The sequence below is a fragment of the Gossypium hirsutum genome, chromosome A06 (genome assembly GCF_007990345.1).
Source record: "Gossypium hirsutum isolate 1008001.06 chromosome A06, Gossypium_hirsutum_v2.1, whole genome shotgun sequence".
Taxonomy (NCBI): Eukaryota; Viridiplantae; Streptophyta; class Magnoliopsida; order Malvales; family Malvaceae; genus Gossypium; species Gossypium hirsutum.
The window spans coordinates 8,455,817-8,527,905 of NC_053429.1; the positions used below are offsets into that span (position 1 = coordinate 8,455,817).

General features: G+C 37.6%; 1 protein-coding gene across 1 annotated transcript; it reads right to left on the reverse strand.

The window, feature by feature from the left end:
* Positions 1-32,504: 32,504 nt before the first annotated feature.
* Positions 32,505-33,170, reverse strand: LOC107963243 (cilia- and flagella-associated protein 58-like). Its single transcript, XM_016899809.1, has one exon. It carries the CDS (start codon positions 33,168-33,170, stop codon positions 32,505-32,507), a length of 666 nt encoding a protein of 221 aa, XP_016755298.1.
* Positions 33,171-72,089: the final 38,919 nt, after the last annotated feature.

Sequence of the window (72,089 nt, forward strand, 5' to 3'; positions counted from 1 at the left end):
AATACTTGGATGCCCCTCTATAGTTTCCTTTTCCATTCAACTTTCAGGTGCTCAGATATCAACAGCATGAACAAACCCGTTACGAGTCCTGAAATCGATTTTGAGAAGGCTGTTTGTTTAGGAGAATTTGAAGTCGAAGAAAATGCTGAAGACTATGTCTCATTTCCTGACTTGCTAAGAATGGTGGAACAAGAGGATAAACAGATTTTGCCTCATCAAGAATCTATTGAAACAATAAACTTGGGAACTGAAGAAAAGAAGCAAGAAGTGAAGATTGGGACCTCTATTTCAGAGGACACCAGGCATAATTTGATTTCTTTGCTCCACGAGTACAAAAATGTATTCGCATGGTCATATCAAGACATGCCAGGATTGGATGAAGATGTAGTAGTCCATAAACTCCTATTAAAGCAAGAATGCAAACCTATTCAACAAAAGCTAAGACGGATGAGACCTGAGATGTTGTTGAAAATAAAAGAGGAAGTCAAGAAACAATTTGATGCTGGTTTTCTACAAGCCTCCAAATATCCAGAATGGGTGGCTAACATAGTCCCAATACCAAAAAAAGACGGCAAAGTACGAATGTGTATGGACTATCATGACCTGAATCGAGCAAGTTCTAAAGATAATTTTCCCTTGCTACACATTGACACATTGGTGGATAACACAGCAAAACATTCATTGTTTTCTTTCATGGATAGATTCTCAGGGTATAATCAGATCAAGATGGCCCTTGAGGATATGGAGAAAACTACCTTCGTAACAATGTGGGGAACATTCTGCTACAAGGTGATGCCATTTGGGTTAAAGAATGTTGGGGCAACATATCAGAGGGCTATGGTGACGTTATTCCATGACATGATGCATAAAGAAATAGAGGTCTATGTCGACGATATGATTGCTAAATCTCGAGGGGAAGAAGAGCATGTAGTGAACCTGAAGAAGTTGTTCGACAGACTGAGAAAGTTCCAGCTAAAGCTCAATCCGGCCAAATGTACGTTTGGGGCTGCCTCAGGAAAATTGCTTGGCTTCATTGTCAGCGAGAGAGGCATTGAAATTGATCTAGATAAAATAAAAGCCATTCAAGAGTTACCACCTCCGTGCACGCAAAAGGAAGTCAGAGGATTTTTAGGGAGGTTGAACTACATCGCTCGGTTCATTGCTTAACTTACAAACCAATGCGACCCAATCTTTCGGTTTCTTCGAAAACACAGCACGGGAAAATGGAATGAGGAATGCCAGGTGGCTTTTGATAAGATAAAACAATATTTGTCTAGTCCTCCAGTGCTAGTACCGCCAACCCCGGGAAGACCATTGATAGTATATTTGACTGTGTTCGAAAATTCAATGGGTTGCGTACTGGGGCAACACGACGAGTCAGGAAGGAAAGAAAAGGCGATCTACTACCTCAGCAAAAAGTTCATTGAATATGAGGCAAAGTATTTGTGTATTGAAAAATACTGTTGCGCTCTGGTTTGGGTAGCTCGGAGACTTAGGCAATATATATATTGTATCATACGACATGGTTGATTTCAAAGTTAGATCCAATAAAGTACATGATGGAATCACCTGCACTCTTAGGAAGAATGGCACGATGGAAGATCCTACTATCGGAGTACGACATCATCTACGTGAGCCAAAAGTCGATAAAAAGAAGTGCAATAGTAGATTTCTTAGTAGCTCGAACAATGGAGGAATACGAGCCATTGAGATTTGATTTCCCGGATGAAGACTTGACGTGCATCATGGGAAAAGAATGCAAATCACCAAAAGAGAAGTCATGGAAGATGAGCTTTGATGGTGCATCGAATGCATTAGGGCATGGGATTGGAGCAGTCTTAGTATCACCAGAAGGGAACCATTATCTGTTCACTGCTAGGCTGAACTTTTTCTGCACCAATAACATAGCGGAATATGAGGCTTGCATCATGGGACTACGTGCAGAAATTGAACGAAACATCAAAACTTTAGAGGTATATGGAGATTCAGCGTTGGTGATTTACCAAATCCATGGAGATTGGGAAGTGAGGGATCCGAAATTGGTTAAATACAGTGATCTAGTGGCAGAGCTGATTAAAGAAATCGAAGAAATAACTTTTAATTACTTCCCATGAGAAGAAAACCAGTTAGTTGATGCCCTGGCCACTTTGGCTTCAATGTTCAAAGCAAACAGAGAAACAGAAATAATGCCTCTTGAAATGAGCATATATGAAGTCCCTGCACATTGTTTTAGCATTGAAAAAGAGCCAGATGGACGACCATGGTTTCAGGATATCCTAGAATATATCAAGAATCAAAAGTATCCCGAACAAGCAAATGAGAACGACAAAAGAACAATCAGAAGAATGGCAGCGGGATTTGTTCTTGATGGGGACATCCTGTACAAAAGAGGAAAAGATCAGGTGCTCTTGAGATGCATGGATGCTGTTGAAGCAAGAAAAATACTTGAAGATGCCCATGAGGGAATTTGTGGGACACATGCCAATGGTTTCACTATGACCAGGAAGATTATGAGACTCGGTTATTACTGGTTGACGATGTAAAGCGACTGCATTAGTTTTGCAAGAAAATACCACAAATGTCAAATTTATGGCGATAAGATTCATGTAGCCCCTTCACCCCTTCATGTCATGACCTCTCCGTGGCCTTTTTCTATGTGGGGCATGGATGTTATAGGTCCAATTTCCCAAAAAGCTTCTAATGGACACCGATTCATTTTTGTGGTCATTGATTACTTCACAAAATGGATAGAAGCCGCTTCGTTTTCCAATGTGACAAAGACTGCAGTTTGTAGGTTTTTGAAAAAGGAAATCATTTGTTGATATGGTTTGCCTGAAAGAATCATTTCAGATAACGCCATGAATCTGAACAACAAGATGATGAAGGAGGTGTGTGAACAATTCCAAATAAAGCATCATAACTCATCACCCTATCGCTCGAAAATGAACGGAGCTGTTGAAGCGGCCAATAAGAATATTAATAAGATTATTGGGAAAATGACCGAGACATATAAAGACTGGCACGAGAAGCTACCATTTGCTCTGTATGCATATCGCACATCTGTGCGGACATCTACGAGGGCAACTCCTTTCTCTCTGGTCTATGGGATGGAAGCTGTACTACCTATTGAAGTTGAGATCCCCTCTCTACGAGTTTTAATGGAATCAAAACTAGAAGAAGCAGAATGGGTTCGAGCTCAATATGACCGGTTAAACCTCATCAAAGAAAAACGTCTAAAGGCAATTTTTCATGGACAGATGTACCAAAAGAGAATGATCGTGACCCATGATAAGAAGGTACGACCAAGAGAATTCCATGAAGGAGAACTCGTGCTGAGAAAGATTCTCCCAATACAAAAAGATCTGCGAGGAAAATGGGCACCAAATTGGGAAGGTCCATACGTCGTAAAGAAAGCATTCTCGGGTGGAGCTTTGATTCTCACTGAGATGGATGGGAAGGAGTTACCTAATCTAGTGAATTCAGATATTGTAAAGAAATATTATACTTGAAGAAAAAAAAAATCAAGATAAAAACCCGAAAATGACATCTAAAAAAAAAAGAGGATCAATGTGAAAACCCGAAAAGGGCGTCTTGATTAACACAAAAGATTAGGATGAAAACCCAAAAGGGCATTCTAATGAGGCAAACCCGGGCTTAAAGAGCAAGACGGTCGAATAGTGGGTCAAACAGCAAGACTATAGTATTTAAAGCATTTTTTTGAAAGCTGAAAATCTTCTACGCAAGAAGCCATACTCGAAAAGATTCCTGATTGAGGAACGTGGAAGAGTTCATGCGTTGAATATCTAGAGCATTTGTATCCGTTGAATGCGATCCCTTTTCTCTTTATGACACTTTTTCACTATCATTGGTTAACTTTCTTTGTTTGCTACATTTGAAATAAATAAATGTGAAGTATCCTTTTGTTCCTACCTAACCATTTTCATGCATCTAATTATATGGTTTATTTACATGATAAATAGTGAAATGACATACTCTAAACAAAAGAAATGTTAAGCATTACCCGGAAAAAAATTTGATAAGTACAAGAGCCTCAGAGCAAGGACAGAGTTCAACCAGGGGCAAAAGAGTGATATCTGAGAAACGCAGATTATTCGTGAAGCATGAGGACGGGTACAGGGCCTGAAGAGAAAGTCAATATTCGAAGCAATGAACGCAGATCATAAAAATCGTGACGAAAAAGGACATACGACAAACATGCCTGAGGCGCATAGCAAAATCATGTAGGCATAAAGGTATTTAAGACAAACATGTGCATATCATGATGACATCATGCATGACATATACAGGTACTCTAGTAGAGTAAGAGGATGTGATGATAGCTGTACTGAATCAGAGGAAAAGACACCTGAGTTCTACCAAATGACAGGTTTTGATATTTTGATGTTTTTATTTCTGTTTTCAAAAATCAACTCATATTGCGAGAGGTGAGTTGAGCCTCAGGACATGCTGAGGTATTTTCAAATTCTGCTTTTCAATCAACTCATATTGCGAGAGGTGAGTTGAACTTCGGGTGACATGCCAAGGTATTTTCAAATTCTGTTGTTCAAATTCTATTTTTATCTTCTAGTTTTCAAAAGTCAACTCATATTGCGAGAGGTGAGTTGAGCCTTGGTTCACGTACTGAGGTATTTTCAATTTCTGCTTTTCAATCAACTCATATTACGAGAGGTGAGTTGAACTTCGGGTCACATGCCGAGGTATTTTCAAATTCTGTTTTTATCTTCTAGTTTTCAAAAGTCAACTCATATTGCGAGAGGTAAGTTGAGCCTTGGTTCACGTATTGAGGTATTTTCAATTTCTACTTTTCAATCAACTCATATTGCGAGAGGTGAGTTGAACTTCGGGTCACATGCCGAGGTATTTTCAAATTCTGTTGTTCAAATTCTGTTTTTATCTTCTAGTTTTCAAAAGTCAACTCATATTGCGAGAGGTGAGTTGAGCCTTGGTTCACGTACTGAGGTATTTTCAATTTCTGCTTTTCAATCAACTCATATTGCGAGAGGTGAGTTGAACTTCGGGTCACATGCCGAGGTATTTTCAAATTCTATTGTTCAAATTCTGTTTTAATTTCTACTTTTCCAAAATTAACTCATATTGCGAGAGGTGAGTTGAGCCTCAGATCACGCTGAAGTATTTTCAGTTTATGTTTCAAAACAATCAACTCATATTGCGTGAGGTGAGTTGAGCCTTGGTTCACATGCTGTGGTATTTTCAGTTTCTGTTTTTCAAATTACTGTTTGTCAAAAAGTCGACTTATATTGCGAAAGGTGAGTTGAGCCTCGGGAGACGCTGAGAGTCAATTCATATTGCGAGAAATGAGTTGAGCTCAAGATCACATGCTGAGTAAAGAATAAAGATTGGAGCAGATGAAAGACACTAGATTTTGCCTCTCTGAAGTTGCAGTGAAGCAGGTCAAAGTTACAAGTTTTGGCCTCCCTAAAGTTGCAGTAGAGCAGGTCAAAGTTGCAAACCTCGTCTCCTTGAAGTTGCAGTGGAGCTGATCAAGGATATCAAATCTTGTCTTTCTAAAGTCCCAGAAGAAGAGACCATAAACCTTATATCACTGAAGCGATAGAAGAGCAGATTGAAGTTGTAGATCTTATCTTTCTGAAGTTACAATGAAGTGGATCGAAGCCACAAATCTCATATCCTTGAAGTTACATTAGAGAAGATTGAAGCTACAAGGCATATGTCAGAAGATACAGTGGATTGAACCAAAGCTACAAGATACTGTAACGCCCCGCACCCGAGACCGTTGCCGGAGTCGAACACGAGGTGTTAACAGACTTAATTCATTACTTAAACAGCTCAAACAATTTATTTTTAAAATTTCCAGTCAAGCTAGCAATCTGCGTCACAGTCGCTTAAAAATTCATATCTCAATTACGAAAACTTGAAATTCAATTTTGTAAATTTTCCATGAAACTAGACTTATATATATATTTACTAATTTTTTTCTAGAATTTTTGGTCAAGCCAATTAGTACAGTTTATTAGTTAAAGTCTCCCCTATTTTAGGGTTTGACTGCTCTGACCTCTGTATATTACGAATCAGATATCTCTTTCTACAGAATTTCAATGACTATGAAGTTTGTTTCTCTTAAAACTAGACTTAATAAGGAATCTGTAAATATAAAGCATGACTTGTAATTATTTTGTAAAATTTATGATGAATTTTTAAAGTCAGAACAGGGGATCTAGAAATCACTCTGGCCCTGTTTCACAAAAATTCAAATATCTCATAAAATATAATTTATATACCTGTTTTGTTCAATCCATATGAAAATATACTAATTAAGCTTCAATTTCTTAACTTACACATCATTTAATTCCATTTCTACTATTTTTAGTGATTTTTGAAATTTACATCACTGCTGCTATCAGATTCTGTTTTATGGCAAATTTCACTTTACTAAGGATTTTCATGGACTAAATAGCATTTTAAACATACATAACATCAAATATGACTTAGATTGGTCATTCCAATGGCTAATCATTTACAAACCCTTTTCTTGCCAAACCATAGCCATATCATAAGATCATTTACACAAAGTGAGTATTTTGCCATACATGCCACATTCAAAACACACAAGCCATTTTACCAATTTAGGCCTTCGGATAGTGTGGACGAGTCTTCGACCTATCCCGATTCTCAAGCCGGCTTGTCAAAACTACAATGAAAGAAAAGGAGGGAGTAAGCACAAATGCTTAGTAAGTTCACATGCAAATAGCAAGTAACATAATCACACAATCCCACATAAAACATCATTTGCATAAAAACACCAAGACATTCATGTTTCATTTGTATTTAATATCTTTCTACGATTTCATCATACAAAGTTTTCAACCTGAGGGTTTAAGCACATACCTGTCAAATTTTCTCATTTACCACACTTACCAACATGTCAGCTTTGTTTTAAGCCTTCTTATTATTCACTTAAGATTCACCCGTTGAACACATCGGAATATAATTCGAATACACGGATTTCATGAACGTAAGTGTCATACCCGCAGCTAGACAAACTCAATAGCCTGCGGAACTTATGTAGCCAAGCTACCATGTAACCCGCCCATAAGTGAACTCAGACTCAACTTAACGAGCTCGGATGCCTAGTAACATCTCACGAACTCGGACTCAACTCAACGAGTTTGGAACTCAAATATCCTAGTGACATGTCACTTGTATTCTAATCTATTCCCAAGGTTCAAACGGGCGTTTTCCTCGATCACACATCTTTGCCGTCTTCCACGAAATATCAAAATCGATACTTCGGTGATAGTTCATACTCATCAAGGAATTCACATAATTACATATTATTCAACAATAACCACAAAGCATAATATTTCATGATAATAATAAGCATCATATCATATAAACAACATTAAATTGCTCAATATGACAATTATGTTCTCAAAATGACAATTATGTTACTACATTTACACATGAACTTACCTCGGTATAAAATTATTAGCAATCGAGCCTATTCTTCGTAAACTTTGTTTTTCCTCGATCGCGACTTGAATCTCATTTCTCTTGATCTATAATGCCAAATTAATCTTATTTAATACATACATTCATCAAAACAACATTTAATACGAACTTTAGCAAAATTACATTTTTGCCCCTAAACTTTTGCATAATTACACTTTTGCCCCTAGGCTCGGGAATTAAACTTCATCCCTTATTCTTATGTTTTATGACTTGCTGATCATTTTTCCCTTCTATGGAAACATCAAATTCACACTCTAACATGTACTTATGACTATTAGGTATTTTTACCGATTAAGCCCTTTTACTCGTTTTCGCTTAAAACCGAGTAGTACAAGTTGTCTAACATAATTTAAAACCTCATATTCTATCATAAAACACCAAAATACACAAATTTCACCTATGGGTATTTTTCGAAATATGAACCCTAGGTTGAATTATTGCTAGCATAAGCTTAATCGAGCTACCGGGATTCAAAAAACGTAAAGAACATTAAAAACGGGGCTTGGAATCACTTACTATGGAGCATGGAAGCTTGAAACAAACCCTAGCTATGGAGAACCCTTGAAATTTCGGCCTAATGAAGAAGATGGACAAAAATTGGCTTTTAATTTTGTTTTTAATTCATTTTAATAACTAAATGACCAAAATGCCCTTCCTACTAAACTTTCAAAAAAATTCCATCCATGTCCAATTTTTGTCCATAGACTTAGAAATTGGTCAAATTGCTATTTAAGACCTCCTCATTAATATTCCAAAGCAATTTCATACTAAAAACTCCTAGAATACAAGTGTTGCAAATTATTCGATTTAGTCCCTAATTTCAATTTAAGCACTTTAGGCATAGGATTTCATCACGAAATTTTCTCACAATCATGCAATCATATCATAAATATCAAAATAATTATAAAATAATTATTTATATCTCGATTTTTTGGTCACGAAACCACTATTCCAATTAGGCCCTAATTCGGGATATTACAGATACAGTGGACTAGAAGGAGACTCTCTGAACAAGAAGAGCACCAATGAAGTCAGGACTCGGCGAGACGGGGCAAAATTGGCCTTTCATTATGTCTTTGCTCCATTCCCGTTACACGACAATGAGCAAAGAGGGGCAGCTGTTATAGGCCAATTTGGCCCACTTACATTTTCGAACCAAACCCGGTAAGCCCAACACACAATACAATCAGATCCCAAAACCCATAACCCAAATGCATTACATAAACCCAATCACATTTCAAACCCATACCCAAGCTAGTTTCATTTACAAATTAAACCCATACCCCTAAACCAACCCTTACCCATTAACCCAAAACAAAACAAAACCCAATACCTAACCTTAAGCCCAAAACAGCCCAATACCCAAATCAGAAAACAGAAACCCTAATTACCCTTAGCCGAACCTACCCCCACTTGCCCACTTGCCCTCTGACACCAGCACCGGCCACTTGTCTCTGCCACCTGCCCCAGGGTCACCTCCACCGCCGTTCACCTGCAAGGAAGAGACAGAAATGATATAATAATGGATGTAAAGGGTTATAAAACCCGAATGAAATTTGCAAAATAGAGGACTTTTCGATTTAAAAAAAAACAGAGGTATATCAATATTTCAAAAGAATACCATAGCAGTAAAAAAATAAATAATATCAGAAGGTTTCTACACATATATCAAAGTCGCAGCAAGATGTCAAAAGAAGGATCAAGGTCTACTTATTTTGTTCTTTTCATTTTTCGAATCTGTGTGCACATATCATCTATATTTCGTACATAATCCATACACATATATATATTAAATAAAAATAACAAGAAAAAGGAAGAAAAATTACCCATTTTTTGAAACTCTGGCCACCGTGTACAGTGGCCGACACCAATGACGGACGGCGATCGACGATCGGCTGGTGACCCCCCTGGCCGGATTCCCTTCTCCTCTCCCCTCTCCCCTCTCCCCTCTCTTTTTTCTTTTTCTTTTTCCTTCTTCTGTTGCAAAATGAAATTTTCAAAAAAATTCAACTTTTATAGGGGACCAAAATGCATCGTTTTGGTCCCCTCCCCATTTTAAATAAAACGACGTCGTTTTGGCTCCGGGTCGGGTCGACCTGATCTGCTCCGAATAGGATCCGCGTGTTTTTAAAACGGAAGGGCTAATTGCGTTTTTAGCCCTTCAGCTTTTCTGGGATTTTATAATCAAGTTTTTTTTCATTTTCAATTCGGCCCCGTAAACTTCAGCACTTTTCAATTTAGTCCCTCTATGCTGCGCTGCGTTTTGACCCAGGGGTTTATTGCATTTTTAGCCCCTCCAGGTTAGGCGCGTTTTGTAATTTCGTCCTTTTCTTTTTATTTTTATTTCAAATCGGCCCCAATAACTAGTTTTTCAACTCAATTTCGTCCTTTTTATTTTTTCCGTTATTCTTATTTAATTTTATTATTTTTTATAATTTTATCATTACTATTATTATTATTAGTATTATTGTTATTATTATATATTAGTATATACTCTTATTATATGCGTATATATATGTATTTATATTTAGCATTTTTTATCTACTTTATTCTAATATTATGCTATGCTTGCTTTTATATTTCAATGTCTTTATTACATTTGTTTTTGTATTTCAATATTATTATTATATTTATTATTATAATAGTGTATATTTTTATTTATGTACATAGATTTATATATATAGTATTTTTGTTATGTACATTGTTCTTCTTTTGTATTTTAATGTCATTACTATTATAATTGTTAATATAGTGAATGTATCGTTGTATATGCATATATTTTTTTTATATCATCATTGTTATCATCGTTTATTATAGTATATGTTGTGTTATATACATATATATATTATGTGTATTTTATATATATTATGTATATTATTATTTTTATTATACATATTACGTATATATTAAATATCATATTATTCATGTATTTTATCATATATGTATATATCTTTAATATATATATAAGTATATCTTTATGCAATATTATTATTATTATTAATATTAATGTGTTTTTAACATTGCAATTATATGTGTATATATTATGTAAATGTTTAAGTGCTATATTATATATGCATTTTCTACGTGTATATGTTTTTAATGTTGTATTTTTATATCTCATGCATGTATGTAGAATATTCTATTATATTTTTCATATTATATCATGTATATACATTTTTCATATATGTCATGTACATGCAATTTTTCAATATTCATTTTATACATATAAATGTATATATTATGATATATTTTAATAATACAAGTTATATATATATTTTCACTATTTTTTGTATAGGTTTTAAATGCTATGTATAGTATATTTTTGACGCCATTACTATTTATATATATATATTTCGGTGTACATGTTCTTAATAGCATTATTGCATATATATTCATTGTTTTTTATTTCATGTTTGATATTGTTATGATGTTTAATATATCGCGTGGATTGCTATTTCTTTTTAATATTATTGTCATATTCGTTATTTACTTCTAGATCTATCTTTTATTTAGGTTTAATTCATATCAATTTGCTTCGCATTATTTCAAAAATTATCCACGTTTTCTTATTTATTTTAATAAGTAAGGCAATGTATCGATTTAACATTAAGTCATAGATTCCATCGCTATGTTGGATGGAATTTGCCGGCTCGTGTTAAAGACGGAACACCCTTCTAAAAAACCGAAAAACTAAAATTTCTCGTATTTTCAATCGGATCACGACTAAATGTTACATTGAATTCGTATTTTTGAAAATCAAGACAACACATGTTTATGAGATACCAATTTTGGGCGTCGCGAGGGTGCTAATACCTTCCTCGCGCGTAACCGACTCTCGAACCCTACTTTTTCTCTGGATTTTAACGTAGACCCAAACTCAGCCTTCTTTTGTTTTAAAAATAAATTTATTAGGTGTCGATCACACCTAGGAAAAAGGATCGGTGGCGACTCCCCCTTTTATAAAACCGAGATTCCAGTTTCAAGTTTTCAATAAATCGCCACAATTAGCGACCAAGCTAAAAAATTTTCACGCCGCTACAATGTATACATTTTTTATATATTACGTATATATATCTTTTTAATATGGTATTTTTATATATGTCATGTATATATTTCTAATACTATATTACATTTTTTACATATTATCTTATGTATATATTTTTTTAATAACTATATTATGTATGTATTTTTAACGCTATATTATATACATATTTTTAATACTATGTATATACCTTTTATTCCTATTATTACGTATATATTTTAATACATATATGTATATATTCATATATCGTTATTATTAGTTTTTTTATATTATTATTGTCTTCAATATATATTGTATATATATATTTTTTAATCTAGTATTATATGTTTTATATATATATGTTCACTACTATTTCATATTTGCATTATTACTATTATTATCATGTTTAATACTGTATGCATTATTATTGCTTTATACTGTTATTATCGCATATACATTGTTAATGTTTTATATATTATTTGCTTCGTATATTCTTAACTTTTTATTATTATTTGTCTGTTCCGAATTTAGCATATTAGTTCATATCATATTTCAACATCAATATTAGTTTTCTTTTACTTTTATTTTTTTATCTAGAAATATTTTCATTCATGTTTTAAACTAATTTCAACAAGTAAGGCAACGTACCGATTTAACATTTAGTCGTCGATTTCATCGCTATGTTGGGTGAATATCAATCGACTCGTGTTAAAAACGGAATGTCCTTCTTGAAAGAAATAAAAAAAATTGAAATTTCTTGTGTTTTAATCGGATCACGATTAAATGTTATATTGAACTCGCAATTTTAAAATTCAAGACAACGCATGTTTAACGAGATACTAATTTTGGGCGTCGCGAGGGTGCTAATACCTTCCTCGTGCGTAACCGACTCCCGAACCCTATTTTTTCTCTAGCTTTTGACGTAGACCTAAACTCAGCCTTCATTTCGTTAAATTTTTTTTTCTTTTAAAAAAGAGAGGATTTATTAGGTGTCCGATCACACCTAGGAAAAAGGATCGGTGGCGACTCCCTTTTTTATAAAATCGAAAGTCGGTTTTTAAATTTTCAATAAATCGCCTCAATTAGCGACCGAAGCAAAATTTTTTTACTTCGCTACAAAAAGGAACCATATTTCAAAAAATAGCTTTAAAACTTAGACATAAGGACAATACTTAATCAATTTGGTACCAATTTTGGGCGTAGTGAGGGTGCTAATCCTTCCTCATACGTAACCGACTCCCGAACCCGTTTTCTCAAATTTACGTAGGCCAAAATTGGTTTAAATGGAATAAAATGCTTTATTAGGTAATCCAATCACACCTAAATAAAAAGGATTTGTAGCGACTCCATATTTCGTTATCAAAGTCGATCCCCGTTTTTCTTCGTTTTCAAAAAAATAGTTTCGACAGCTTGGTGACTCCACTGGGGACCTTGAGAGTCGAGCCATAAATTGATTAATTTTTTTCCTTTGTCGAAAATTGAAAACTCGTTTTAAACTTATGATCCCTTCATTGCATTTCATCCGTTTTTCTTACGATTTTCATTATTTTTCCTATTTTCTTTATTGCTTCGAGTTTTTCTTATGCATATATCCTCGCACATTGCATTGCATGACCGCTGTGGTCACACCTTTTAAGTTGGAGTGAGAAGCTATGCCTTCGTGAGGTTTTCACCTCCGCATAGGCTAGTCGATTGCTTCTGGGATACATCCGTACCTATGATTTCGTGAGATTTTCATCTCCACATGGTCATAGGGAAATGTATTCCCCTGAACCAAACTTGATCCATATGAGCCTATAATGGGTGAGGATCGAGAAATCTGCTGGTTCAGGTACCCTTACTCTAGAACCGAGACACATATAGAGAGACCTACGAGCTTACCCTAGTTAGAGCCACTCCGAACCCCTAGTGGACACCCGAATAGATGTTTTATTTGTTATTTATTTCTCCTGTACTAACATGTTTTGTTTTGTTTATAATTGTATTGCATTACATCATCATAGAAATGAGGTGTTGATTCACATTTGATTGCTAAATAGAACAGTTTGTCATAAGAAAACGAATTCCTTGATCAAGTGGATTATAACACGGTTGTCTAAATATGGTCCAAGTAAACACAATGAAAGAAGGCTGATAGTCTGTGAAGAAATACAAGACGTTGCTTCATTGCATGAGGATGCAAGCCGACAAAGATTATTCGAGAGTCGTCACGTCTTGACTTTCTTAAAGGAGCTGACGAGTATCGCGGGGACAAGTGATCAATGAGTCGCGGCCTGGATCAAGCAAAAAGGAGTTAATATAGACATCTTTTGGAGAATTCGCAAGACTCGACCATAAGATCCAGATATGAAGAGGAAGATAGGTGTCTTCGCTTGGAATATGAGAGAAAGGCCGTATATGTAGTCCGTTTTATGTAAAGGAATTTGTTTTCTAGAAAATTTGTTCTAATGAAATTGAATTCAAAATCAATGCCTTCTTTTCTTTTGCATTCATTCCATGCATTTGCATCATTTGTATTAGACTTTCACTAAAGGACCCTAATTAGGTAAAATTATTTCAGAACCGATAAAGGATATGGACCAAAGGTTGGAGAGAATAGAGCAAAAGCAAATACAGATGCAAGAGCAATTGATCAAAATTTAACAAGATATGCGAGAACAAATGCTAGAATTCCAAAGAAATATGATGGGCCAGTTAAGCTAGTTACTGGCTGGAGAATTTAAAAAAATGAGTGGCCTAGTAGTCAATAGTGAGGATGACAATGAAGATATCATCTATTCCCCAAGTTTTACCCCAATAAGCGTTCTGACCCAACCAGACATGCAAGGGGCACCCGTCATTATCGGACCCCAATATCAGGCTGATACCTCGGCATTGTTGAATTTCCCGATGGGTTCAGGTTTTAACCCAGAAGATGATCGAGCCAAACTGATCGTTCTGGCAGAAACAAAGGAAATGGGAGAGTGGACTTTAAAGGCCCCGGAGAAGAAGGAAAAGGAATCGAATGATGCGAGTGGGTATAACAAGGGCTATTCAAAGCTGGTTATAGTAAGCAAGACAATGACGACAATTATTAGCCATCAGGTCCCCCCAAGGCAAGAACCCAATCCAAGACTGAACTTGAAAAAACCCCAGTTCGCTCCCGTCCCAATCACGTATAGAGAGTTGTACCAAATTTTGTTTGACGCACATGTTGTATCTCCTTTTTATGTAGAACCAATATAACCTCCATACCCTAAATGGTACGATGCAAGCGGCCAGTGTGAATACCATGCGGGAATACAGGGCATTCGATCGACAATTATGTTGCTTTTAAAAAGATGATCGAGAGACTCGTCAATTTGGGTATAGTAAAATTCGACGATCCCTTTGGTGCAGAAAATTCCTTACCCAACCTTTCTGTTAAAAGGGTAAACATTATAAGTTCCATGATGGATAGGGGCATGAGATCCAAGGGTACGTCGAGCTCAGGACTCTAGTACAAGACTTGATATGGGGGAATCTGAACATTAACGATGTATCAGAATAGGGAACCCGGGAATAGACTTTCCCAAGCTTCTGCCCTTACATACTTGGAGTGTTTTGAACAATGGGATTGTGGAAGAGATCCTTGTATTTTTAGAGTTAATCTAGAGTAACATTCAAAACACACTTGTTGCTTTAAGCCTAGAAGCAACAAGAATCCTTTTGTGAAATAGGCTTATATCCAAAATCCTTATTTCAATAAAATGCATGTTTGTTAACATTTTGAGTAAATATTCTTTTCTTTCCATTTCGTACTGTACAAACATTTGTTCTTAGATTCTTTTGTTATTTGGACTTTCTTTCAAAAATTCATTTATTCTTCATTCATGATCATACCATACAAATAATCATCCTTAGAATCATTTATTCTTTGGAATCTGTCTTCAACAGGTCCCCATATATCAATGATGTGAGCAACGACGTCACTGACTCCGAGTCTCCTTTTGAGCAAAATATGGGCCTAAAGGAATCTCAACACTTTGAAGATGACAGAGATGTAGCCTATCTCTTGATTTGTTAAGGATGGTAGAATAAGATTAAAAAAAGGGATCCTACCTTACAAAAATTCAATGGACATTGTGAGCCTAGGAGAAGAGAAAAAGATGAAGATCGGAGCCTATATCACTACAGAGATGAAAGTGAGACGTCATCTCAAGAATTCAAATATGTTTTCGCATGATCACATCAAGATATGCCTAGGCTACTAAGACGTGGGGATGCTATGGGGTGTTCGAAAAGTACATGATAATGTTTTTTTCGACTGCCAGGCTAATCATGAGGATCGGGTACTGCTAATCTACCATGGAAGGGGATTGTATCAGTCAAGCTATGAATGCCAAATAGAGGAAGACAAGACTTTTATGCCTCCTTAATTTCTTCACAAATTTTCTATATGTGGAGCATGTGGGGCTGATCTCGTCAAAAGCTTCTAACCGATATTAATTCATCTTGGGGGTCGTCGATTACTTCGCGAAAAGGGTAAAGGTCATTTCAAATGCCAATGTTACTAAGTCGACATCATCAAATCCCTCCCCCAAAAAAGGGGGTGTCAACAAAGAATGGCAGAAAGGATCATGTCTAACACAATTGCACAATGTCAAAAGTTTGCAGTCTGTTCAAGATTTGACGCCATATTACAGTGCAACAAAGGCCAAAAAAAAAAACTAAGAATCCTGGGGAAGATGACCTAGACTTGTAAAGATTGGCATAAAAAATCACCATTTACCTTCTATGCTCATTGAACGTTGGCTAAGATCTTCGCTGGGGCAGCATATTTCATTAGTCTATGGGATAAAAATGGTTTTGAAGAAGAGATTCCTTATCTCTGAGTCTTGTCAGAGCCGAAGTTGGATAAGGCAGAATGGATCCAATCCCGATATGATCAGTTGAATTTGAAGAGAGTAGGTTGAAAGCCATCTGTCATGGTCCAATGACTGATGCGAGCTTACTATAAAGAAGTTTATCCTAGAGAATTCCACAAGGAGAACTTGATATTGAAGAAGATTCTTCCTATACAAAAAGACTTCAGAGGAGAAAGGATGCCAAACTGGGAAGGACTTTATGTAGTAAAAAAAGCTTATTCTCGAATGGTGTTGATATTGACCGAAATAGATGACAAAGATTTGCCCAATCTAGTGAATTCAAATCCAGTCAGGGAATATTCTACCTAAAAGGGGAGAGGCCAAGGTGAAAACTTGCAAAGGAATTCAAATCTCGTTTTTCTTCGTTTTTCAAAAAAATGATTTTGGCAGTCTCTAAAGTTTGAATCTTAAATCTCCCATTAAGAATATAATGTACTTTATCATTGCACCCAAACACTTTTTGGTCATTTAAAATATTTTAATTTAATAGAAGTTTAAAAAAACTCATATTATTTATATGTATATAAAAATAAATCAAAAGAAAAATAAACAGTTTAAATGTATGTATACAAAATGCACAAATATATATAACTTTAAAGTACTTGCATATTATTTTCTTAAATATTTTACTTATCTAAAAATATAAAGATAAAATTTTATTTCTTTTTTATATTCTTCATGTCCGTTTTATAGTTTATGTTCAAAGTCCATATCTACCTTAAAAATTTAAAAATTTCATATAATAAATTATATTATTTTTGACATTTTTAATTGACATGCCTTAAAAAGAACACATATATATGTATTATTCAGGCATATATATTTTATTAATAGACATGAGTTGCTTTAGGAGGGCATAAGCCTAGCTATTTGCTTAAATTAATTATTTATAGCTTATTGTCACTAATACACTACTTTATTTAAATGAAAAAGCTTTATTACCAAAGATTAAAAAAATACATATTACACGAATAAATATTTTTAAAAATATTGTTATAAAACTATAAATGTAATTTTAAATAAATTTTCATGCATTTAAAATTATTTATAATTTTACCTTTTGTTTTTTCTCTATATTTATAAGTTAAATTTTTGCTCTATTAATATGTAAATTTAATTTCTATACTTCAATTTTTACATAATTTAATTTCTCTACTTTTATAATGTCATTAGTTAGTCTAAATAGTTAATAGAATTAACTATTTCGACTAAAATGCAGACGTCAATTTTTTTAAAGAATATTATTCCAACAAAAAAACTTATTCTGATGAGTTTGAATGGACGATTTTAAGAGAAAAAGTACATAAGTATTTTAATCAAAATAGTTAAGAGTGTTAATTATTTAAATTAGCTTATGTCATTATGATATCAGAGAGACCAAATTTTACAAAAAAAAAAGAGAGTATAGAAATTAAATCTTAAATTTAAATAAAATAAATGAGTCAAAACCATAATATAACTAAAGACAATCTACTCTTCACATCTAAAATGAATTATTATATAATAAAAATATACAGATTAAATCTAAAATTTAAGTTTGATAAAAGGATAAGAACCATAATATGAGGGAATGGCAATCCATACCTAACATGGTCATCCCTGGTACGTATGGTAATAAAAAAAAATTAAATATTAAAATGGACTTGGGAGAGCGTTAGATCCTCAGTAATATACTTACGTTTTATAGTACTTTGATTCATACACATTGGGAGTGGTTTGAGCCTTGGGCTGAGGAGTTCCCTTCGAAGGCTGATGCTTGCTAGATTGAGGGCTAATTTAGTAATGTTTTTGAAAAGTATTGTAGAAAAATATTTTTTTGAAGTGTTTTTGAAAAGTTTGACTTAAAATTTGAGGGTTTACTATTGCTGTCAAAAAGTATTTTTGAGAAATAAAATATCCCTTTTAGACATGTTATTATTAAGTAACAAATATACATTTAAATAATATTTAAATTAATTAATATTGTTATATTTTAATAAGAATATAAAAAAATTATTATAACTTATTGTTAATATTTTAATATATGAAATATAAAGTTTAAGTATTTTTAAGCAATAAATATTAATTATTTATAAAATTTAATTAGAATATATAAACTATATTTTAAATATTTGTAATTAGTATTCTAATTTTTTTATTTTTAATTAATGATTTTAACACATTTGTAATTAAGCACCAAGAAAAAAGGAGAAAAATACTATGTTATTGGAAGGGTGAAAAAGTAATTAAATACTAAAAGTACTTTTAAGAGAGGAAAAATTAAAAATTTTAATTTCTCTTTTTCAAAAGTACTTCTCAAAAGCCAAAAATTTTAGACAAAAATAACTTGTTTAGCGCAACTTTTTTTAAAAAAATATTTTTAGAGCCAGAAGTTATTTTTTAAGCACTATTAAATTGAAACTTGCATGGACCACACTGTAAAATTGTGTATTAAAATGTTGTGTTGGTGTTGATGGTGAAATGGAAGGTTGGGCTGCTTCGTTCGGAATTATTGAAGATGTTAGACTCGGAAAAGGTGGAAATTGAGGGTGTGAAATTGGCTTTGAAGCACATTAAGCATTGCGAAATTGAAATACAAGTTGATGTATGGCAAACATAGCTCTAGTTTTTGAAAGATTTTTAGTATTTTGTGTGCTATTTATAATAATATAGTATTAACTCGTTTGATTATTAATGTAATAACACGAGAATAAAGTTTATTTATAATATATGTATTATAATAATTAGATATAAAATAAAAAGATTAATATAAATTTAAACTTGAAATTAAAAAGATGAACAATAACTCTTGTAAAAAATAAGATCTCTTTACAATAAGCGAATTTTTTTTAGCTAAAAATAAATAATGAGAGTCCCTAAATATTATCAATTGAATTTATTTATTATTAACCCATATACTACATATACAAAAAGTAATACTCCTATCTAACATATCATAAAGGGCAAAAAATTACAATTTAATTGTCATGAAAACTATCTCTTTGCCCAGTCAACAGGAGATACATCCCACAGCCCGGATGTTAGACGAGACATCAAGTTCTAATACTTGGGCTTTAGTTATTTCATGTGACAAAATTTCACATATTACAGGTGGAATGGCTATTGCACAAGATGGCTGTAGCGACGTGAAAATTTTTAACTTGGTCGCTAATTGTGGCGATTTAGTGAAAACTTAAAAACTGAAGTTTGGTTTGAAATAAATAAAAAAGGAGCCACCACCGATCCTTTTATAGGTGTGATCGGACACCTAATGAATTTATTTTTAAAACAAAAAGAAGGCCGAGTTTAGGTCTACGCCAAAATCTAGAGAAAAAATTAGGGTTCGGGAGTCGGTTACGCGCGAGGAAGGTATTAGCACCCTCGCGACGCCCAAAATTGGTATCTTATAAAACACGTGTTGTCTAGATTTTTAAAAATACGAGTTCAATGTAACATTTAGTCGTGATCCGATTGAAAAGACGAGAAATTTTAGTTTTTTTTTGGTTTTTCAGAAGAGTGTTCCGTCTTTAATACGGGCTGACAAATTCCATCCAACATAGCGATGAAATCTACGGCTTAATGTTAAACAGATACATTGCCTTACTTATTAAAAAACAAAAATAATATTTTCGAAATAATGCAAAGCAAATTAATAAATAAAAATAAATAGAAGACAAATCCAGAAGTATATTGAAATAAATATAAGTGTGACAATAATATTACAAACAATAAAGATGTATGCGATATTAGACGTAATACGAGAATTAAACATGAAATGGAAACGGTGAATGTACATGTATACGCATATAATAATGATATTAAGAGTATGTACGTAATATATATAAATAGTAATAGTATCAAAAATATACTATATATAGTATTTGAAATCTATACATAATATAGTTAAAATATATATATAACTTGTATTGTTAAAATATATACATAATATATACATATATATGTATAAAATGAATATTGAAAAATGTATGTACATGACATAATGAAAAACACATTAAAATAAAATTAAAATAAGTGATGATGGTGAAAATAATAGGTAGAATAATAAATATACGAAAATAATACTATATATAAGCTACGTATACAAGAATAATAAAATATGTGTACTAATATTAATAATAAATATAGTAGGAATAAAATAAATGTAATAATAATATTAAAAACATAAAAATACCAATTTCACATAAAGATATACCTATATATATATTAAAGATGCATACATATGTAATAAAATATATAAATAACATGATATTAAAAAATATATACGCAATATGTATGATAAAAATAATAATATACATAATATATAAAAAATACAAATAATATATACATATACTAAAAAATGATAATAATAAAAACAAATATTAACACACTACGTAAGTACGCACATGCATATCTATGTACCAATAATATTAATAAATAATAGATAATAATAAAATAATAATAACGATAATAGTAAAAATACAAAAGAAAGTATGACATAATAATAAAGTAAGGAAAATGAATAATAATATATTAAATATAATAGTAAATATAATGATGGTAAAAATACCATCTCTAAAGAGTATATATATATTCGTACATAATAATAATATATACTAATATTTATAAATAATAAGAGTAAATATAATAATAATATTAAATAACAATGATATAATAATAATCTAGTGAAATTAATATTACAAATGCTATTTAAGAACAAAAACACAAAAAGGGATGAAATTGAGGTCAGAACAGAATTCTTGGGGTGAAATTGGAAACAAAATAGGGAAATCAGGCCAAATTACAACGCGTGCGTGACCTAAAGGGACCAAAAGCGCAATATTCCCAACTGTTAAAACGCTGCGCTTAGCTAAGGACTAAATTGAAAGGTGCGATAAATTTTGGGGCCGAATTAAAAAATGGAAAAAATTTGATTGTAGAAGCATGAAAAAACGGAGGGGTTCAACGCGCAAATAACTCCTCCCTTAAAGAAACGCGCGGACCCTAGTTGGAGAGGGTCGGGTCGACCCGATCCATGATGAAACAACGCCGTTTCAGTGCTTAAGTGCAGGGCCTAAAACGACGCCGTTCCAGACCCCTATATAAGTTGAAATTTTTTGAAAAAAAAGTCATTTCTGCATGTTGAGGGAAAGAGAGAGAGAGAGAGGGAGCCATTTTCTCTGAACTAAGTCCAGAATCTGGCCTAGAAGGCCATCGTTGCCGCCGCTCCTCCGTCGCCGCCGGCCAACGTACACGGTGGTCGGACTTTTAAAAAAGGGTATTTTTTTGTTCTTTTTTTTATTTTTTATATGTTCTTTATTTTTATGTATATATACGTATAAAAATGAAATCTTTATGTATATATGAATGTATTGATGCGTGTATGAGAAAGAAAAACGTTGGCTACCTTAGATTGAATCTGCTTATTGCTTTACTGTTTTTCTTCCTTCGATTTGAACTGATTTCTTTGTTTTAAAATCTGTTGTTTGTATGGATGTAGAATGGCCTGCTTTTCTCTTTTGATTTTTGTATTTTTAAGAACCTCTCTTTTTTACAATTGTTTAGATCGGCCTTTATAGCCATTTACATTGCTTTCTAATCTATTCTTGCTGCTTGCGTGTTTCATTTGTTGTGCAGGTGGAGCAATCCGGTGACAGGGGGCAAGTGGGGAGAGTTGGTGGCCATGGCAGACGGCAGAAGACGAAAACCTTAGGTGCGGCGCACCTAAGGTTTGGTTGTTGATTTGATTGGGATGGGCTAGGGTTTGGTAGGATTTGGGCTTCTATTGGGCTAAATTTAGGTGGGTCAAAATTGGGTAGTAGTTATTTGGGTTAAATTTTGAAGTATTGGGCTAGGTTAAGTTTAGGTTTTGGGTTAGTAGTATTTGGGCTAGGGGATTTGATTAGAATTGGACTTGATTATTGGGCTTCGGGTATGGGTTTGAAAATGGGTTAAGGGGTTTAGGGATTGGGTTATAAATGGGCCCATGTAATCTTAATATACACAGGCCCAAAATTGGCCTACAACAGTTGCCCCTCTTTGCTCATTGTCGTGTAACGGGAATAGAGCAAAGATACAAAGGAAGGCCAATTTTGCCCAGTCTTGTTGAGTATTGACTTCGTTGGTGCTCTTCTTGTTCAGGCAGTCTCTTTCCAATCCACTGCATCTTGTAGCTTTGGTTCAATCCACTGCATCTTCTGATATACGCCTTGTAGCTTCGATCTTCTCCAATGTAACTTGAAGAATATTATATTTGTGGCTTCGATCTGCTTCCATGCAGCTTCATAAAGATCAGGTCTACAACTTCGATCCACTTCTCTATCGCTTCAGTGAGATGAGGTTTGTGATCTTCTCTTCTGTAACTTTAGAAAGGCAAGATTTAATATCATTGATCAGCTCCACTGCAACTTTAGGGAGACAAGACTTGCAACTTTGGCCTGCTTCACTGCGACTTCAGGGAGGCCAAATCTGGTGTCCTTCATCAGCTTCAATCTTTATTCTTTGCTCGGCATGTGATCCTGAGCTCAACTCATTTCTTGCAATATGAATTGACTCTCACAATATGAGTTGACTTTTGAAAATAGAAATTGAAAATAGCTCAGCAAATGAGCCAAGGCTCAACCCACCTCTCATAATATGAGTTAGTCTTTTTGAAACTGAAAAGCAGATTTTGAAAATACCTCGACATGTAACCCGAGGCTCAACTCACCTCTCACAATATGAGTTGATTTTTTGAAAAATAGAATTTGAAAATACCTCAGCGTGCCTAGGTTCAACTCACATCTCGCAATATGAGTTGATTTTTGAAAAATATAAATTGAAAAAACAGAAATTGAAAATACCTCCGTATGTGAACCAAGGTTCAACTCACTTTTCGCAATATGAATTGATTTTTGAAAAATAGAAATGAAAATAGAATTTGAAAATACCTCGGCATGTGACCCGAGGTTCAACTCATCTCTCGCAATATGAGTTGATTTTTTAAAAATATGAATTGAAAAAAATAGAAATTGAAAATATCTCAGCGTGTCTTGAGGCTCAACTTCCCTATCGCAATATGAGTTGATTTTTTTGAAACATAAATTGAAAATACCTCGGCATGTGACCCGAGGCTCAATTCACCTCTAGCAATATGAATTGATTTTCGAAAAACATAAATTGAAAATACCTTGGCATGTGACCCGAGGCTCAATTCACCTCTAGCAATATGAATTGATTTTTGAAAGACATAAATTGAAAATACCTTAGCGTGCCCTAAGGCTCAACTCACCTCTCGCAATATAAGTTGATTTTTGAAAAGCATAAATTGAAAAAAGGGAAATCGAAAATACCTCAGTGTGTCCTAAGGCTCAACTCACCTCTCGCAATATGAGTTGATATTTTTGAAAAATAAATTGAAAATACCTCAGCGTGCCCTGAGGCTCAATTCACCTCTAGCAATATGAATTGATTTTTGTTTGAAAACAGAAATAAAAACATCAAAATACCAAAAGATGTCATCTGGTGGAACTCAGGTGTCTTTTCCTTGATCCAGTATAACTATCATTCAAAATTTCTTGCTCTGCTGGAGTACCTGTGTATGTCATGCATGATGTTATCATGATATGCACATGTTGGTCTTAAATGCCTTTATGCCTACATGATCATGCTATGTGCCTTGGGCTTGTTTGTCATATGCCCCTTTCTATCATGATTTTTGATGATCTGCGTTCATTGTTTTGACTCTTGACTTTTTCTTCAGGCCCTGTACCCGTCCTCTAGCTTCACGAGTAATCTACGTTTCTCAGATATTACTCTTTTGTACAGGATGAACTTTGTCCTTGCTTTGAAGCTCTTGTACTTATCAAATTCTTATCCGGGTAATGCATAACATTTCTTTTGTTTAGAGTATGTCATTTCACTATTTATCATGTAAATGAGCCACATAATGAGATGCATGAAAATGGTTAGGTAGGGACTAAAGGATACTTCACATTTATTTATTTCAAATGTAGCAAACAAAGAAAGTTAATCAATGATAATAAAAAATGACATAAAGAGCAAATGGATCGCATTCAATGGATACAAATGCTCTAGATATTCAACGCATGGACTCTTCCACGTTCCTCAATCAAGAATCTTTTCGAGCATGGCTTCTTGCGTAGAAGATTTCGAGCTTTCAGAAATGTTTCAAATACTGTAGTCTCGCTGTTTGACCCACCGTTCAACTGCCTTACTCTTTTTTTAACCAGTGTTTGATTCATTAGAACGCCCTTTCGGGTTTTCATCCTAATTTTTTTTGTGTTAATCAACACGCCATTTTCGGGTTTTTACCTTGATTCTCTTTATTTGTCAAGACGCCCTTTTCGGGTTTTCACCTTGATCCCTTTTTTTAGGCATAATATTTCTTCACAGCATCTGAATTCACTGGATTAGGTAACTCCTTCCCATCCATCTTAGTGAGAATCAAAGCTCTACCCGAGAATGCCTTTTTTACGATGTATGGTCCTTTCCAATTTGGTGCCCATTTTCCTCGTAGATCTTTTTGTATTGGGAGAATCTTTCTCAGCACGAGTTCTCTTTCGTGGAATTCTCTTAGCCGTACATTCTTATCATAGGCTGCGATCATTCTCTTCTAGTACATCTGTCCATGACAGATTGCCTTCAGACGTTTTTCTTCAATAAGGTTTAACTGGTCATATCGAGCTCGAACCCATTCTGCTTCTTCTAGTTTTGATTCCATTAAGACTCGTAGAGAGGGGATCTCAACTTCGATGGGTAGCACAGCTTCCATTCCATTGACCAGAGAGAAAGGAGTTGCTCCCGTAGATGTCCGCACAGATGTGCGATATGCATACAAAGCAAATGGTAGCTTTTTGTGCCAATCTTTATATGTCTCGGTCATTTCCCAATAATCTTCTTAATATTCTTGTTGGCCGCTTCAATAGCTCCGTTCATTTTCGGGCGATAGGGTGATGAGTTATGATGCTTTATTTGAAATTGTTCACACACCTCTTTCATCATCTTATTGTTCAGATTCATTGCATTATCTGAAATGATTCTTTCAGGCAAACCATATCGACAAATGATTTCCTTTTGCAAAAACCTGTAAACTGCAGTCTTCGTCACATTGGCAAACGAAGCGGCTTCTATCCATTTTGTGAAGTAATCAATAACCACAAAGATAAACTGGTGTCCATTAGAAGCTTTTGGGGAAATTGGCCCTATAACATCCATGCCCCACATAGAAAAAGGCCACGGAGAGGTCATGACATGAAGGGGCGAAGGGGCTACATGAATCTTATTGCTATAAATTTGACATTTGTGGCGTTTTCTTGTGAAACTAATGCAGTCGCTTTCCATCGTCAACCAGTAATAACCGAGTCTCATAATCTTCCTGTCCATAGTGAAACCATTGGCATGTGTCCCACAGATTCCCTTATGGACATCTTCAAGTATTTTTCTGGCTTCAACAGCATCCACGCATCTCAAGAGCACCTGATCTTTTCCTCTTTTGTACAGGATGTCCCCAACAAAAACAAATCCCACTGCCATTCTTCTGATTGTCCTTTTGTCGTTCTCATTTGCTTGTTCAGGATATCTTTGATTCTTGATATATTCTAAGACATCATGGAACAATGGTCGTCCATCTGGCTCTTTTTCAATGCTGAAACAATGTGCAGGGACTTCATATATGCTCATTTGAAGAGGCATAATTTTTGTTTCTTTGTTTGCTTTGAACATTGAAGCCAAAGTGGCTAGGGCATCAGCCAATTGGTTTTCTTCTCGTGGGAAGTAATTAAAAGTTATTTCTTTGAATTCTTTAATCAGTCCTGCCACTAAATCACTGTATTTGACTAATTTCGAATCTTTCACTTCCCAATCTCCACGGGTTTGGTAAATCACTAACGCTGAGTCTCCATACACCTCTAAGATTTTGATGTTTCGTTCAATAGTGAACGGATAATGGTTCCCTTTTGGTGATACCAAGACTGCTCCAATCCCATGCCCCAAGGCATTCGATGCGCCATCAAAGCTCATTTTCCGTGACTTTTCTTTTGATGACTCGCACTCCTTTTCTATTATGCACATCAAGTTTTCATCCGGAAAATCAAATTTCAATGGCTCGTATTCATCCGTTGTTCGAGTTGCTAAAAAGTCAGCTATTACGCTTCTTTTTATCGACTTTTGACTTACATAGGCAATGTCGTATTCCGATAGTAAGATCTGCTATCGTGCCATTCTTCCTGAGAGTGCAGGTGATTCCATCATGTGCTTTATTGGATCCAGCTTTGAAATTAACCATGTCGTATTATACAACATATATTGCCTGAGTCTCCGAGCTACCCAAACCAGAGCGCAACAGTATTTTTCAATAGACGGATACTTTGCCTCATATTCAGTGAACTTTTTGCTGAGGTAGTAGATCGCCTTTTCTTTCTTTCCTTACTCGTCGTGTTGCCCCAGTACGCAACCCATTGAATTTTAGAACACAGTCAAATACAATATCAATGGCCTTCTCGGGGTTGGTGGTACTAGCACTGGAGGACTAGACAAATATTGTTTTATCTTATCAAAGGCCACCTGGCATTCCTCATTCCATTCTCCCGGGTTATGTTTTTGAAGAAGCCGAAAGATTGGGTCACACTGGTTGGTAAGTTGAGCAATGAACCGAGCGATGTAGTTCAACCTCCCTAAAAATCCTCTGACTTTCTTTTATGTGCGCAGAGGTGGTAGTTCTTGTATGGCTTTTATCTTATCTGGATCAACTTCAATACCTCTCTTGCTGACAATGAAGGCTAACAATTTTCCTGAGGTAGCCCCAAACGTACATTTGGCCGGATTGAGCTTTAGTTGGAACTTTCTCAGTCTGTCGAACAACTTCTTCAGGTTCTCTACATGCTCTTGTTCCCCTCGGGATTTAGCAATCATATCGTCGATGTAGACCTCTATTTCTTTATGCATCATGTCATAGAATAACGTCACCATTTCCCTCTGATATGTTGCCCCAGCATTCTTCAATCTAAACGGCATTACCTTGTAGCAGAATGTTCCCCACATTGTTATGAAAGTAGTTTTCTCCATATCCTTAAGGGCCATCTTGATCTGATTATACCCCGAGAATCCATCCATGAAAGAAAACAATGAATGTTTTGCTGTGTTATCCACCAATGTATCAATGTGTGGTAAGGGAAAATTATCTTTAGGACTTGCTCGATTCAGGTCACGATAATCCACGCACATTCGTGCTTTGCCGTCTTTCTTTGGTACTGAGACTATGTTAGCCACCTATTCTGGATATTTGGAGGCTTGTAGGAAGCCAGCATCAAATTGTTTCTTGACTTCCTCTTTTATTTTCAACAACATCTCAGGTCTCATCCGTCTTAGCTTCTGTTGAATGGGTTTGCATTCTGGCTTTAATGGGAGCTTATGGACCACTACATCTTCATCCAATCCTGGCATGTCCTGATATGACCATGCGAATACATCTTTGTACTCGAGGAGCAAAGCAATCAAATTATGCCTGGTGCCCCCTAAAATGGAGGTCCCAATCTTCACCTCTTGCTTCCTTACTTCAGTTCCCAAATTTATTGTTTCAACAGATTCTTGATGAGGAAAAATCTATTTATCCTCTTGTTCCACCATTCTTTGCAAGTCAGGAGACGAGACATAGTCTTCAGCATTTTCTTCGGCTTCGAATTCTCCTAAACAAACAACCTTCTCAAAATCGATTTCAAGACTCGTAACGGGTTTGTTCATGCGGTTGATATCTAAGCACCTGAAAGTTGAATAGAAAAGGAAACTATAGAGGGGCATCCAAGTATTGGAACCAACAAACGAAATGTTCTGACATGGCATGAGGCAAATGTAAGGATAGGCTATGAAATGAGGAAATGATTATGAAATTAGTGATAATGCGAAAGATCGTGACAAAATGCATCTTCATTGATGTTCATTTAAATGATAAAGAGCAAATCATAAGCTCTTACAAAAGAATCCCTACTATTTCGTAGGGGCACACAAAAGGAATAGTATTAATATTGAGCATTACTCTGGAGAAGATTTAGAAACTATAAGGAGCTCCACAGCAGTCCAATTGTTCAAAACAAATCCAGGAGGACAAGGGCGTATCATTGAAACATCTTTAATTGTATCACTTCCTTTGTCAATGACATTTATACTGACATTCTGAAGGCCCATTTCAATTAATGACATCGTGCTTCATAGATTATCTTGCTCGGGGTATATCATTCCTGCAGATGTAAATGTTTTTGACAAAGGAGGGTACATTATGGGCTCCCATTCTATTTCTCAGCCTAAGTTTCTTGCGATCCTTCTTTCTTGATCTTTCTTCCATTGTTTCCATTTTTGACGCATGTCCGGTTGGAATCCCAAACCATATCGGGTCTTGTGGTGTACTGGCTTTAAAGCCTTGACTATTCCTTGCAGATATCTCCCTAAACCTTTTCTCGCTCGAGCTCCCCTTCCTACAGTCAATTTGACACCCATTCTGGTATTTCTCGACAGTTTTGGCACCAGAATTCTGTTTCCCTCAGCGAAAAAAGTGGCATTGACAAATTCAAGAGATCGGAAGGAACATTCTATAGCATCTTTACTCACTTCGATGTATGGTGCGTCAGTAGAAATAGATGCTACAATGTCTTCTTCTCCCTCGACAGTGACGAAACAACCATCCATGATAAATTTCACCTTTTGATGGAGGGATGATGGGACTGCTCCAGCAGAATGGATCCAAGGTCTTCCCAAAAGGCAGTTATATGAATGTGTAATTTTCATGACTTGGAACTCAACATCATATATGTAAGGACCCACTTCTAGAGGGATCGCGATTTTTCCCATGACTTCACGCCTTGTCCCATCGAATGCCCTTACTGTGGAATGACAGGGCCTTAAATAGGACAGATCCATCAAAATTCTGAAAAGCATGGCTAAAAGCATGACATTGAGTGCCGACCCATTATCGATAAGCACGTTCGGTATTATGTAGCCCTTACAACGGGTTGTGATATGCAATGCTTTCACTCAGCCTCTACCATTGGGCGGTATTTCATCATCACTAAAAGAAATGAAATTATCCGCATTCAAGTTGTTCACCCACCTATCCAGCTTTTCAACGAATATATTGTTTGCCACATAAGCTTGATTTAACACTTTCAGCAGAGCGTTCCGGTGTGGTTCTGAATTTAACAGTAGAGATAAAACCAAGATTCGTGCTGGTTGCTTATTCAATTGTTCTACCACATTGTACTTACTGTGCTTAATAAATTTCAAGAACTCATGTGCTTCCTCCTCGTCCACAGGCTTTTTAGCTTCTTGTTCAGGCACAGTTTCATGCTCATCTTCGGTCACATGCATTGGTGTTTTTCCTTTCTGTTTCAAGTCACTATTCTTCTTTGCCGACTCGACTTCTTTAGAATAGCACCGCCCACTGCGGGTAAAATGGCCTACCTCCCCAACATCTCCAATTGTGGCTTCGGACTTTTCAACTTCAGGTGTGACGATGTTGACGTCATATTTCCACGGCACCGCCTTGTCGTCCTTGTAAGGGAAAGGAGATGGTACTTCGATTATCACTTTCGGTTTCACCGGCTCCTTCTTCATGTCGTAATAAATTACTAACGGCCGATCAGCGCTATAAGAGAAACCTGATGATTGGTTGTCAGAGGCGCATACTTTTCTTTCGTTGGCCTCTTCCTTTTTGTTAAGGACCTTAATCTCCTTATTGTCCATCCAGTCTTGAAGCAACCTTTTAAATTCCTCACACAATTGAATGTCGTGTCTTACAATTTCATGGAAATCGCAAAAACTTTGACCTTCTTCTCTGAAAATTCTATCAGGGTGACAGAGCAATCCTTTCTTAATCAGTACCTCCCAGATTTTCTGCAGAGGCGTCTTTATTTCCGAAACATATCTTCTAAATTACCATTCGTCCTCTTTCCCCACTGCGCTCACATTTCCTTCGGTATGGTTAGGGAACGGGTTCCTAGTTGCGTTACTGGCACTATCGAATCGTAGGACGCTCGCATCAATGAGTCTTTGAACTCTCCTCTTAAAGGCTAGGAAATTCTCCGTGGAATGCCCCTGGTTCCCAGCATGGTATGCACAACTAACGTTTGGATCGTACCACTTCGGATATGGAGGTTTAAGGGGTTCCATGTAATGGGGAAATATTAATTGCTTCTCCAAGAGTTTTGGGTACAGTTCTCTATACGACACAGGGATAGGGGTAAATTGCGGTCTCTCGGGATTGGGCCTTGTTGGTCTTGGTTCATTTCTGGGTTGGCTTTGAGCGGGTAGAGTGTTTTGTGGGAATGTGGTGACGGGTCTTTGGTTGTCCGTGGTGTATACGGGATAGGAATGAGGTAGTGCTTGGTAATAAGGGGTTTGAGGGGGATAATAGAAATTCGAAAATGGATAATTTCGAGATCAGAGTGGGCTTGGATATGGATTAGGGGTATATCGGCTTCCCATTCCTACCATATGGGCTTCTGGTTCTTTCTTCTTCATGGGCGCTACCCTTCTTGAACTTTCTTGACCTTCTATTCTACCGCTTTTTATGGCATTTTCAATAAGTTCTCCGGATATCACAATATCCGCAAAGTCCTTTGTGGCACTTCCTACCAACTTGTCATAAACGGCGCCTTTAAAGTGTTGATAAAGAGAATGGTTATCTTCGTTTTTGTTAGTGGGGGTTCCACTTGGGCCGAGACGTCCCTCCATCTCTACGCATACTGTCTAAAAGTTTCTGACGGCTTGTTCTCCATCATTTGCAAGGTCATTCGGTCTGGCACCATATCCGATACATGCTTGTACTGCTCACAGAATGCTGATGCCAAGTCCTTCCAGGATCGGATCTTTTCCCTATTAAGCTAGTTGTACCACCGAAGAGCCGATCCTACTAGACTATCTTGAAAACAGTGTATGAGTAACTTATCTTCGTTCATATAGCCGGTCATCTTCCGGCAGAAAATGATGAGATGCGCTTTTAGGCATCTTGTCCCATTGTACTTTTCGAAATTAGGCACCTAGAACTTCGGAGGCAGAATTAGATCGGACACCAAACTGAGTTCTTTAGCACCTAGTGCGGAGAAGACTTCCGTGCCTTCTATCGCTTTGAGTCTTTCCTCTAGGCTCTTATATTTCTCATTTGCATCATGATTATTCGATTTCAACCTGGCTATCTCTGCTGGATTGTCCAAATCTGGAACGAGTGGATCAGCAGGACTAGCCCCCAGGTTTAATACGAACATTCCTTGCCCCAGATTAGCAGGTGGCGCAGGTCGTTGCTCCGGCCTGTAGACTCCCATTGAGCGTACCCTCTTTGTGTTGCGTGGGCGTGCGGTGGAGTAAATCTTGGCGGATAGGGCGGATCCTGATCGTGATTAACCCTTGACTGTGGTTCCACAATGTCAGGGTTCATAGGTCCATTTCCTTTTACTATAGCTGACATCATTTCCATCATCTTGGCCATTTGGTCTCTTTGTTCGAGTGATTCTTCTCGAGATCTCACTATTAAGTCTCTTGTCTTTTGCTACTACTTGGCCAACTGCTCTTGTAATTCCTTTTGAATTCTTTCCATCCTTTCAATCCTGTCATTGAATTCGGCCTCCATTACTCTAACTTGTTGGTGCGTTCTATGCGAATGACGTGGTTCCAGTCTTGTGGTATTACAACTGCGAATTGTATGACCTCAGCGAACGATTATGGGATATGTAATGAATGAATGAATGAATGCATAAATGTCACATGAATGTTAGTCGTGAAAGAAATGCAAGAAGTTGGTGTTGATTTCAAGATAGCCCCTATTTAGGCATTTCATTCATCAAAAGAGTCCATTACAAAACATTTTGCCATTTTCGATTCAGCCATTACACAAACTTCCTAGCTATATCGCCATATTTCTTTACTCATGCTAAGAATTTTGATATGTTTGATCTTCGACTTAGAGGGAATTGGCAAATGAGAATTTCAGCTTCTTTCGATAATTGTACCACGTGCATGGTTACCCCACGAACTTCATTGATCAAATAGCTAAGTTGCATTTCTTTTTCTTGGAGGCCCTCTTCGTAAGCACGAACATCTCTATCATACTGACTATTCTTTTCTTCCTAAGCCTTCAAGAGAGTATCTAGCTGTTGTTGACGATCTTGCAGCATGTCTTTTAACTCTCGTATCCTCTCTTTTAGTTCTTGACGCTTAGATCGACTAGTCATTACCTCAGCAGACACAGCTTCATATTCGGTGTTTTTCTTTCTTAGCTCCATCATAGCCCGCGCAGCCTTTTCTTCTTCTTTCTTTGCTTTCCCTTTCCAGAATTCCATCCCACCTTTGATGTTGCTTAATTCTTCTTTCCATTCTGCTAATGACTTGCCCAGCCCACTATTCTTTATAGTGCCTCTTAATTTCTTATTTTCCAGATGGAGGTCCCTCAAGTCATTTCTTACGACTTCAACTTCTTTTTGCACTTTCTCGGTTTTGGACCTTTCAATCTGAACGTTGATCTTCAACTGGTAATTTTCTTCTTGAAAAGCACTAAGGTCCCTTGACATTTTGGTATTTTCGCGTTCAAACTCTTGTCTTGCCACTTCTAACTCGGACGGCATTTCCTTCAAGAAGGGATTCTGAAAGGCGTAACTCATTGACGAAACTCGCTGGCTATTCACCCGTTGCATTCTCCATACGTCATAATCTTGAGTGAGAGTATCAGCATACAGGGCCAACTCCATCAGATGAACTTCCTTCCAAGATTTTGCAGCGCCTCGGACCCTCTTCATATAGCCTTCACCCGCAAAAGTAAACTCGGACTGCGCTAATCCTCCAGTGGCGGGTATGAATTATCGTGAAGAAAATTACCTCTGGACCATTAACGGAGCGTATCCAATTCCTCCTCATAGCCCGAGTAGTGGTACCCAATCTTGATTTCCAACCTTGTATAACAGAACCGAAGGGCGGATCCACGGTGCTCTCCAGGTTACATCTTCAGCTCAAAGGTTCTGAAAAACTGAAACCCAATGTTCTTCGGTGACATCCTTTGGCCATTCTCTCTCAATATAGGCTTCTAACGGGGCGAAGGTTTTTGAAAACATGTGGTACGGTATGCGCTCTACTTTCCAGAAATGACTCAAGATCCAAAGATTGAGCAACTGTGCGCATCCAATAAATCGTCCTTCCCCTTTCCTCCGACAACTACTCAGGGATCTGAAGGTCTCGGCTAGGATAGTCGGGACAGGGTTGATTCCTTGTTTTAATCTTTCGAAGAAATCCACCACCGTAACTTCTATGTGTCCAAGGACTTTCGAGAAGATGATCAAACCGTAAATGGCCAAAGCGAATAGATTTACCCTTTTCAACATGTTGGGATGGTTCAGAACAAATTCTCGTAGGGAAGACCATGGAATGCAAATGGTTTCATTCTTCTTCTTTATCTGTTTTTCGACCCATGCGTCAGTCATGTCTGTCAATCTTACTAACTTCTTCTTGAAGGTCATCGGCTTAGGCTCCTTCACATATACTTTATAGAATTGCACATTTTCAACACGAAGTAAAGCAACGTACTCCTCTATAGTCGGAGTTATATCTTCTCGATTGAAGGTAAAACATTGGTAAGCCGGATCCCAAAATCTGACCATGGCTTGGATCAATCGTTCGTCTACGTTGACAGCAATCAAGTTGGCTATGTCCCCATATCTTTCAGTAAAGATACCCCTAGTGTCTGAGTCCCATTGATTCCAAACCCGAACCAAATCTTCAAGGTTATTCTGGCGAACATTCTCAGTTACGTGCTCGGGCAGATTGGCAATACATCCCTCCACTAGACTATCCGCTTTTTTTTCTGAGTTTTCAGAGACCAGTCTCGAACCACGGCATTCTTCTCGGTTGTTTGTATAATTGACTCTTCCATTAGAAACCCGTTTTTTTTTGGCAACCGATCTCTAGTCAACACCTTCCTAGTATGATGCCTATGATGCATGATGAAAAATAAGAACACAGACAAACATCTTGGTTAGTACAACAAATATGAATTACGGAAAATCAAAATAGAAAGTGTAAATGTTAAAGAAATAAGAAAGGAAGAGGCGTTTCTCCTATGTACTTATTTTGGTGACTATTAACAATGGAGGTTTGGCATGGCTCTAATTAAGTGGCTTCTACGGTTCACTATATGCGGTTTCAGTTCTATACAGGTACTCGAATTGTCTGTACTGTCATCTACTAAGATTAGTACGAAGCCTTGGTCGTAGCCCATCACAGGCTCACGAGTTCAATTCGAAATATTACATTTACTTATGCCTATGCGGAGGGACAAGTTAACTCACGAAAGAATAAATCATATGTAATCCGAAAGTATTCACTAGCCTGTGCGGAGGGACGAGTTAACTCACGAAGGCATAGCGTTTACTTTCACTTAAACGGACGGAGCCCGGGTATAGAGCTCATGTTATGCAAAGATGCACATGCACGGTGTGTAGGGAGAAACTCCCAAACCTTTCATTTTATTTAAAAACTAAACCAAAATTAAAACCATAAAAATTTAAAGCTGAAAAACAACCAGATAAAACTAGTTAGAAGAATATATACAACATGATGCAAATGCATGATTTTTTAAAAACACAATTTTAGGATCACGACTAAATATTAATTTGAACAAGGAATTTTGAAAATTTTGACAACACGCGTTTAATTCAACTCGACTCTCAAAATGCGGTCCCCAGCGGAGTCGCCAGCTGTAGCGACGTGAAAATTTTTAACTTGGTCGCTAATTGTGGCGATTTAGTGAAAACTTGAAAATTGAAGTTTGATTTGAAATAAATAAAAAAGGGAGTCGCCACCGATCCTTTTATAGGTGTGATCGGACACCTAATGAATTTATTTTTAAAATAAAAAGAAGGCCGAATTTAGGTCTACGTCAAAATCCAGAGAAAAAATTAGGGTTCGGGAGTTGGTTACGCGCGAGGAAGGTATTAGCACCCTCGCGACGCCCAAAATTGGTATATTATAAAACACGTGTTGTCTTGATTTTCAAAAATACGAGTTCAATGTAACATTTAGTCGTGATCCGATTGAAAAGACGAGAAATTTTAGTTTTTTTCAGTTTTTCAGAAGAGTGTTTTGTCTTTAATATGGGCCGACAAATTCTATCCAACATAGCGATGAAATCTACGGCTTAATGTTAAATCGATACATTGCCTTACTTATTAAAAAACAAAAATAAGATTTTCAAAATAATGCAAAGCAAATTAATAAATAAAAATAAATAGAAGACAAATCCAGAAGTATATTGAAGTAAATATAAGTATGACAATAATATTACAAACAATAAAGATGTATGCGATATTGCACGTAATACGAGAATTAAACATGAAATGGAAATGGTGAATGTACATGTATACGCGTATAATAATGATATTAAGAGTATGTACGTAATATATATATAAATAGTAATAGTATTAGAAATATACTATATATAGTGTTTGAAATCTATACATAATATAGTAAATATATATATAACTTGTATTGTTAAAATATATACATAATATATACATATATATGTATAAAATGAATATTAAAAAATGTATGTACATGACATATATGAAAAATACATTAAAATAAAATTAAAATAAGTGATGATAGTGAAAATAATAGGTAGAATAATAAATATACGAAAATAATACTATATATAAGCTACGTATACAAGAATAATAAAATATGTGTACTAATATTAATAATAAAAATAGTAGGAATAAAATAAATGTAATAATAATATTAAAAAATAAAAATATCAATTTCACATAAAGATATACCTATATATATATATTAAAGATGCATACATATGTAATAAAATATATAAATAACATGATATTAAAAAATATATACGCAATATGTATGATAAAAATAATAATATACATAATATATATGTAGCACCCTAAACCCGGCCCAGATGTTATGGCCTGATCCGACATGCCACATCGAAGCATTCAAAACATTTTCGATCCAGAAAGAAAACTTCTTGAGTGTTTTAAAAGATGATTTCACTATAGCTGAAAGTGAATGGAAGCTGTGCACCAGGTAGGAAACCGGAAAAGAGGAGGTGAGTCCATCGGACTCCTTAAGTACCAAACTCCCTTCGGATCCAATCCTAGACATGCAAACCGCCATTGCCATACCTTAACGTCATGTATATTTCTAGGAAACCAATTTGATTAAGTCCTTTTTAGGAAAAGTGATTAATTTTGGAAAATATCTTCATTGCGGAAGCTTTGCTTGTTTTCTTGTTATTTTGAAATCAATTACTGTTTTTGAAAACGCGCCCTAAAGCTATCCAATTTCAATAGTTAAATATAAATATTACCTATCTTAATAAAACATATAAAAACCATCAAAAATAAATAAGCGGCCTTATTACATTTAAAAGCCCAAAACCTCAAACGTAATTAAAAGGATGTCCAGTTCACCAGAAGAAAATCAAACTTTCAGAACGGGTGGCCACTCCGAATTCCCTCACAGCTCCAAGCCCACTATGGTTGGGGATTTCCTGCGTAGATGAAAATAAAAGGGGTGAGTTTGGGGAAACTCAGTGTGTAAGGAAAACCCATTCAAAGCCCAAGTCAGCTCAAGTCTATTGGGCCTAAGCCCATTCAGGTAACAGTGGTACTGGGCCAGAGCCCTTTTCAAATTACAACAAACTGGGTCTTAGCCCCTTATTCAGATAACAGTATGGCCCATAGGCCCATTTCAAAATACATGCAACATCAGTAAACATATGCAAGCCCATTTGGGGAGACTACTAAACTCACCAACCACTACACTCCACCCGTACCAGCCATACACTCCATGTGGGGAATAGCTCAACCCACCCAGCCCAACACTCCACAGTTGCAGCCTTGCTGCTCAGTTAACAGTAAATTGAGGCAAAGCCTCCAGTACGTGGACAAGCCACTTTCAGTACTTCCTCCATCAATATCCCAGTCCCATGCATCAGATAATAACAACATGGCATGCAGTAAATAACAACAGTCAAACATGCATTTAGGTCAATTTAACCCTAAGGGTATTTCGGTAATTTATCTACTAGGGGTAAAACTGTAAATTTTCTATTTTTAAAGGTATTTCAGTAATTTATCTATTTTAGGGTTTTTCATGCATATTCCTACTTTTCATGTACTAACAGAATCACGTACTAAGGGTTCTTACTGAATTGGGCCCGTTGGCCCATCGTTCCAATTTTGGCCCATAAGCCCAAAAATATCGAGGGCACAGAAATCATGCACTTTGCAGTCCAAATTTTACAGCTTACCAAAAACATTAATCGATTTACCTCACGAGCATTCGCACACTCGCAAATCTACAAAATACTGGTTTTCGGCATTTCGGCTTTTCGACTTTTGCCGATCCAGACTAAGAAAGAGGGTGTTAGTTACACACCTGTTTGCGACGATATGCTGACGAGATCCACACACGAACCGCCTACAATTGGATTACTAACACGTTAATCTAACTATTCAAATACAAACTACGTATTAGCCCCTTACAATATTCGGCCAACCACACCTACAGATCATAGTAAGCTTATAAGAAATCAATAAGCAACTCATTAACAAATTTTTGTCAATGTTTACCACTTAATCATAATTTCACTGCAAGCTATCTTCCTGAGCAACAGTCACTAAATCATTTATAACTGGAGCTACGAAACTCCAAATCAAGTGCCGTTAATTTTCCCTGAAAATAGACTCATATATCTTCCATCCATAAAATTTTCAGAATTTTTGGTATGGCCAATCAATACCATATTTTTCTTAAAGTTTCCCATGTTTCACTGTTTGACTAATCTGACCACTCTTCATTACGAATCAAATTTCTCGTTGTACAGAATTCGAAATATGTTATCGTTTATTCCAATTGAAAATAGACTCATTAAGCTTTAATTACATAATTTATTCAGCTTCTAATTCATCTCCCACAATTTATGGTGATTTTCCAAAGTCACGTTACTGCTGCTGTCTCAAGCAGATTTATTACCAAATCAACTCTTTCACACATACCTTACATGCATGTTATTTAAACATGTATATCACCAATCAATCATCACATATCTATGATTTTACTTAAGTATAATCTCCATTTCATCATTTTAAAGCACAACATGTTAGCCGATTTTCCCTTTAGCATCTAAGGCACATGCATGCTCATTTGTTTGGCTCAACTTCACCTATCTTCCATTTTTCATCAAAAGAACATGAAACAACAACCATTTCCTTCATTTTAATTCATGACTAAATGCTCACAACACAACTGAGAATCAAAATATGCTTCAAGAGTTAAGGTAGAATCAAGAAGAACTCATGAACATCAAGATAGAAGCAAACTACCATGAACTTACCTTCAATTTTCTTCCCCAAGTGACCGAACATTAAGAGCTTTCTCCTCTCTTTTCTCTTCTCTAACTTTAGGCTATGAAGAACAAAGATGGACAAAACTTTGTTCTTTTCACCCCTTTTTCTTTTAATAAAATTTCATATTTCATCCATTTAATTCTTTAATACAAAAGACATGAAATGCCCATCATGGAACATTTACCTAAACCATTATCATGGAACATTTACCTAACCCATTATCATGAAATATTTACCTAATCCATTATCATGGAACATTTACCTAACCCATTATCATGGAATATTTACCTAATCCATTATCATGGAACATTTACCTAACCCATTATCCATTTGTACCATGAATTATGGATATCAAGTGCTCATATTGTCTACAACAACATGATGGCTAGCCACTTCATGTAAAATGGGAGGTTTGTCATGCAAATCCTCCTATTTTGCACTCCTATTTATTTGGCCATTTCAATTTAGCCTATAGCATTTTCAAACATTTTCACATAGGTCATATTTCATAATTTCACTTACAAATGACAAAATCAAAGCATGAAATTTTGCCAACATTCACAGAATTCCCGAAAATTGGGGCGTTACAACTCTACCCTCATTAAAGAAATTTCGTCCTCGAAATTTACCTGATCCAACTAGTTGAGGGTATTGTTGACGCATAGTCTCTTCTGCTTCCCAAGTAGCTTCTTCCCTTCCATGATTACGCCAAAGTACTTTCACTAACGGGACAGATTTCCTTCTGAGAACCTTAACATCTCGAGCCAATATTTGCACAGGCTCCTCCTCAAAGGTCAAATCAGTCTAAACTTCAATTTCTACAACTGGCAGGACATGAGCAGGGTCAGCACGATAACGCCTTAACATGGAGACGTGAAAAACATCGTGAGTCCTGTCTAACTCTGGAGGCAATTCCAACTGATAAGCCACTGGGCCTACTCGCTTGAAAACCCGATAAAGCCCAATGAATCGCGGACTCAACTTTCCCTTCTTACTAAACCTTAATATCTTCTTGTAAGGAGAAACCTTTAAGAAGACCATATCACCTACTGAGTACTCAATCTCCTTACGCTTCAAATCTGTATACGACTTTTGCCTATCAGATGCTTCTTTTAACCGTTCCCTAATTATTCTGACCTTATCCTCAGTATCAGCTACCAACTCTGGTCCAAGAACTTGTCGCTCTCTTAGTTCAGTCCAACAACTAGGTGTACGACACCTTCGTCCATACAGTGCTTCATACGGTGCCATTCGAATACTCGCCTGGTAATTGTTATTGTACGCAAATTCTGCCAACGACAAGTAATCCTTCCAACTACCTCGAAAGTCAATCACGCATCCCCTCAATATGTCCATAAGAATCTGAATAACCCTCTCTGACTGACCATCGGTTTGGGGATGGAAAGCCGTACTAAAGTTCAATCGCGTCCCCAACGCCTCATGCAATTTTTGCCAAAACTGAGATGTGAATCTGGGATCCCGGTCAGAGATAATTGAAACTGGGACTCCATGAAGTTGCACAATCTCCGCCACATACAACTTGGCTAACTTTTGAAATGAAAAGTTAGTACGAATAGGTATGAAATGGGCCGATTTGGTCAACCTATCCACAATCGCCCACACCGAGTCTTTCTTTGATGGTGTCAAAGACAACCCACTCACAAAGTCCATGATTACCCTCTCCCACTTCCAAAGTGGTATCTTCACCAGTTGTAACAGTCCAGAAGGTAATTGATGCTCAGCTTTCACTTGTTGGCATGTCAGACATTTTCCTACAAACTTTGTTACTTCTCGCTTAAGTCCGGCCACCAGTACACTTCTCGCAAGTCGTGATACAACTTATTCCCTCCAGGATGCATGGCACATGTCCCCCATGAGCTTCTTTCAATATTATCTGCCTTAAATCAGAGTCCCTTGGAACACAAATTCTTCCTCGGAAACACAAAACTCCATCATCATTTAAACCAAACTCAGAAGTTTCCCCTTCCTTAACTTGTTGAAAACGAGCAACCAAAGACTCATCTTCCAACTACTTTTCCTTAATCTGGTCCACCCAGGTTGGCCTTACTTGCAATTCAGCCAACAAACTGCCATCATCATACAGACTCAAACGAGCAAACATTGCTCTCAGATCAGATACGGTTCTACGACTTAAAGCATCGGCTACCACATTAGCCTTGCCTGGATGATACTCGATCGAACAGTCATAATCCTTAAGCAACTCAATCCATCTCCTTTGCCTAAGGTTCAGCTCTTTCTGAGTCAACAAATACCTAAGACTCTTATGGTCAGTGTATATAATACACCTTTCTCCGTACAAGTAATGTCTCCAAATCTTAAGTGCGAATATCACTGCTGCCAACTCCAAATCATGAGTCGGATAGTTCCCCTCATGAGGCTTAAGCTATCGTGATGCATATGCAACCACCTTACCCTCTTCCATTAACACCCAGCCCAAACCCACGTGTGATGCGTCACTGTACACACTAAAATCCGTCCCAGACTCCGGCTGAATTAACACAGGTGCTTCAGTCAGAACTTTCTTCAACTTCTCAAAAGCCTCCTACTGGGTCTCAGTCCATACAAACGGTACCCCTTTCCTTATGAGTTTTGTTAGAGGTGCTGTCATCACAGAAAAACCTTCCACAAACCTTCTATAGTATCCTGCCAACCCTAGGAAGCTTCGAATTTCCGACACCGTCCTAGGTGGCTTCCACTCCAAAATTGCTTCAATCTTTCGAGGGTCCACCTTAATCCCTTTGGCAGAGACCACATGTCCTAAGAAGGTTACCTCCGTCAACCAAAATTCACACTTGCTGAACTTCGCAAAGAGTTCCTTCTCCCTTAACACTCGCAGCACTATACGGAGATGCTCATCATGTTTTGCTTCAGTTTCAGAATATACCAGGATATTATCAATGAAGACGACTATGAATCGATCCAAGAATGGTTGGAACACCCGATTCATCAGATCCATAAATGCTGCAGGAGTGTTCGTCAGTCTAAATGGCATAACTAAAAATTCGTAATGACCATACCGAGTCCTGAATGTCGTCTTATGGATATCTGCCTCCTTGACTCTTAACTGATGATATCCAGATCGAAGGTCGATCTTAGAAAATACAGAAGCTCCTCTAAGCTGGTCGAACAGATCGCCAACCATTGGCAGTGGATACTTATTCTTAATCGTCAGTTTGTTCAACTGGGAATAATCAATGCACATCCACATCATACCATCCTTCTTTTTCACGAATAGCACCGGTGCTCCCCATAGAGACACGCTTGGCCTAATGAAGCCCCTATCCAACAACTCTTGAATTTGAGCCTTTAACTCTACTAACTCTTTCGGTGCCATCCTATACGGTGCGATGGACACGGGCGCCGTTCCAGGCAACAAATCTATTCCAAACTCAACTTCTTGGTTCGGAGGCAATCCTGGAAGCTCTTCCGGAAAAACATCTTGGAACTCCTTTACGGTCATAACCTTATCCACTGTCAATCCTTCCTCTTCTGACTGACTTACAAATGCCAAATAGGTCTCACAACCTTTCTGAATCTACTTTTCGGCTCTTAAAGCCGATACCACATTGGACAAATAATCCCTTCGCTCACCTATCACCATAACCTCCTCATCCTTTGTGGTCCTTAACACCATTCGTTTAGTAGCACAATCCAGGGTCGCCTTATGCTTAACAAGCCAGTCCATTCCCAAAATGAGATCAAACTCTCCAAACGGTAACTCCATCAGACCTCCAGGGAAAATTCTACATTGAGTTTTCAAGGGTACATCCCTATACAATTTGTCTACCCTAACCGAGTGACCCAAAGGACTTAGTACAGATACCCCACTCACAATCTCCTCAGAGCAGTCCAAGTCGTCCATAATCTATTCTGTGGCCTCCAACCAATATTCCGCCATATTCGGGGCTATACCAGACACGCCCTTAAAGATCTCCGCTCCGTTTGCCTGAAGTCGTTTAGAAATAGATCTCCGAACTCCATTGCCCGTACTTGCCCCGGCAACCCTTTCCAGAACACGAAGCATTGCCAGTGACAGAGCATCATCCCCAGCACCGCGGTCATGAGACTCTACCGCTGTTGTCGGTGGTACCGGTGCATCCACTGCCTGTATATGTCTCGAAGACGAAGATCTCGCTCGAGCACTTCCTCGGCTTCGTCCACGGCCTCTTGTTTTATGCATCAATTAATATTACAATGTTTATTACAGATGTTTTATGAATCAGACAGTAGTTCAGAGTTTGTTTTCGCAAAATCGAAGTCTAGCTACAGTTTCAGTCTCTTATCAGATTTTTCCTATGGTTTCAGTATGATCCTATCTAGAGTATCTTAGCAGGATTTCAGTACAGACAGATAAGTCAGAAAAATATTCAGAAGAGTTCAGAGTAATACTTACAGGCTTGAGCCAGAGATTCGGAATGCCACATTCTAAAGATCTAAATTTTGAAAATCGAGTTTTTCGCATTCTTTATAAAATTTTTGTTTTCGAAATTCTTTGTTTTTGTAAACCCATTCCACAGCCGAGTTGTTGCAACCTCAGCTCTGATACCACTAAATGTAGCACCCCAAACCCGGCCCAGATGTTATGGCCTGATCCGACATGCCACATCGAAGCATTCAAAACATTTTCGATCCAGAAAGAAAACTTCTTGAGTGTTTTAAAAGATGATTTCACTATAGCTGAAAGTGAATGGAAGCTGTGCACCAGGTAGGAAACCGGAAAAGAGGAGGTGAGTCCATCGGACTCCTTAAGTACCAAACTCCCTTCGGATCCAATCCTAGACATGCAAACCGCCATTGCCATACCTTAACGTCATGTATATTTCTAGGAAACCAATTTGATTAAGTCCTTTTTAGGAAAAGTGATTAATTTTGGAAAATATCTTCATTGCGGAAGCTTTGCTTGTTTTCGTGTTATTTTGAAATCAATTACTGTTTTTGAAAACGCGCCCTAAAGCTATCCAATTTCAATAGTTAAATATAAATATTACCTATCTTAATAAAATATATAAAAACCATCAAAAATAAATAAGCGGCCTTATTACATTTAAAAGCCCAAAACCTCAAACGTAATTAAAAGGATGTCCAGTTCACCAGAAGAAAATCAAACTTTCAGAACGGGTGGCCACTCCGAATTCCCTCACAGCTCCAAGCCCACTATGGTTGGGGATTTCCTGCGTGGATGGAAATAAAAGGGGTGAGTTTGGGGAAACTCAGTGTGTAAGGAAAACCCATTCAAAGCCCAAGTCAGCTCAAGTCTATTGGGCCTAAGCCCATTCAGGTAACAGTGGTACTGGGCCAGAGCCCTTTTCAGATTACAATAAACTGGGCCTTAGCCCCTTATTCAGATAACAGTATGGCCCAAAGGCCCATTTCAAAATACATGCAACATCAGTAAACATATGCAAGCCCATTTGGGGAGACTACTAAACTCACCAACCACTACACTCCACCCGTACCAGCCATACACTCCATGTGGGGAATAGCTCAACCCACCCAGCCCAACACTCCACAGTTGCAGCCTTGCTGCTCAGTTAACAGTAAATTGAGGCAAAGCCTCCAGTACGTGGACAAGCAACTTTCAGTACTTCCTCCGTCAATATCCCAGTCCCATGCATCAGATAATAACAACATGGCATGCAGTAAATAACAACAGTCAAACATGCATTTAGGTCAATTTAACCCTAGGGGTATTTCGGTAATTTATCTACTAGGGGTAAAACTGTAAATTTTCTACTTTTAAAGGTATTTCAGTAATTTAGCTATTTTAGGGTTTTTCATGCATATTCCTACTTTTCATGTACTAATAGAATCACGTACCGAGGGTTCTTACCGAATTTTGGCCCATTAAGCCCAAAAATATCGAGGGCACAGAAATCATGTACTTTGCAGTCCAAATTTTGCAGCTTACCAAAAACATTAATCGATTTACCTCACGAGCATTCGCACACTCGCAAATCTACAAAATACCGGTTTTCGACATTTCGGCTTTTCGACTTTTGCCGATCCAGACTAAGAAAGAGGGTGTTAGTTACACACCTGTTTGTGACGATATGCTGACGAGATCCACACACGAACCGCCTACAATTGGATTACTAACATGTTAATCTAACTATTCAAATACAAACTACGTATTAACCCCTTACAATATTCGGCCAACCACACCTACAAATCATAGTAAGCTTATAAGAAATCAATAAGCAACTCATTAACAAATTTTTGTCAATGTTTACCACATAATCATAATTTCACTGCAAGCTGTCTTCCTGAGCAACAGTCACTAAATCATTTATAACTGGAGCTACGAAACTCCAAATCAAGTGACGTTAATTTTCCTTGAAAATAGACTCATATATCTTCCATCCATAAAAGTTTCAGAATTTTTGGTATGGCCAATCAATACCAGATTTTTCTTAAAGTTTCCCATGTTTCACTGTTTGAATAATCTGACCACTCTTCATTATGAATCAAATTTCTCATTGTACAGAATTCAAAATATGTTCTTGTTTATTCCATTTGAAACTAGACTCATTAAGCTTTAATTACATAATTTATTCAGCTTCTATTTCATCTCCCACAATTTATGGTGATTTTCCAAAGTCACGTTACTACTGCTGTCCCAAGCAGATTTATTACCAAATCAACTCTTTCACACATACCTTGCATGCATGTTATTTAAACATGTATATCACCAATCAATCATCACATATCTATGATTTTACTTAAGTATAATCTCCATTTCATCATTTTAAAACACAACATGTTAGCCGATTTTCCCTTTAGCATCTAAGGCACATGCATGCTCATTTGTTTGGCTCAACTTCACCTATCTTCCATTTTTCATCAAAAGAACATGAAACAACAACCATTTCCTTCATTTTAATTCGTGACTAAATGCTCACAACACAACTGAGAACCAAAATATGCTTCAAGAGTTAAGGTAGAATCAAGAAGAACTCATGAACATCAAGATAGAAGCAAACTACCATGAACTTACCTTCAATTTTCTTTCCCAAGTGACCGAACATTAAGAGCTTTCTCCTCTCCTTTCTCTTCTCTAACTTTAGGCTATGATGAACAAAGATGGACAAAACTTTATTCTTTTCACCCCTTTTTCTTTTAATAAAATTTCATATTTCATCCATTTAATTCTTTAATACAAAAGACATGAAATGCCCATCATGGAACATTTACCTTAACCATTATCATGGAACATTTACCTAACCCATTATCATGAAATATTTACCTAATCCATTATCATGGAACATTTACCTAACCCATTATCATGGAATATTTACCTAATCCATTATCATGGAACATTTACCTAACCCATTATCCATTTGTACCATGAATTATGGATATCAAGTGCTCATATTGTCTACAACAACATGATGGCTAGCCACTTCATGTAAAATGGGAGGTTCGTCATGCAAATCCTCCTATTTTGCACTCCTATTTATTTGGCCATTTCAATTTAGCCTATAGCATTTTCAAACATTTTCACATAGGTCATATTTCATAATTTCACTTACAAATGACAAAATCAAAGCATGAAATTTTGCCAACATTCACAGAATTCCCGAAAATTGAGGCGTTACAATATAAAAAATACAAATAATATATACATATACTAAAAAATGATAATAATAAAAACAAATATTAACACACTACGTAAGTACGCACATGCATATCTATGTACCAATAATATTAATAAATAATAGATAATAATAAAATAATAATAACGATAATAGTAAAAATACAAAAGAAAGTATGACATAATAATAAAGTAAGGAAAATGAATAATAATATATTAAATATAATAGTAAATATAATGATGGTAAAAATACCATATCTAAAGAGTATATATATATTCGTACATAATAATAATATATACTAATATTTATAAAAAAAAGAGTAAATATAATAATAATAATATTAAGTATGGTATAATATAACAATGATAATAATAATAAATAACAATGATATTACAAATACTATTTAAGAACAAAAACATAAAAAGGGACGAAATTGAGGTCAGAACAGAATTCTTGGGGTGAAATTGGAAACGAAATAGGGAAATCGGGCCAAATTACAATGCGTGTGTGACCTAAAGGGACCAAAAGCGCAATATTCCCAACTGTTAAAACGCTGCGCTTAGCCAAGGACTAAATTGAAAGGTGCGATAAATTTTGGGGCCGAATTAAAAAATGGAAAAAAATTGATTGTAGAAGCACGAAAAAAGGAGAGGTTCAACGCGTAAATAACCTCTCCCTTAAAGAAACGCGCGGACCTTAGCTGGAGCGGGTCGGGTCGACCCGATCCATGATGAAACGACGTCATTTCAGTGCTTAAGTGCAGGGCCTAAAACGACGCTGTTCTAGACCCCTATATAAGTTAAAAAATTTTGAAAAAAAAGTCATTTCTGCATGTTGAGGGAAAAAAAAGAGAGAGAGAGGGAGCCATTTTCTCTGGACCAAGTCCAGAATCCGGCCCAGAAGGCCACCGTTGCTGCCGCACCTCCGTCGCCGCCGGCCACCGTACACGATGGTCGGACTTTTAAAAAGGGTATTTTTTTGTTCTTTTTTTATTTTTTATATGTTCTTTATTTTTATGTATATATACGTATAAAAATGAAATCTTTATGTATATATGAATGTATTGATGCGCGTATGAAAAAGAAAAATGTTGGCTACCTTAGATTGAATCTGCTTATTGCTTTACTATTTTTCTTCCTTCGATTTGAACTGATTTCTTTGTTTTAAAATCTGTTGTTTGTATGGATGTAGAATGGCCTGCTTTTCTCTTTTGATTTTTGTATTTTTAAGAACCTCTCCTTTTTACAATTGTTTAGATCGGCCTTTATAGCCATTTACATTGCTCTCTAATCTATTCTTGCTGCTTGCGTGTTTCATTTGTTGTGCAGGTGGAGCAATCCGGTGACAGAGGGCAAGTGGGGAGAGTTGGTGGCCATGGCAGACGGCAGAAGACGGAAGACCCTAGGTGCGGCGCACTTAGGGTTTGGTTGTTGATTTGATTGGGATGGGCTAGGATTTGGTAGGATTTGGGCTTCTGTTGGGCTAAATTTAGGTGGGTTAAAATCGGGTAGTAGTTATTTGGGTTAAATTTTGGGGTATTGGGCTAGGTTAAGTTTAGGTTTTGGGTTAGTAGTATTTGGGCCAGGGGATTTGATTAGAATTAGACTTGATTATTGGGCTTCGGGTATAGGTTTGAAAATGGGTTAAGGGGTTTAGGGATTGGGTTATAAATGGGCCCATGTAATCTTAATATACACAAGCCCAAAATTGGCCTACAACATGGCTATTCTAGTTGTACAATAATTTGGTGTACAATAGTCGGGGATACAAAGCTACAATGCTGACTTCTCCTTATTCGTGTGATCCCTCTATATTGTCAAACTCGGCTCAATGTGGCTGCATTTGCCAAAGGGATAAGAAATTGAAGGCTATCTTACAGAACAAAGTGACAGTAAGTTGGAAGCTTGAGCCTTTATTAATGGATATCCAACAGCTACTACAACTATCTATCCAATCTATTCACAGTCAGCCTTCGTTGCAGCGTCAGCCCTAACTTTGCATTTGCTATGTTATCTAGCAGCCCCTGATAAAATTTTCTATATTCATACATTAAACGGGGTTTTCTGTTAAAAGTACATATTGAATGATAAAAAAAACACATGAAATATGCAAGATGAAAGTTGGAAGGGTGTCTAGAAGTACTAAGGTCCGCAATGTGTCCATCTTTTCTTATGGCTAGTGTATAAACAACGGTTGCTTACTAATAAGAATCTTTTTGTTTTCCAAGGCTAGGAGCTCTTTGGAGACTATTAAAGTGTCTTTAAGTTGCGTGAAATAGTATAGCACAATTTATAGCTGGGAACTGTATAGAAATAGTAATTCAAAATATCTTTCAGGAAATTGTTTGAATGTTAGGGTAGTAAAGTGTTAGCATTAGTCGGATTAATTTAGGTTTTTTTTCTCACCAAATAAGGAAAGAAAAGAAAACTATATTTTTAAATAATTATTAAAAGGTTGAAACATGCTCTAAGTTTATGTAACTTTTGATACATTTGAAATTTAGTCAATATACTTTTATTTTAACAAATTTAAACTCTCTACTTTTTAGATTTCAAAATTCAAGTCCAATTATGAATATCATTAAAATTCTTCAGTTGATTACAATGCTATTTTTTTTTGTTACATATTGAGTGAGTAATTTTTTATTTCAAAATGTTACACCAATAAATTAATAAAAAATTTTAACAATATTGATAATTGAAATAAAATTTTAAAATTTTGATCATGTCAGTTATGAGTTCAGAGACTATTTATGTAAAAAAAAAAAGAAAAAGAAAAGAACATTGAGGAAGAAGCGCCATATTCATGCATGGGTTAAATGGCCAAAGTGGTATGTGTTGGCATGGTTGAAATGTGGTCAATTAGGTTATGTGTTGATATGAAAATTAGTTAAGGTTTTTTGGATGAAACATGATCATTTTGATGCAAATGTAAGGATGAATGCTTAGTTGTGATTGAGGTGTCTAAATGATATATTGGTTGAATGGACTTATGGTATACTGAAATGATCTTATTATGCATATTTTGGCATGTTTTGGTGCCTTGATCATACGTTCATTTGGCGTATTGGTGTAGCGACGTAAAAATTTTAGCTTAGCTTGGTCGCTAATTGTGGCGATTTATTGAAAAAAAAGTTTGAAATTTGACGTTTGATTTTTGAAATAAACAGGGAGTCGCCACCGATCCTTTTTCCTAGGTGTGATCGGACACCTATTAGATCTCTTATTAAAACAAATAAAAGGCTAAATTTAGGTCTACGTTAAAATCCAGAGAAAATTTAGGGTTCGGGAGTCGGTTACGCGCGAGGAAGGTATTAGCACCCTTGCGACGCCCAAAATTGGTATCTTATTAAACACATGTTGTCTTGATTTTCAAAAATACAAATTCAATTTGACATTTAAGTGTGATCCGATTGAAGGAAATGAGAAGTTGCAAGTTTTTTTGTTTTTTAGAAGGATGTCCCGTTTTTTAACACGAGCCGATTAATTTCACCCAACATAGCGATGAAATCGATGACTTAATGTTAAAATCAGTACATTGCCTTATTCTTAAAATTAAAATGTAAAAAGTTTTTAAAATGATAGTAAAAAAAATCCAAGAATATTATTGTCAAAAAATACGAATAATGATGTGAATAATAAAATAAATAAAATATAAAATATTAAAATATCAAAATATTAAAATAATAATAATTAATATTGACAAATAAAAAATAAAATAGAAATAAAAATATGTACATAATATACATATATTAGAAATAATAATTATGTTTAAAAAAACAATACTATTAATAATACTACATCAATATGTACATATATAAAAAATAAATACGTGATAATATTAAAAATATGTACATAATATAGTGTTAAAAATACATACATAATATAGTTAAGATATATACATAAGATAACATGTAGAAAAAAAAAATATATAAATAATATAATATTAAAGATATATACATAAAATAGTATAATATATATATACGTAATATAGAATTTAAAATATACCTAATATATTAAAAGAATATATATAATATAATATTAAGAAATATAATAATAACAAAAAGGAGAGAGAGGGAGAGGGTGGATGATTTTCGGCCACAAGGCAGCCGGACCTCAAAAAAAAACCTTTTCGGTAAAAATGGGTAAGCTTCCTACTTTTATTTTTTTTTCACTTTCGTATAAAAGAAACAAAATAAGATTGAAAGGAAAACAATAAGTAAACAAAGAACTTAAAACAAGAATAGACAAAGAAACCTCTTTTGCTTTGATCTTTGATTAATCTCCAAAAAAAAACTAGCTTCTCCAAAAACTAGCCTTTACAATAACTCTTCTCCTTGATTACTTTAAAAAGAAACCTCTCCAAAAATCATTTACAATAACTTTCTCTCCCAAAAACTCTCCAAAAAAATCCTCCCCATATACAAAATATGAGAAGGCTTATATAGCCATTTACAAAATATTTTTTTATTGTTTATGTCTTCATTTGTAGGTACAAGTGGTGGTGGAGCAAGTGTGGTTAGTGGAGTAGGTAATGGAACAAGTGTGGCTAGTGGATTTGGTGGTGGAAAAGGTGTGGCTAGTGGAGTTGGTGGTGGAAAAAGAGTGGCTAGTGGAGTTGGTGGTGGAAAAAGAGTGGCTAGTGGAGTTGGTGGTGGAAAAGGCTAAGATTTAGTTGAGAAAAGTTTAGGTTGTGGGCTAGGGTTTTTTTATTTTGATTTGAGCTTAGGGTTTGGGCCATTGGGGTTTTGATGTAAATTGGGCTTTGGGTAGTTAATATTTTGGGTTTTGGGTTTAATTTTGGTGGGTTAGGTAAGGCTAAATTGGGTTTTGATGTAAATGGGCTAAAATTGGCCTACAACAGCTGCCCCTCTTTGCTTATTATCGTGTAACGAGAATAGAGCAAAGATATAAAGAAAGGCCAATTTTGCCCGGTCTTGCTAAGTATGGACTTCTTTGGTGCTCTTCTCATCCAGGTAGTCTCTTTCCAGTCCATCGCATCTTGTAGCTTTGGTTCAATTCACTACAAATTCGGAGATATGCCTTGTAGCTTCAATCTGTTCCAATGTAATTCAATATGCTCTTCTATCGCTTCAGTGAGATAAGGTTTTGGGTCTTCTCTTCTGCCACTTTAGAAAGGCAAGATCTGATATCCTCGATTAACTCCACTGCAACTTCAGGGAGACAAAATCTGGTGTCTTCAATTAGCTCTAATATTGATTCTTTACTCGGCATGTGATCCTGAGCTCAACTCATTTCTTGCAATATGAATTGACTCTGTAAAACTAGACATTAAAAACAGAAATTGAAAATAGCTCAGCACGTGAGCCAAGGCTCAACTCACCTCTCGCAAAAGTAGATTTTGAAAATACCTCGACATGTGAACCCAAGGCTCAACTCACATCTCACAATATGAGTTGATTTTTGAAAAATATAAATTGAAAAAACAGAAATTGAAAAGCAAAAATTAAAAAGACCTCAGCATGTGAGCCGAGGCTCAACTCACCTCTCGCAATATGAGTTAATTTTTGACAAACAAAAATTGAAATTACCTCAGCGTGTCCCGAGGCTCAACTCACCTTTCGCAATATGAGTTGATTTTTTGAAAAACAGAAATTTAAAAAGACCTCAGCGTGTCCTGAGGCTCAACTCACCTCTCGCAATATGAGTTGATTTTTTTTTACGAACAGAAATTGAAGAACAGAAATTGAAAAGACCTCAGCATGTGAGCCAAGGCTCAACTCACCTCTCGCAATATGAGTTGATTTTTGACAAACAGAAATTAAAAGGCTTAACTCACTTCTCGCAACATGAGTTGATTTTTGAAACAACAAAAATTAAGAATACCTCAGCGTGACCTGAGGCTCAACTCACCTATCGCAATATGAGCTGATTTTGAAAAAGTAGAAATTAAAAGGTTCAACCCACCTCTCGCAATATGAGTTGATTCTTGACAAACAGAAATTGAAATTACCTCATCGTGTCCTGAGGCTCAACTCATCTCTCGCAATATGAGTTGATTTATTGAAAAACAAAAATTTAAAAATACCTCAGCGTGTCCTGAGGCTCAACTCACCTATCGCAATATGAGTTGATTTTTTTTACGAATAGAAATTGAAGAACAGAAATTGAAAAGACCTCAGCATGTGAGCCGAGGCTCAACTCACCTCTCGCAATATGAGTTAATTTTTGACAAACAGAAATTGAAATTACCTCAGCGTGTCCCGAGGCTCAACTCACCTTTCGCAATATGAGTTGATTTTTGAAAAACAGAAATTTAAAAATACCTCAGCGTGTCCTGAGGCTCAACTCACCTTTCGCAATAAGAGTTGATTTTTTTTACGAACAGAAATTAAAGAACAGAAATTGAAAAGACCTCAGCATGTGAGCCGAGGCTCAACTCACCTCTCGCAATATGAGTTGATTTTTGACAAACAGAAATTGAAATTACCTCAGCGTGTCTTGAGGCTCAACTCACCTCTCGCAATATGAGTTGATTTTTGACAAACAGAAATTGAAATTACCTCAGCGTGTCCTGAGGCTCAACTCACCTCTAGCAATATGAGTTGATTTTGAAAAACAAAAATTAAAAGTATCTCAACGTGTCTTGAGGCTCAACTCATCTTTCACAATATGAGTTGATTTTCCTTGAAAAACATGAATTAAAAACATCAAAATACCCAAAACCTGTCCTTTGGTAGAACTCGGGTGTCTTTTCCTTTGATTCAGTGCGACTCTCATTCAAGATTTCTTGCTCTGCTGGAGTACCTGTATATGCTATGTATGATGTTATCATGATATGCACATGTTTGTCTTAAATGCTTTTATGCCTACATGATTATGCAGTGCTCCTTAAGCATGTTTGTCGTATGTCCATTTAGCCACGATTGTTGAGGATCTGTGTTCATTGCTTTGATTCTCGACTTTCTCTTCAGGTCTTATACCTGCCTTCAAGCTTCACGAGTAATCGACGTTCCTCAGATATCACTCTTCTGCCCCAATTGAACTTTGTTCTTACTTTGAGACTCTTGTGCTTATCAAATTTTCATCCAGGTAATGCTTAACATTTCTTTTGTTTAGAGTATGTCATTTCTCCATTTATCATGTAAATAAACACATAATGAGATGCATGAAAAAAGGTCAGGTAGGGAAAAAATGATATTTCATATTCATCTATTTCAAATGTGGCAAATAAAGCAAGTTAACCAATGAGAGTAGAAAATGTCAAAAAGAAAGAAAGGATCGTATTCAACGGATACAAATACTTTAGATATTCGACACATGAACTCTTCCACGTTCCTCAATCAAGAATCTTTTCGAGTCTAGCTCTTTGCGTAGAAGATTTCGAGCTTTCAGAAATGCTTCAAATACTGTAGTCTCACTGTTTGACCCGCTGTTAAAACGCCACGCTCTTTAAGCCAGGTTTACCTCATTAGGACACCCTCTTGGGTTTTCATCCTAATCTTTTGTGCTAATCAAGACGCCCTTTGCGGGTTTTCGTCTTGATCCTTCTTTTTTTTTGGATGCCCTTTTCGGGTTTTCTCTTTTTTTTTTGGATGCCCTTTTCGGGTTTTCATCTCAAGTATAATATTTCTTCACAGCATCTGAGTTCACTGGATTCGGTAGCTCCTTGCCATCCATCTCGGTAAGGATCAAAGCTCCTCCTGAAAATGCCTTCTTTATGACGTATGGTCCTTCCCAATTTGGTGCCCATTTTCCTCGCAGATCCTTTTGTATTGGGAGAATCTTCCTCAGTACGAGTTCTCCTTCGTGGAATTCTCTTGGCCATACTTTCTTGTCATGGGCCGCGATCATTCTCTTCTGGTACATCTGCCCGTGACAAATTGCTCTTAGACATTTTTCTTCGATGAGGTTCAACTGATCATATCGAGCTCGAACCCATTCTGCTTCTTCTAACTTTAATTCTATTAAGACTCGCAGGGAGGGGATCTCAACCTCAATAGGTAGCACAGCTTCCATTCCGTAAGCCAGAGAGAAAGGAGTTGCTCCCGTAGATGTTCGCACAGATGTGCGATATGCAAACAAAGCAAATGGAAGCTTCTCGTGCCAATCTTTATATGTCTCAGTCATTTTCCCAATGATCCTCTTAATATTTTTATTGGCTGCTTCAATAGCCCCGTTCATCTTTGGGCGATAGGGTGAGGAGTTATGATGCTTATTCATACCGGCAAATGATTCTTTCAGGCAAACCATACCGGCAAATGATTTCCTTTTTCAAAAACCTGTAAACTGCAGTCCTCGTCACATTGGCAAACGAAGCGGCTTCTATCCATTTTGTGAAGTAATCAACAACCACAAAAATGAATCGGTGTCCATTAGAAGCTTTTGAGGAAATTGGCCCTATAACATCCATGCCCCACATAGAAAAAGGCCACGGAGAAGTCATGACATGAAGGGGTGAATAGGCTACATGAATTTTATCACCGTAGATTTGACATTTGTAGCATTTTCTGGCAAAATTGATGCAGTCATTTTCCATTGTCAGCCAATAATAACCGAGTCTCATGATCTTTCTGGCCATATTGAAACCATTGGCATGCGTTCCGCAAATTCCCTCATGGACCTCTTCAAGTATTTTTCTGGCTTCAACATCATCCACACATCTCAAAAGCATCTGATCTTTTCCTCTTTTATACAGGATATCCCCATCAAGAACAAATCCCGCTGCCATTCTTCTAATTGTTCTTTTATCGTTCTTATTCGCTTGTTCGGGATACCTTTGATTCTTGATATATTCTAAGATATCATGGAACCAAGGCCGTCCGTCTACTCCTTTCTTAATGCTATAACAGTGTGCAGGGACCTCGTATATGCTCATTTTGAGGGGCATTATTTCTGCTTCTCTACTTGCTTTGAACATTGAAGCCAAAGTGGCCAGGGCATCAGCCAGTTGGTTCTCTTCTCGTGGGAAGTAATTTCTTGATCAATTCAACCACTAAATCGCTGTACTTAATCAATTTTGAGTCCCTCACTTCCCACTCTCCACGGATTTGGTAAATCACTAGGGCTGAGTCCCCGTACACCTCCAAGATCTTGATGTTTCGTTCGATAGCTGCACGAAGCCCCATGATACAGGCCTCAGATTCTGCGATATTATTGGTACAGAAGAAGTTCAATATTACGGTGAACGGATAATGATTCCCGTCTGGTGATACCAGGATTGCTCAAATTCCATGCCCTAAAGCATTTGACGCACCATCAAAGCACATCTTCCATGACTTCTCTTTTGATGACTCGGATTCTATTTCTGTGATGCACATTAAGTCTTCGTCTGGGAAATCGAATCTTAAAGGCTCATATTCCTCTATCGTTCGAGTTGCTAAGAAGTCAGCTATTGCGCTCCCTTTTATCGACTTCTGACTTACATAGGCAATGTCATATTCCGAAAGGAGGATCTGCCATCGTGCCATTCTTCCTGATAGTGCCGGCGATTCCATCATGTATTTTATTGGGTCCAGCTTTGAAATTAGCCATGTCGTGTGATACAACATATATTGTCTGAGTCTCCGAGCTACCCAAACCAGAGCGCAACAATATTTCTCAATGGACGAATATTTTGCCTCATATTCAGAGAACTTTTTGCTGAGGTAGTAGATCGCTTTTTCTTTCTTTCCTGACTCATCGTGTTACCCCAGTACGCAACCCATTGAACTTTCGAACACGGTCAAATACAATATCAATGGTCTTCCAGGAGTTGGCGGTATTAGCACTGGAGGACTGGACAAATATTGTTTTATCTTATCAAAGGCCACCTGGCATTCCTCGTTCCATTCTCCTGGGTTATGTTTTCGAAGAAGCCGAAAGATTGGGTCGCATTGGTTGGTAAGTTGAGCGATAAATCGGGCGATGTAGTTTAATCTCCCTAAAAATCCTCTAACTTCCTTTTGCGTGCGCGGAGGTGGTAATTCTTGGATGGCTTTTATTTTATCTGGATCAACTTCGATACCTCTTTCACTGACAATGAAGCCTAGCAACTTTCCCGAGGTAGCCCCAAATGTACATTTGGCTGGATTAAGCTTTAGCTGAAACTTTCTCAGCCTTTTGAACAACTTCTTGAGGTTCACTACATGCTCTTCTTCCCCTCGGGATTTAGCAATCATGTCGTCGACGTAGACCTCTATTTCTTTATGCATCATGTCATGGAATAACATTACTTTGCCCCAACATTCTTTAACCCGAATGGCATCACCTTGTAGCAGAACGTTCCCCACATTGTTATGAAGGTAGTTTTCTCCATATCCTCAGGGGCCATCTTGATCTGATTATACCCCGAGAATCCATCCATGAAAGAAAACAATGAATGTTTTGCTGTGTTGTCCACCAACGTGTCAATATGTGGCAAGGAAAAATTATCTTTTGGGCTTGCTCGATTCAAGTCACGGTAATCCACGCACATTCGTACTTTGCCATCTTTCTTTGGTACTAGGACTATGTTAGCCACCCATTCTGGATATTTGGAGGCTTGTAGGAAGCCAGCATCAAATTGCTTCTTGACTTCCTCTTTTATTTTCAACAGCATTTCGGGTCTCATCCGTCTTAATTTTTGCTGGATGGGCTTGCATTCTGGCTTTAATGGGAGCTTATGGACCACTAAATCTTCATCTAGCCCTGGCATGTCCTGGTATGACCATGCGAAAACATCTTTGTATTCGTGGAGTAAAGTGATCAAATTATGCTTGGTACTCTCTAAATAGAAGTCCCAATCTTCACTTCTTGTTTCCTCTCTTCAGTGCCCAAATTTATTGTTTCCACAAATTCTTCGTGAGGCAAAATCTGTTTATCCTCTTGTTCTACCATTCTTAACAATTCAGGAGACGAGACGTAATCTTCAGCATTTTCTTCGGCTTCAAATTCTCCTAAGCAAACAGCCTTCTCAAAATCAATTTCAAGATTCGTGACGGGCTTATTCATGTCGTCAATATCTGAGCACCCGAAAGTTGAATGGAAAAGGAAGCTATAGAGGGGCATCCAAGTATTGGAATCAACAAAGAAATGTCATGTCATGGCAATGAGGCAAATGTGAGTATAGGCTATGAAATGAGAAAATGATTATGAAATTAGCGATAATGTGAAAAAAAAATCGTGACAAAATGCATCTTCATTGATATTCATTTGAATGATAAAGAGCGAATGCACGCTCTTACAAAAGAATTCTATTATATCTAAGGACACAATAGAAAGTTAATGTTTGGCATTACTCTGAAGACTTATAAACTACAAGAAGCTTCTCGGCAGTCCAATTGTTCAACATGAAACCAGGGGGACAAGGGCGTATCCTCGAGACGTCTTTACTCACATCAGCCCCTTTGTCAATAACATTTATACTGACATTTTGAAGAACCTTTTCAATTAACCATAGCGTGTTTCGTGGACCATCTTGTCCAGGGTACATCATTCCCGCAGATGTAAATGTTTTTGACAAAGGAGGGTACTCTATTGGTTCCCATTCTGGTTCTCGACCCAAAGTTCTTGCAATCCTTCTTTCTTGATCTTTTTTCCACTATCTTCTTCTTTGACGCATGTCAGGCTAGAACCCCAAACCGTATCAGGCCCTGTGGTGCACTGGCTTTAAAGCCCTGACTATTCTTTGCAGATATCTCCCTAAACCTCTTCTTGCTTGAGCTCCCATTCCTACGGTCAATTTGACACCCATTCTAGTATTTCTCGACAATTTTGGCACCAGAATTCTATTTCCCTCAACAACAAAAGTGGCATTGACGAATTCAAGGGATCGGAAGAAACATTCCAATGCGTCTTTGCTCACTTCCAAGTACGGTGCATCGGCAGAGACAGATGCAATAATGTCTTCTTCTCCCTCGACAGTGACCAAACAACCGTCCATGATAAATTTCACCTTTTGATGGAGGGATGATGGGACTGCTCCAGCAGAATGGATCCAGGGTCTTCCCAAAAGGCAGTTATAAGAGGGTGTAATGTCCATGACTTGGAACTCGACATCATAAATGTAAGGGCCCACTTCCAAAGGGATTTCGATCTTTTCCATGACTTCGCGCCTCGTCTCGTTGAATGCCCTTACCATGGAATGACAGGGCCTTAAGTAAGACAAATCCATCGGTATTCTAGAAAGCGTGGCCAATGGCATAACATTTAACGCTGACCCATTATCGATGAGCACGTTCGGTATTATGTAACCCTTGCAGCGAGTCGTGATATGCAGCGCTTTTACCGAGCCTCTACCATTTGGCGGTATATCATCACTAAAAGAGATGAAATTGTCCGCATTCAGATTGTTTACCCACCTATCAAGCTTCTCAATGTTAGCTACATAAGCTTGATTTAACACTTTCAGCAAAGCGTTCTGATGTGGCTTTGAATTTAAGAGTAGAGATAAAACTGAGATTCTTGTTGGCTGCTTACTCAATTGTTCCACCACACTATACTCACTGTTCTTGATAAATTTCAAGAATTCCTGAGCTTCTTCCTCATTCACAGGCTTTTTAGTTTCTTACACGGGTGGAATTTCTTGCTCAACTCCGACTTCGTGCATCACTGCTTTCCCTTTTTGCTTCAAGTCGCTACTTTTCTTTACCGGTTCAACTTTTTTAGAATAGCACCATCCACTGCGGGTAAAATGACCTACTTCCCCAATGTCTTCAGTTGTGGCTTCAAGCTTTTCCCCTTCAGGTGCGATGATATTGACATTGTACTTCCACGGTACTGCTTTATTGTCCTTTTAAGGGAAAGGAGATAGTACTTCGATTATCATTTTTGGTTTCACCGGCTCCTTCGCGTCATAATAAATTATTAACGATCGGTCGGCGCTATACAGGAAACCTGATGATTGATTGTTAGAGGTACATATTTCTCCACTGTCGGCCTCTTTGGCTTTACAAAAAATCCTAATCTCCTTGTTATCCATCATATTTTGCAGTAAATTTCTGAATTCCTCGCAGGACTGAATGTCGTGCCCTTCAATGCCATGGAACTCACAAAAACTGTGACCTTTTGCATATTTTCCTTCGGATACTCCGTTAACACGACAGAGCAACCCTTTCTCACTTAGTACCTCCCAGATTCTCTGCAGAGGTGTTCTTACTTCAGAAACCCATTCCCTTCGGTGTGGTTTAGGAATGGATTCCCGGTCGTACTGCCAGTACCATCAAATCGCAAAATGCCCGCATCGATGAGCCCTTGAACTCTTCTTTTGAAAGCAAGTCAGTTCTCAGTAGAATGCCCCTGGTTCCCCGCATGGTATGTACAACTAGCGTTTGGATCGTACCATTTCGGGTATGGAGGTTTAAGGGGGGCCATGTAATTAGGAGATATCAATTGTTTCTCCAAGAGTTTTGGGTACAATTCCCCATACGACATAGGGATAGGAATAAATTGTGGCCTCTCGGGGTTGGGCCTTGTTGGTCTTGGTTCGTTTCTGGGTTGGTTTTGAACTGGTGCAGTGTTTTGTGAAAAAGTGGTGACGGGTCTTTGGTTGTTCATGGCGTATACGGGGTAGGACGGATGTGGTGCTTGGTAGTAAGGGGTTTGAGGAGGATAATAGAAATTTGGAGGTGGATAATTTCGAGGTCGGGGTTGATTTGGATATGGATTAGGGGCATAACGGTTTTCCATTCCCACCATATGGGCTTCTGGTTCTTTTTTCTTCATAGGCGCTGCCCTTTTTGAACCTTCTGAACCTTCCATTCTACCGCTCTTGACGGCATTCTCTATGAGCTTACCAGATATTACAATATCCGCAAACTCCTTCGTGGCACTTCCCACTAGTTTGTCATAAAACGGCGCCTTTAAGGTGTTGATAAAGAGAACGGTTATCTCCGTTTTTGTTAGTGGGGGCTCCACTTGGGCCGAGACGTCTCTCCATCTCTACGCATACTGTCTGAAGGACTCTGATGACTTTTTCTCCATCATTTGCAAGGTCATTCGGTCTGGCACCATGTCTGATACATGCTTGTACTGCTCGCAGAATGCAGACGCCAAGTCCTTCCAGGATCGAATCTTTTCTCTACTAAGTTGGTTGTACCACCGAAGAGCTGACCCTGTTAGACTATCTTGAAAGCAATGTATGAGTAGTTTATCCTCGTTCACAGAACCGGTCATTTTTCGACAAAACATAATGAGATGTGCTTTTGGGCACCTTGTCCCCTCATACTTCTCAAAATCAGGCACTTTGAACTTCGGAGGCAAAATTATATCAGGTACCAAACTGAGTTCCTTGGCACCTAGTGCGAAGAAGACTTCGGTGCTTTCTATTGCTTTGAGTCTTTCCTCTAGACTCCTATATTTTGCATCATGGTTATCCAATTTCAACTTGGCTACCTCTGCTGGGTCATCCAGATCTGGAATTAGTGAATCAGCAGGACTAGCCCCTGGGTTCGACGCGAATATTCCTTGCCCTAAATTAGTGGGTGGAGCGGGTGGCATAGGTCGATGTTCCAAGCCTGTGGGTTCCCCTTGAGTATACCCTCTTTGGGTTGTATATGCGGGCAGTGGAGTGAATCCCGGGGGATAGAGTGGATCCTGATCGTGGTGAATTCTTGACCGAGGTTCCATAACATCGGGGTTCTGCATGGGTTCTTTTCCTTTGACCAAAGTTGTCATCATCTCCATCATTTTAGCCATCTGATCTCTTTGCTCGAGTGATTCCTCTCGAGATCTCACCATTAGGTCTCTCGTCTCTTGTTGCGATTTGGCCAGTTGCTCTTGTAATTCCTTTTGAGCCCTTTCCATCCTTTCAATTCTCTCATTGAATTCATCCTCCATTACTCTAGCTTGTCGGCGCGTTTTATACGGATGACGTGGTTCCAGTCTTGTGGTATTACAACTGCGAATTATATATTTTATCTTCAGCGACCGAGTATGGGATATGCAATGAATGAATGGATGCATGAATAAATGCATGAATGTCAAATGAATGTCAGTCATGAATGAATATGCAAAAATTTGGTGTTAATTTCAAGATAGCCCCTATTTAGGCATTTCCTTAATCAAAGGAGTCTATTACACAACGTTTCGGTCACTCGTATAATTGACTCCTCCATTAGAAACCTATTTTTGGCAACCAATCTCTAATCAACACCTTCCTAACAAGATGCCTTCGATGCATGATGAAAAATAAAAATACAGACAAACGACCTTGGTTAGCGCAACACATATAAACAGAGAAAAACTGTGGAAAATCTAACAAATTAAGCTACTTGGTCTAGTGGACTCGATTCCCTTGCTTAGAAAGCACAAATGTAAAAGAAATAGAAGGTAAGATGTGCTTTTCCCGTGTACTTATTTCGGTGACTACTAAACGAGCGGAGGTTCGGCATGGCTCTAGTTAGGTGGCTCGTATGGTTCATTATATGCGATTTTGGTTCTAGATAGGTACTCGAATTGCCCGTACTATCATCTGCTAAGATTAACACGGAGCCTCGGTCATAGCCTATCACAGGCTCATGAGTTCAATTCGAGGGGTTACATTTACTTATGCCTATGCAGAGGGACAAGTTAACTCACGAAAGCATAAGTCATATGTAACCCGAAAGTATTCACTAGCCTGTGCGGAGGGACGAGTTAACTCACGAAGGCGTAGCGTTTACTTTCACTTAAACGGACGGAGCCCGGGTAGAGAGCTCATGTTATGCGAAAATGCAAGTGCACAGTGTGTGGTGAACAACTCATAAACCTTTACGTTTCACTTAAAGTGTAACACCTCAAACCCGACCTAGACGTTATGACCGGATCTGATGCTCCACATCGAAGCATTCAAAGCATTCCGTATTACTTAGTTTGGAAAAAACTTAGTGGGTGTTGTAAAAGACACTTTTAAAAGTAGGTTAAAGTGAACGGAAGCTGTGCACCAGGTAGGAAACCAGGAAGGAGAGGAGGTGAGTCCGACGGACTGCTTAAGTACCAAGCTCCCTTCGAATCCAATCCTAGACATGCACACCGCCATTGCCACACTCTAACATCTCGTATGATTTGGAGAAAACCGTTTGGTTATGTCCCATTATAAGAAAATGATTAAGGTTGAATAACGTTTGCTGAAAATATTTATTTTCTTGGAAAAAAACATTTACTTTGCGGAAACTTTGCGCGTCATCGTGATCTTTTAAAAACAAGTAGTTTTTATAAAACGAACCCTAGTGCTAGCCAGTTTAATAATCCCCAAAATAAAATTAATTAAAAAGAGCGGCCTTATTACAACTTTGAGCATAATAAAAATAATCCAAATTAAATGCTAAACTTATTTAAAATCGGCAATCAATCTTCATGGCCACTCTGAATCCCGCCCAGCTCCAAGTCCACCAACTAGGGCTCACCTCCAAGGATGGAAGAGGAAGGGGTGAGTTTGGGAAAACTCCGTGTATACAGAAACCCATCCAAAGCCCAAATCAGCTCGAGCCCATTGGGCCTAAGCCCTATTCAGATAACAGTACACAGTGGAACGAAGCCCTTTTCAGAATACAGTAGCAAGGCCTTAGCCCTTTTTAACATAACAGTATGGCCCATAGGCCCAGTTCAGTAACATATGTAACAATATTAGTAATGAATGCAAGCCCAACTGGGGAGACTACTCAACCCACCAACCGCTACACTGCCCCGTACCAGCCCTACACTCCATGTGGGGAATATCTCAACCCACCCAGCCCTACACTCCACAGTTGCAGCAACGCTGCTCAAATATCAGTGAGTTGAGGCAAAGCCTCCAGTACGTGGATAAACCACTTTCAATACTTCCTCCATCAATACCCCAATCCCATGCAACAGATATTAATAAAGCATATCTTGTACAATACAGTATTAATCAATCATGCAGTTTAGCCAGTTCAAACCCTAGGGGTATTTCGGTAATTATGCTCTTTAGGGGTACTTTCGTACTTACGCAACTACACACGTTATTTCAGTAATTTTTAGCAGTTTTAATGCAATTTGGTTCCACCATCTAACTAACATGCTACTTTGCCCATCTCTTACCCATATTGGTCCATAAGACCGTGGGCCCAGTTTTGGCCCATCTGGCCCCTTTTTCCGAAGTACGCTAAAATGTCACACGAACTTACTTACCACTTTGTGGTGCTAGATCTAACAATTACTCTATGTCTTGAGAGCATTCGCATACTCACAAGCATATGAAATGCTGGAATTTCAGCATTTTGGCTTTTGCCGAATTGAACTAAGGAAGGGTGTTCGGTACACACCTGTTTCGCGACGACTGCTACTGAGATCTCCTCCGATGTCCTACAATTGATTAGCACAGTTCTTATTTACAAACCATAATCACTAAACCCCAAAACTTACTCATCCATGCGCAAACCATGTCCCTAAAAGCCTTTGAAACCTTACCTTTTTGCCAAAATCGATAGCTAGCTCCGAATCCGATTGCTCCAATGATTCACGCTTTTGATCCAACGCTTAAGAAGACTCTAATAACCGAGAGAAAACATCAGTTACAAACCCTTAAAGCCTTATGCTCAAATCGACAGCCTCCCTAATTTTTAGGGATTTCGGCTTTTCCTAACATCGTAAAATAAGAACAGATCTGAGATGATAAGTACTTACCCCTTACTCCTACTTGATTCCCACGCAATCCGGTGCAGATTTATCTATCAAACGATGGTAGAACTCGATTCCCAAAGTCTTGAAGTTCCGGCTATAAGCCCCCAAATCTATGGTTTTTCGGCTTTTGGGTGATGAAGGAGAAGACAATATGGAACTATAACCTTAAAGTAAAATTGCCGTCAGGTATCTAGGATTAAGAAAAGATAATCGTAGATTAATAAAAACAAAGAACATAGAATGACCTGGCTTTGAAGAAATCGGTACAAGCAGTGATCACAGGATTTCGGCTTTTATAGATTCGGCAAAAGTATTGATGAATAGCAGGTATGATGAATGGTTTTGAAGAAGAAAAATAGAAAAAAGAAGAATAGGGGAGGTGGTAGTTTCGGCTAGAGAGGAAAAAGAGAGAAAAGAAAACCTTGTGATGTCCACGCAGAAGAGAACGGCACCACTCAATACCCTAGGTGCCGAAATACTAACCTCAAAACCTTCTGCCGATTTTCCCCCTCAATTCCCAATATTCGGCCAACTCCTATCCTCTCTCCTAATCCCTTAAATCTCTCCCCTTATCACTCCTTAATCCAAGCGTTTGGACTAATCTAAACTTTCCTTTAGTAGAATCCACTTGGACTCCAACACTTACCCCTCCTGCACTTAAAAATAAATGCATCTATTTGTCAACACAGGGAATCGATCCCATGCCTCCCTCTATGCTCCACACGCCACCTTTTTAGGAGCTTAGTGGCGTCACCCTTGCCACTTTACTACAGCTCTTTTTGTGATGCAATTTACCCATCACTCCACTTAAGGCCACTTAGCCAGAACCCCTAACCTTTAAGTCCAAAAATTTCAAAAATTCAACCGGGTTTTGGCCAACACATGAGCCTTCTATAAGCCCATTTACCTACTCAAAATATTAATTCCACATCCAAATACAAGATTTTAAAAAATCTTTACAAAATATTGAAAACCGCGAATAAATCTGAAAATCAGGATGTTACAACTCTACCCTCCTTAAAGAAATTTCGGCCTCGAAATTTTACCTTATTAGAACAGTTGAGGGTACTGTTGACGCATAGCCTCCTCAGTCTCCCAAGTAGCTTCTTCTTTGCCATTGTTTCTCCAAAGTACTTTCACTAGTGGAACTGATTTCCTTTTCAACATCTTGACGTCACGATCAAGTATTTGCACTGGTTCCTCTTCGAAAGTTAAATCTGACTGTACCTCGATTTCTGCAACTGGTATGATATGAGTTGGGTCAGATCGATACCGCCTCAGCATGGATACATGAAAAATGTCGTGGATACGATGCAGTTCTGGTGGTAACTCTAGCTGATAAGCCACTGGTCCAACCCGCTTAACAATTCGGTCAGGCCCAATAAACCGTGGGCTCAACTTACCCTTCTTACCAAATCTCACAATTTTCTTCCAAGGGGAAACCTTCAAGAAAACCCTATCCCCAACAGTGAACTCAATCTCTTTGCGCTTCAGATCCGCATACGACTTCTGTCTATCCGATGCCGCCTTTAACCGTTCCCTTATCAGCCTAACCTTACTTTCAGTGTCTGCCACCAATTCCGGTCCAAGCACTCGTCGTTCACCCAACTCTGTCCAACACGTCGGCGTACGACATCTTCGCCCATAAAGCGCTTCATATGGTGCCATCTGAATACTTGCTTGATAGCTGTTATTGTACGCAAACTCCGCCAATGGTAAGTAGTCCTCCCAACTTCCACGAAAATCAATGATACAACCCCTCAACATATCCTTCAGAACCTGAATAACCCTTTCTGACTGTCCATCTGTCTGTGGGTGAAAAGCGGTGCTAAAATCCAATCGTGTACCCAACACTTCCTGCAACTTCTGCCAAAACCGAGACGTAAACCTAGGGTCTCGATCAGATATTATCGACATTGGCACCCCATGCAGTCGCACTACCTCCGCCACATATAACTTGGCCAACTTTTGCAGTGAGTAGTCGGTACGAACAGGTATGAAATGAGCAGATTTTGTTAACCTATCCACAACTACCCACACCGAATCTTTCTTGGTGGGTGTCAAAGGTAACCCACTCACAAAGTCCATTGTTACTCCTTCCCACTTGATAGGGAATTTTCACCGGTTGCAGTAATCCCGAAGGCAATTGGTGCTCAGCCTTAACCTACTGGCACGTCAGACATTTCCCAACAAATTCAGTCACCTCTCGTTTTAATCCGGGCCACCAGTACATCTCTCGCAAGAATCGATATAACTTATTCCCTCCAGGATGCATGGCACAGAGTCCACCATGAGCCTCTTCCAGAATTAACTGCCTCAATTCAAGGTCCTTTGGAATGCAAACTCTTCCATGAAAGCACAGAACTCCTTCAGTGTTCAACCCAAAATCCTCGTTCTCACCACTCTCAACTTGCTGGAACCGGAGAGCTAATGAATCGTCCTTCAACTATTTTTCCTTAATCTGCTCAGTCCAAGTAGGTCTTACTTGCAATTCTGCCAACAAGCTTCCATTGTCGTACAGACTTAATCGTGCGAACAAGGCTCTCAGATCAGTAACAACCCTTCGACTCAACGCATCCGCCACCACATTAGCCATTCCTGGATGGTACTCTATCGAACAGTCGTAGTCTTTAAGCAACTCCACCCATCTTCGTTGCCCAAGGTTCAACTCCTTTTGAGTCAACAGATACTTTAAGCTCTTACGATCTGTGTATATGATGCACTTTTCCCCATATAAGTAGTGTCTCCAAATTTTTAACGCAAAAATCACCGCTGCTAGCTCCAAATCATGCGTAGGGTAATTCACCTCATGAGCCTTAAGGTGTCGCGATGCATAAGCGACCACCTTGCCCTCTTGCATCAGTACGCAACCTAACCCCACATGCGACGCATCGCTATATACGGTAAAGTCCTTCCCGGACACCGGTTGAATCAACACTGGCGCTTCAGTCAATACCTTTTTCAACCGATCAAAAGCTTTTTGCTGTTTCTCGGTCCAGACAAATGGTACTTCTTTCCTTATGAGTTTTGTCAAGGGTGCCGCCATCACCGAGAAACCCTCCACAAACCTTTTGTAGTAACCTGCCAACCCTAGAAAACTCCGAATTTCCGATACGGACTTAGGTGGCTTCCATTCCAGAATTGCTTCAATTTTACGAGGATCCACCTTAATCCCCTCGGCAGAAACCACATGCCCTAGGAAGGTTACCTCATTCAACCAGAATTCACACTTGCTGAATTTCGCATAGAGTTTCTTTTCCCTTAACACTTGCAGCACAATACGGAGATGCTCATCATGTTTCGCCTCCGTTTCAGAGTATACCAGGATATCGTCGATAAAGACGACTACGAACCGATCCAAGTAAGGTTGGAATATTCGATTCATCATATCCATAAAAATTGCAGGTGCGTTCGTCAGCCCAAACGGCATGACCACAAACTCATATTGTCCATATCGAGTTCGGAATGCTGTTTTATGAATATCCCCTTCTTTTACCCTTAGCTGATGATATCTAGAACGAAGATCGATTTTGGAGAATACCGAAGCTCCCCTCAGTTGATCGAACAGATCGTCAATCCTTGGTAGTGGATACTTATTCTTAATCGTCAGTTTGTTCAACTGGCGATAATCGATGCACATGCGCATCGTTCCGTCCTTTTTCTTCACAAACAGGACCGGTGCTCCCCAAGGAGACACACTAGGCCTAATGAAGCCTCTATCTAACAACTCTTGAATTTGAGCCTTCAGTTCCACCAACTCCTTCGGTGCCATCCTATAGGGTGCAATAGATACTGGAGCTGTTCCAGGCAACAAATCGATTCCAAACTCAACTTCCCGATTCGGAGGTAATCTAGGAAGCTCTTCCGGAAAAACATCCCAGAATTCCCTAACAGTTCTGATGGTCTCCACAATCAGATCCTCAGTTTCAGCTTGGCTTACCAAAGCCAGATATGCCTCGCATCCCTTGCGCATCAGTTTCTTAGCCCTCAACGCCGGTACTACATTGGATAAGTAATCCCTTCTGTAAGGCCCAATTTTATGCCCAGGCCCGAATATTAAAACAAGATAAACAACAGTCCAATTACAAAGGAAAATAACAAGCCCAATCTAGCCCATGGCCCAAAACAAAAATTAAAAAACCAGCCCAGACAACATTAACATTTTCGGCAGAAAGATGCCCCCCAAACCCTAGCGCCGCATGCCTCGCGTGGCCTCCTCGTCTGCCACGCCCAGCTCTCCATGCCACCATGTCGGCCACCTGCTCCTCTGTACCACCATACCTCTGTCACCTTCACCCATTCCCTGCAGGACCAGAAAGAAGACAAGACAATAAAATACAATTTTGTAAAGGCTATAAAAGCCTATTTGGCTTTCTGTAACAGGGGGGGTTTTCTTTGTTTTTTTTTGTTTTTTCGGCATTTTAATACAAAAAAAACAGAAGCTAGAATAAAAAAATACAAAGATTTCAGTATTGAGATAGCAAGCATTCGGAGAAAAAAGGAAAGGCAAACGGAAAAGGTTACTTTTTTCATCCATTTTCTTTCGATTTCCTTATACATATCTATACATTTTTTACATTAATATAAACCTAAAATCTATATATTCTAAGACCAAAAATAAATAAAAAAATATAGCAAAAAAAAAAGAAATTTTACCTTTTCCGGCTACCGCGTGCGGTGGCCGGCGCCGGTGCCGACGAGTCTCCGGTGACCGTCCGGCGACCGGACCCCTGGCCGGAGTCCCACCGGAAATCGCCCTCTCCCTCTCTTTTTTCTTTTTTCCCTTTTCCCATCCCCAAATGAATTTTTTAAAAGTTTTTTTACTTATATAAGGGACCAAAACGCACCGTTTTGGTCCCCCCCTTTAATAAATAAAACGACGTCGTTTTGGACGCGGGTCGGGTCGACCCGACCCGCACCAGGGCGGGATCCGCGTGTTTCTTAGTGGAAGGGAAATTTGCGTGCTCAGCCCTTCCGTTTTTTTGAGATTTCACAAGTACGTTTTTTTATGTTTTGTAATTCGGCCCTAGAATTTTTCATCTTTTTCAATCTGGTCTCCGTGCTGCGCAGCGTTTAGATAGTTGGGATTATTTGCGATTTCGGTCCCTCCAGGTTGCGCGCATCTCACATTTTGATCCCTCCTCTTTGTTTCCTTTTACATTGACCCCACAACTTTGTTTTTAATTTAATTTTAGTCCTTTTTCGTTACCTTTATTTCCTTATTAAATACTCTTATTATTATTAATTTTATTATTATTAATATTATTATGTATTAGTTTATGTTTTATTATACAATTATATATTTATACTATGTATACACGCTTAGGATATTTGTATATACTTATATAATATTAGTACTAAAAGTTTTATTTTAATATGTATATATTACCTAAATGATTAAAATTATATATGTACGTATATTCTTCATTATGTTCTTAATACTATACTTTACATATATCGTACATTTCGTTTCAAGTTTGCTTTCATGTATTGTTTAGTCAAAATTGTTTTATTGCTCATTTTAAAATTGTTTCACATACTTTGCTTTAAACATTATATCTCTTTCATATTATACACATCATTTTTAACTCTATATTGTATATCACAATCTCATATATTATGTACGTACTTCTCATATTATTAGTTACGCATATATTCTTTACATTATCTTATGTGCATATATTTTTCATATTATATTATATACCTATCCTTTTGATACCATGTTGTATATATTTTCAATACTATATTACAAAATTTTTACCATATTATGTATGTTATGTATATACGTTTTAATTTTTTTGAACTATCTTATATGTATATTTTAATAACTATATGAGGTATGTATTTTTAACACCGTATTATGTATGTAACTTTCAACATCATTGTATACACACTTTTTAATACTATGTTATTTATACGTTTTTATAGGTATCGTGTACATGCTTTAAATACCATCATGTATATAGTTTTTTTATTGTTACTATTATGTATACATATATGTAGTATCATTAATAGTTCTAATATCATGCTCCCATCACTTTGCTAACCATTATTATATGTTTGTATATATTAATCCGTATTTCGCGTTTAATACTATTGTTAACATATTTAATATCGCATATATGGCCATTGTTTTAATATTCTCGTCGTATTTATCATTTATTTCAACATATTTCTAGCCCTTCCATTTGTTCACTTTTATTTCATATCCATTTTGCTTGGCATTTCAATGAAAATCTTATTCTCATTTTCCAATTAATTTTAATAATCGAGGCAACATATCGACTTAACATTAAGTCATCGAGTTCATCGCTACGTTGGGTGAACGTCAATTGACTCGTGTTAAAGCGATATGCCCTTCTCAAAAATCGGAATAAACTAAAATTTCTCGTTTTTTTTTCAGATCACAACTAAACTTTACATTGAATTCGCATTTTTGAAAATTAAGACAACATGTGTTTATGAGATACCAATTTTTGGGCGTCGCGAGGGTGCTAATACCTTCCTCGCGCGTAACCGACTCCCGAACCCTAATTTTCCTCTAGATTTTAACGTAGACCTAAACTCAGCCTTTTATTTGTTTTAATAAAAGATCTAATAGGTGTCCGATCACACCTAGGAAAAAGGATCGGTGGCGACTCCCTATTTATTTCAAAAATCAAACGTCAAATTTTCAATAAATCGCCACAATTAGCGACCCCGAATCCACTAAATTTTTACGTCGCTACACCTTCGTTCTCTAATAATCATTACCTCTTCATCATTGACAGTCCTTAACACCATCCTCTTAGCTGCACAATCCAAAGTTGCCTTATGCTTGGTCAACCAATCCATCCCTAGTATCAAATCGAATTCTTCAAACGGTAACTCCATCAAATCCCCACAGAAAACCCTGCCTTGAATCTCCAGAGGCACTTCCTTGAAAAGTTTCTCTACCTTAACCAAATGACCTAAAGGACTTATCACAGACACCCCACATACAGTCTCCTCGAAGTGCACGCCCAGTGCCCCAGAAATGTTATATGCCACATATGAATGGGTTGATCCCACATCAATCAGAGCAGTATAAGGTACACCATAGATAAAAAACGTACCAGTTATGACATCAAGTCCGTCACCCTCCTCGCGGCGATGAGCAGCATACACCAAAGCTGGCTGACGAGCATCCGCGTTACCAATACCCCTGTCGGGTGCCCCACGTCCACGGCCATTACCACCGCGACCTTGCCCACGACCTCTTGGCAACGGCGGTCCATCCCTCACAGGTTGAGCCGGTCGCACAGCCCCTTGTTCGGCCACCTGAGCCTGAGTGGCCCTCCTAGGACAATCCTTAATCCTATGCTCCTTAGACCCACAACGAAGACAAGCCCCAGAACGCTTCCAGCACTCTCCTTGATGCGTTCTGCCGCAATCCCCACAAGCTTGCGATCTACCTGTGTTCACCGAAACTGCTCGAACCGGTTCCTCCATCCTAGCTCTCTTAACATTTCGATTTGCAGCACCCGCTGGTCCAGCATCCCTCTTGAACCGATTCCGATCCCTATCACGATTCTTTCGTTCGGTTTGTTTTACCTCCTCGGCTATCTTAGCCTTCTCTACCAGTGCAGCAAAATCTCGCTCTCTCTGCGGAGCTATGAGCACCCTTAACTCATCTCTGAGACCATCCTCAAAACGAATGCTACGCTCGTATTCAGTGGAAATGATGCCATTAGCATACCGACTCAATCGTAGAAACTCTGACTTATATTCAGCAATGGTCTTATTTCCCTGAGTCAGATTCAGGAACTCCTTTCTGCGTGCATCCACATAGCTAGCTCCAACATATTTTGCCTTAAAGGTCTGTTTGAACAGCTCCCATGTTACCCTATCAGCTGGGGTACCCTCTCTCACAGTAATCCACCACTGATATGCTTCATCCCGCAGTAACGAAACCGCCCCTTTCAACTTCTGTTCTACTGAGCAGTCCAGGTCATCCATGATCCGCTCTGTGGCTTCCAACCAGTACTCAGCCACATTTGGGGCCACTCTAGATACGCCCCTAAAAATCTCAACTCCGTTGGCCCGAAGTCGTTCAGAAATGGACCCCCTATTTATGGGCCCGACGTTAGCTCCGGCCACCCTTTCCAAAACCCTCAACATGGCCTGAG

Bases quoted from the DNA above. Each gene is read 5' to 3' on its own strand.
- LOC107963243 (XM_016899809.1), bottom strand. From the start codon at position 33,170: ATGAAGAGGGTCCGAGGCGCTGCAAAATCTTGGAAGGAAGTTCATCTG.